Genomic DNA, 72089 nt, shown 5'->3' on the forward strand with positions numbered 1-72089 from the left:
GGCTATAAGCAAATTCTGTCTCTTAATTTCCTCATCTGAACAATGAATTCAGAATCACCCATCACACAGAATTGTAGTGAGGATCAAATTGGACAGTGCGTAAGAAACGCCTATTACATATTATATGCTCAATAAATGGTAGATGTTGTTAATTTTTGAGGAAGGCTGGAAAGAGCATAACATTTGTTGGGTGCCTGTTGTTTGCCATGCCAAGTTTGTATTTAGAGCTTTAAATACATCACCTTGGAGTTCCTGTTGTGGCACAGTGGTTAATGAATCCGACGAGGAACCATGAGGTTGAGGGTTCAATCCCTGGCCTTGCTCAGTGGGTTAAAGATCCCGTGTTGCTGTGAGCTGTGGTTGTAGGTTGCAGACTTGACTCAGATCCCGCATTGCTCTGGCTCTGGTGTAGACAGGCGGCTACAGCTCCGATTAGATCCCTAGCCTGGGAACCTCCATATGCCACGGGAGCAGCCCAAGAAATGGTAAAAAGACCCAAAAATAAATAAATAAATAAATATACCACCTTGTTCTACACACAAACACACACACACACAGAGAAAGAGCTGTGATGTAACTGTTAAAGGATTTTTTGTTTTGTTTTGTTTTGTTTTGTCTTTTTAGGGTCATACCCATGGCACATGGAGGTTCCCAGACTAGGGGTCTAATTGGAGCTATAGCTGCCGGCCTACACCACAGCCACAACAACACAGGATCCAAGCCACAGCTGAGACCTACATCAGAGCTTATGGCAACACCAGATCCTTAACCCACTGAGTGAGGCCAGGGATCAAACCCGCAACCTCATGGTTACTGATCAGGTTCATTAACCACTGAGCCACGATGGGGACTCCTTTAAAGGGTTTTTTTTTTTTTTGATAATTTTTAAGTTAAAATTATGACTCTCATACTGATATAAAATAAATTTGTGTCAAATAGTTAACTTATTATATTTAATGAAAAAACTAGTAAGATATTACAACTGATTCAAGGAGAATTCAGAAAAACACATAGTCAAGAATACTGAAATGAGGATTTCCTGCCTGGCACGGTGGGCTTAAGGATCCAGTGTAAGTTGCAGCTGCAGCTCAGATTTAATCTCTGGCCCTGGAAATTTCATATGCCGTGGGGGTGATCATCAAAAAAATTCTGAAATGAATTTTTAAGAAGGTGAAAATTGGTTGGTATTCACAGGAATATCAATTGCATTCCACTGAGCAAAATATATTTGAGTCTCTGTTCAAAAATAATTCATATTGCTATATTTTTTTCTATAACTTACAGAGTTGAAAAAAATAGCTCGAAGACAATGAAAAAGGCAGGCACTTTAGAATCAGATGAACTGGAAGCATTATTAGATATCTTTTGTATTTTGTTCATTTCAAAAATTTTCATGATATTTTCTGGCATTACCTTTTTTTTCCCCATTTTCAACTGAGAAACAAAATCATAGTGACTGTGTGAATTGTCTACAGGCACAAAAAGTGTAATTGGCAGTGTATGGATTCAAACTCATCTTTCATAACTTCAAAATTAGAGTGGCTTTGTTTGAAGTACTTGGAATTTGATTTTTCTTTTATTTTTAGAGGATGAACAATCAATATATCCGTCGAGAAGTCTTCTGCTGTGAAACTTGCCATGAGCTCAAAAGCTTCTGGGAGAAAGAAATTAGAAAACAGACTTGTTACCGGGAACTGGAAGAAGATCGACAGGGAAGGAGTGCCCTGGGAAAGTATGTGGATTGTTTCTCTGCTCTTTTTAGAGGTAGATTTCCCCAGAAATATACCAGATGTAGAGATGGGGGAAACTAACTTATTTTCATTACCCACTGTCCTAAGAGTACAAATTTTGGAGATGGTATGGTCAAGTCAGTGTAGCCACAAGACAAAAGGAGAATGAGGCTTAGAAGGAAGACATTTATTATACTCACAACCTTCAGAAAGAGCATCCCTGCATGCCATGCAGGGCCACAGGGGAAGCACCAGGTTTTTGACAGATGGCAGTAGACAGAAACAAAGGAAACGGCTATGCCAGAGCCTTTATTGGGATTTCTGAGGAAAAGTCAAGGCAGGGCAGAGTAAACAGCTTAAGGTTGGCTAGCTTGAATAATTCCCAATAGTTTGAGGATTTAAGGATGATCTGGTATGTGGCCTGGCCCTGGAATGATATAGGACAGGGGAAATATGACTTTATGTCTAAGAGTTAGATAAGGAGGTGGTTGGGGCCACAGACTTAGGATTGGTTAACACACAGAAGAAAGGGAAGGGCAGTCTTTCTGTGGCCAGAAAGCTTTTTTATTTTTATTTTATTTTATTTTTTCATGGCTGCACCCATGGCATATGGAAGTTCCTGGGCCAGTATTGAATCCAAGCCAGAGCTGCAACCTATTCCACAGCTTCAGCAATGCCAGATCTTTTTGCCAACTGTGCTGGGCCGGGGATCAAATCCTCATCTGTGCAGCTACCTGAGCCAAGCCACTGCTTTTGGATTCTTAACCCACTTCAGCACAGTGAGAACTCCAAGAAAGCTTTTTAAGGTGTCGGTATATCATAAAATACAGAAAACTAAAGACATAATTCATCTACTCATTTATTTTTGCCACCATCTACCATAGTATACCAGGGTTTATCAACCTCAGCACTACTGATATTTATGACTTTACAAATCGTTGTTAGTGGGGTGGTTGTCGTATGCTTTGTAAGAGATTTTAGTAGCACTTCCCTTAAAATTTGGGATGCTGTTAGGACCCCCCCACTGTGACACCAAAAACATCTCCTGATATTTCTCCACACATGGATGGGCAAATTTGCCCCTCGTGATTGGAGATCAATGATTATTATGGATCTGAATGGAGGCTTTTAGTGTATAAGCAAAAATAAGTTTTTGTTATTTATATCTATGATCTGAAAAAAAATCTCTTTCTTTACCCTGCCTCTGCTACAATCCCCAGCACATGAGGTTATACCAAATTTCAGGGTTAGGTCAACAGATACTTATAAGTGTAAAATACTCCACATCTGAGATGATGCATATTAAGATCTCCGGGGGAAGGATAATGTGGGTTTCTTCTCATTGGCAGTTGAACTTGTTGTTCTGGCCAAAGGAATCTACCAAGAAGGGAACATTTACTTATGTGAGAAGACGTGTGTCACATCACTCTGACTAAAAGGGCCAGCACCTGTCCTTACACTTGTAGTTGCCTTGGAGCAGATGGACCAGCTCAACTTTTCAGGGACTGTCTGGATTCTCTGTCCCTACAATGGGAACAAGCCCAGCCAGGCTGTCTGTTTTGCTAAGACACCCACTCACAAGAGGAGTGACATTTGTATGTTCTATTGGACAGCAAAGGCATGTGCCTCCATGTTACCGAGCGTGCTGAGCTAAAAACATGTAATTCGCATGTGTTGAATTGAAATTAACTTCTAAAAATCTTTCTTCAGCCCCTAAGGGGAAATAGGCTCTTGGTATAATACCCAAAGAAGAGCTCTGCCATCATTCCAGTTACATTCTTTTTTTTTTTTGTCTTTTTGTCTTCCCCTAGCCTGGGAACTTCCATATGCCCTGGGTGCGGCCCTTATAAGAAAAAAAAAAAAAAGAATTTGCATCCTCATGGATACTAGTCAAGTTCTTAATCTGCTGAGCCACAATGGGAACTCCCAACAATACTATATTTGAAACTTGAAGTTTGCCAAGAAAGTAGACTTAAAGCACACATACACTTCCAAAAAAAAAAAAAAAAAAGGTACTACATGAGATGATGGGAATGTCAGCTTGACTGTGTAATTATTTCACAAAGTATATGTATATCAAAACATCACGTTGTGTACTTTAAATATATACAATTTGCCAATTAAACTTTGATAAAAATGAGTGAAACTGAGTCAGTATGGTAAGGCCATAAAAAGGGCCTATGAGATGAAATTGAGGGGGCGGATTTTAGCCTGGAAGAGGCATGGAGGTCTCACAGAGAGGGTGAAGATCAGGCCTTGAAGGCTGGGTAACAGCATCCCCAAGGAATCATCAGAGTTGTTAGCTGGAGAGAATGGGTAGAGGCTAAATGGGGAGGCCTTGAAATGCTGGCTAAGGAGTTGATGAATCTCCAAAGGCAATGGAGACTCATCAAAGGTTTTTAAGCAGGGCAGTAACTTGCTAAGAACGTGTCTTAGTGACAGAGTGAAACAACACGGGCAGCAGTGTAGAGAATGCACTCTGCTGATGCTAGGGCTTGCCTTTGTCAAAACTATGTTTACCCAAACAGCTTGATTTGGAAAATATACACCTAATGTGATCTCTCCTCCATTCAAGGTGAGTGAAAGTACGAATAAGAATGTGGGTCTAAAGTGACGAGACAGCACCAAAACATGCCTAATTTGCCTGGTGCTGTGACTCAAAACAAACCCCTTTAAATGTACAGCTTTTTATTTCAGAATTAATTAGCACATCTCCCTCAACAACTCTGTGTGAAACATAACATGAAAAATGGCAAAATCTTGAATTGTAACCCAATTAGAGGTGAGCACAGCCACTCAAAAAAGGCCGTACTGCCTTTAAAGCACTGCTTTTGTTGATGATTCATAATAAGTCCTTTTGTCTTTTGGTAAATGATTTAGTGGGCGACAGAAGAAAAGAAAGCAGAAAGTACTGTCTTCACAAAGCAATTAAATGGTAAAATTGGGAGCAGCTCTCAATGTTTAGACTGGTGCGCAAGTCCTCAGGCTGTTTTCGGGGCAGACAAGTGGAAGCACATATGCTCAGGCAGGAGACAACCATGCTCTAGCAGGCTTTGCTGCCAAGACTTGGTAGATAAGGATGGGGGACACTGGTTAGAAAAGATTTACTGTCCTAGACACTCAGATGAGATGGGCAGCACCCAAAGACCTTTGGGTAAATCAAGGGATTATTTGCAGCACTGGGGCCCCTACCTGCCCCCCCCCCCAGACACCATGGGCGCAGATGCTCTGCTGACATGCTGTTAAGGCATAAAGCCATGCTTCCCCAGAGGACCACGACAGAACAGGAGAGGGGATATCAGGGACAAGGAGCCTCAGGCTACCCCCTCAGCCTCTGCTTGCCAAGGTGCTCCTTGAGACTATATAGATGCCAAAGGGGGAAAGAGAATTCCTTCATGCCCAGAATCTTAAATTAATGAGCTTAGAAAATAATAGTTTTCTTTGAAGAGAACAAATAATTGCACTTGTAATGAATAACTTCTGATAATCAAAAAGAGACATGATTGTGTAAAATTTCAGGAAAGTCAAAAACTTATAAAAATTATCCCAAGTCCAGCAATCAGCAATAAATACTGTTAATATCTTTTAAAATTTCAAGCATCTATTTATGTATGTTACCTTTCAAAAAGATAAATAATTTTTCCAAAATATGACCTTTCTACAAATGATTTTTAGTTGATTCTTTTTCTTTTTATAATAGTTTCATATTTTCTAATATAGTTGATTTACAATATTCTATCAATTTCTGCTGAACAGCAAAGTAACCCAGTCTCTCTCTCACACACACACACACACACACACACACATTTATATATACACCTTCTTTTTCTCACATTGTTGTCCATCATGTTCCATCACAAGTGACTAGATATAGTTCCTTGTGCTATACAGCAGGATCTCATTGCTTATCCACTCCACAAATGATTTTTATAACTTGTTTTTCCATTGAACAATATATTCTGGACATCTTAAAATTGATTAAAATACCTTTTGTAGACCAGCCTTTTCTTGGCTATTATTTGGATGTGAATAATTAATTTAGATAGGTCCCTTTTGACAGACTTTCTCATTTTTCACTAAAAAGAACATATTTTTGTCTTTTTAGGGCCATACCCATGGCATATGGAAGTTCTCAGACTAGGGGTTGAATCGGAGCTGCAGTGGCCGACCTACACCACAACCACAGCAACGAGGGATCCAAGCCACATCTGCGAACTACACCACAGCTCACGGCAATGTTGGATCCTTAACTCACTGATCGAGGCCAGGGATCAAACCTGTATCCTCATGATTTTTTACCACTGAGCCACATCGGGAACTCCCAAGAACATTATTTTTTTTAATTTTTTTTTTACATATCCGTCCAATCATCTGCTTTAGATACACTGTAAGAGGTGGAACTGCTCTGTCAAAGAGTGAGCCATGCAGCAGACAACTCCTGGGTCAACCTGGATGCCCCTATACTGATGCTGCTAGTTTTGTCTAACAGTATTGATTCCTCCTTTCCCTTGTAACAGACTATAATGGGGTGGGGAATGGGGGAGACGCCCACCTCCAACTCACCTTCTATGTGGTAAAGAGAGATAAAGCCATCCCTAGGCCTGTGATACAAGCCTGGCTGGTCAAAGAAGTGCTCAAAGTTGGCTCAGGGATGGCCCAAGATCAAAATGGGCCTGGCTGGTACTAAGGAGGCCACCAGCAATAAAGCCAATAGAACCTAGAGCTGCTGTCAGTCACCACTGGGTGGGTCTTATCCATGAATGAAGCCAAAGTATAAGAAGACAAAGCAGAGAGATGGGGAGATGGGGTGGAGGGGACACAATTTTCATTCCTGGATTCAGGTAAATCTAGGGCCAACTTGACACTTATATCCTTTGATGTGTTGACCTGCTTTTTTTTTTTTTCTTTTTTCTTTTTGTCTTTTTGGAAGTGCCCAGGCTAGGGGCCTAATTGGAGCTGTAGCTGCTGGCCTACACCACAGCTCACAGCAACACCAGATCCTTGACCCGATGAGCAATGCTCCTAGTCAGATTCATTTCCGCTGCACCATGATGGGAACTCCCACTTTTTTATTTTATTTTTTTCTTAAATCATTGTAATTGTCTTTTTCTCTCTTTTAATTAAAAAGTAAGGAGTAAGAAGTTCCCATTGTGGCACAGTGGAAACAAATCCAACCAGTGTCCATGAGGACGAGGGTTCCATCCCCGGCCTTGCTCAGTGGGTTAAGGATCTGGCATTGCCATGAGCTGTGGTGTAGGTCATGTAGACACGGCTCAGATCCGGAGTTGCTGTGGCTGTGGTGTAGGCCTGCAGCTATAGCTCCAATTTGACCCCTAGCCTGGGAACCTCCACATGCCATTGGGTGTGGCCTTAAAAAGTGGGAAAAAAAAGTAAGGAATAATAAAATATTGAATAAAGAAAAGAAGTCCTTCTCTGGGCCTGTCCCCTAAGACACAGACAATGGCCCAGGGCCTTGGCTAGGTGGCATCTAGTGATCCTTCCCGGCTCTCTGGCCACCATGACTGATCCCACAGCCTGGCCAAAGACAGGCATGTCAGCATCAGTGGCTGCCTTGGGCAGAGAAGCTCCCCACGCCTGCACAAAGATGCCCACAGAGGCCTGGCTCAATTCCTTCTATGTTCTGGGGAATAAGAACACAATTTGGAGGGGGAGGGGTGGGGATGGCAAACTAAGTATGAGAAACTCTAAACTGAAGAAATAGCATCAACTTGATTTTTAAGTGTTTTCTGCTGAACCACTCAGACTTATTAATACACTAGTGTGCATCAGGTTCCCAAAGGCCTTATGTGGTTTGGGCCTTCAGAGCATGGGGGGCAGGGCCTGGTGGGCTGTGGACAAGGTAGGATTCCTCCACACCTTCCAAGCTGAAGACCTTAGGCAAGTCACTGCACCTCTCTAAACCTCAGTTCCATCATCTCTAAATTACCTACCTCATAGGTTTTCTGCAAAGGTACATTAGCAACGTGCTCGAAACACCCAAAGTCTGCAATAAATGTGAGCTATTAACATTTGAGCATTAAAATCCACAAGGTACTTTTTCTTTTACTGCCTCATCTGGGGACCCTTTTACTCAAGTCCAAGTCCAAGAGGGTAGCACGCAGACCATCCTCTACTGTCTGCTGACCTGGCAGGAGGCTGATGGAGAGGAGGTGACAGTGGAAGAGTTTCACTGCAATGATTAGATCAAAGGAGCCAGCTGGGAGCCAAGATCACCTTGACTTGCTGGCCTGCACACTGGCTTTAGTGCTGATGAGTTTCTTCATTGAGTAAGTTGTGGTCACAGTACCTATGCAGGAGCCTGAAGGGGATGTACCTCCCAAGGCTGCTCGTCTCAGCTGAAGTTTGCTCAGGGCTGTGCTTCCACTTTTTTTTTTTCTTTTCTCTTTTTGTGCCTTGGGAAGTCATAGTCTCAGAAGTGCGGACACTCAAGATGAAGTTTGGGTTTTTTTGGTTTGTTTGTTTGTCTTTTCTAGGATTGCACCCGAGGCATATGGAGGTTCCCAGGCTAAGGGTCTAATCGGAGCCATAGCCACTGGCTTACACCACAGCCACAGCAACACTAGATCTGAGCCTCACCTGCTACCTATATCACAGCGCACGGCAATGCTGCATCCTTAACCCACTGAGCGAGTCCAGGGATCGAACCTGCAACTTCATGGTTCCTATTCAGATTTGTTTCCGCTGCACCGTGATGGGAACTCCAAGATGAAGTTTTGGGCAAGAAAGGTACACATTGGGATAATTGGAGTAAATGAAGATGTGGAACATTCTAGAGCCCACACATTCTGCTTTCTTGGGACTGGGAGAGGATGAGGCAAGTGGACCAGAGAGTGAACTATTTATAATTGCATTGCATTTCAGGACCTGTCCCCCAGTGGTGATTGTAACCATAAGTCCCTGCCTGTGAACTTTTACCAAGAGATCAATATTGTTTTTGCTTTTTTTTAGGGCTTTTTTTTTTTTTTTTGCCTCAGTGGAGTCACAGCACACAGGCTAGGGGTCGAATCAGAGCTACAGCTGCTAGCCACAGCAATGCCAGATTCAAGACACATAACCTACACCACAGCTCCCAGCAACACCAGATCCTTAACCCACTGAGCAAGGCCAGGGATCGAGCCTGAAACCTCATGGTTTCCAGTTGGATTTGTTTCCACTGAGCCACGATGGGACCTCCCGAACACTGTTTGTTTTTATCTGGTACCAAAATGTGTTACGGTTCTTCCTGAGGAAAACATTCTCTTCTCATCAGATACCTGCTTGATGCCCAGAGTGTCCCCCCAGTGCAATCCCCAAGGAGGTGGTGCAGCTCCTCAGAAGCCTCTGGTGGGAAGAGGCCACCTTTACTTGATCTTAACTGGTAATGAGCATCTTCAGTCTCTTCTCACCACCAGTACCTCTCTCTCTGTGGCAGTCAGACCCACTGAGACTTATACAATTTTTACAAAAACATATTTACTTAAGTAAAGAAAGTGAGCATCTTTAAAAATATATATTAAGCAAATAACAAAGCAGGAGTTCCCACTGTGGTGCAGCAGCAACAAACCCAATTAGTACCCATGAGGATGTGGGTTTGATCCCTGGCCTCATGCAGTGGGTCAGGGATCTGGCATTGCTGTGAGCTGTGGTGTAGGTCACAGATGTGGCTTGGATCCCACATTGCTGTGGCTGTGATGGGCAGCTGTAGCTCCAATTCAACCCCTAGCCTTGGAACTTCCATTTGTCACAAGTGGGGCCTTAAAAAGCAAAATAAAATAGACAAAATAATATAAAATAAAAATAACAAGACAGATGGTATATAGATATGTTAGAACTTGTCTTTGTGGGGTTGGAGCAATGGAGGTTTGGGACCCCTTCCCCATAGTAAGGAGCAGTTGGGTGTTCCCCCATTGCTGTGGTCTGATAGGTGTCTATGAAATGTCCTGGTCACTCCAGAGCATTAAGTAGGTATTGGCAGTTGTACATTTATTTCAGTGTACAGTTGACTCTTGAATAACACAGGTTTGAACTGTACAGGTCCACTTCTACCCAGATTTTTTTCAATAACTTCATACCACAGTACTACACAATCTGCAGGTGGTTCAATTCCTACACGCAGAACCACAGATGCAGAGGGTTAACTCTCAAGTTACATGGGGATTTTAAGCTGCAGGGTGTCAGGCGCCTGATCACCATGCTGTTCAAGGTCAATTGTATTTAAAATTCAAACAGGGGGAGTTCCTGATGTCCTGCAGTGGAAGCAAATCTGACTAGGAACCACAAGGTTGCCGGTTCGATCCCTGGCCTCGCTCAGTGGGTTAAGGATCCGGCATTGCTGTGAGCTGCAGTGTGGGTCACAGATGTGGCTCAGATCTGGTGTTGCTGTGGCTGTGGTGTAGGCTGGCAGCTGTAGCTCAATTTGACCCCTAGCCTGGGAACTTCCATATGCCCAAAAAAATTCAAATAGGGGCACATACCCATGGTTAAGATAAAAGTTCAACGTATCAGAAATGATACTTCACAGAGCTTTTCCCCAGAGGCCTTGAGTGAGCTGCAAAGGGAGGCCTAGTCCTGGAAATGGATCTATCTTCCTCCAAGGAAGAGCTTTTTGTAAAGATAATTTTTCATTATCTTCTGAGCTGCTGCTGCTGCTGCTGCTTCTTCTTCTTCTTCTTCTTCTTCTTCTTCTTCTTCTTCTTCTTCTTCTTCTTCTTCTTCCTCCCCCCTCCCCCTCCCCCTCCCCCCTCCTCCAGAAAGAACTCAGTCCATGAGCACAAATTTTTTTTGGTCTTTTTAAGGCTGTACCAGTGGCACATGGAGGTTCCAAGGCTAGGGGTCTAATCAGAGCTGTAGCCGCCAGCCTACACCACAGTCACAGCAATGCCAGATCTGAGCCATTTCTGCGACCTACATCACAGCTTATGGCAACGCCGGATCCTTAACCCACTGAGCAAGGCCAGGGATCGAACCCACAACATCATGGTTCCTAGTGGGATTCATTTCTGCTTTGCCACTATGGGAACTCCCCAATTATTTTTTTAATTAATTAATTTATTTAAAATTTTTTTTTGTCTTTTTAGGGCTGAACCTGTGGCTTATAGACGTTCCCAGGCTAGGGGTTCAATCGGAGCTGTAGCCACCAGCCTATAGCACAGCCAGATCTGAGCAGTGTCTGCAACCTACACCACAGCTCATGGCAATGCCGGATCCTTGACCCGCTGAGAGAGGCCTGGGATTGAACCCAAAACCTCATGGCTCCTAGTTGGATTCATTTCCACTGTGCCACAATGGGAACTCCATTTTTATTATTATATTTTTTTTTGCATGAGCACAATTAAATGTTGTCCATTCAATCTAGCCAGTGCTTACTTATTGAGGCATGTGTGACTAATTCTAGGAATTTATTCCATGCTTAGTTGCCTCAATGGTATGTCCTAAAGCTTGAGCCCTTTAAAAGGTTGTTTTCTTGACATTTGATTGTTCATTTGACGCCTTTATGTAGCTTTCATCAGTGCAGTGTGAATAAAGAATGAGATTACTTTGGATGGGACCAGAGAGCTGGTAGACATTACAGAGAAGCTCAGAAATACAGTTCTACCTCTGCCTTGGGTAGACCTCAAATGTGTATGTTTTGAGTGTCCAAAATCATTAAATGAAAAGACAGTTGTTCCAAAGACTCAAGCCCTTGTGACTGGACATGATATTTGGCTTCAGTGAATTAGCACTCAGTATCTGCCTTTTATGTTTGATGTTTCAGAAGCACTCTGAGGACTGCTGGCCTTTGGGTCTAAAAGATAAGAGTTGGACACATAGCTGACATCCCAGCTGTATACACACAATCCCATTTTATCTACCACCCACACCAAGTATTGTTTAGTCAAGATTTTGTCATAGAGCAGCAGAAGAAATATAAATCAATTGTTTTTTTCAGCTGCCCAGTGGAGCAGTTCGGCCTGCTGCATGAGGTAGCCTGGACAATCCATTTGTTTTCTTTCTTGGGAGTGGTCCTGAGTCCTCACTTGTCCCATGATAAACATGCCTCAGAGAACAATCACTGTGAGCCAGGTAGCATCACCGGAAATTGTGCCACAAACTAGCATGGGCCTTAGTGAGCCCTGTGCCAATGCCCCATGCATAGGATCCCCTACATGGGCAGCTGTGAGCTTCTCGAGGCTCGCAAACTCAACCTGTCCAAAACAACCATCATGATCCAAACTCCTTCTCTTCGCTTCCTGTCCCAGGCCCTGGCACCACCATCCATCCAGAAATGGAGCTCTTTCTTGACTGGTTTCTCCCCTCACTCCTAGGACAACCATCCAACAAGTTCAGCCATTGGCCCTCCAACTTTTCTCAAATGTATCAACTTCTTTCCATCTCTGTCCAAGCAACACCCATCTCGCTCATGAAGAAATCTGATACCTTCCCAACTGGTCAGCCACCTCCACTGCTCCTCTACCCACTCTCCATCCTAGTCCATGGTAATTTTTTAAAACAAAGTTCTGTCACTGAGGAAAGCCCTTCAACAATCTCCCACTGATCCTAAGACAGGGATCAACATCTCTGTCTGTTCACTGTGGTCTGACCTCTGTCTTTGACTCTGGCCTCACCTGGGGCCACACAACACCCCCTAAATCTTGACAAACCAGCCCTGCTGGTTTTCCTTTCACCCACGCTCCCCCTTCACAGAGCCATTTTTTTTTTGTTGGTCTTTTGTCTTTTGTCTTTTGAGGCCCACACCCGTGGCATATGGAGGTTCCCAGGCTAGGGGTCAAGTCAGAGCTGTAGCTGCCGGCCTACAAAACATCCACAGCAACATGGGATCTGAGCCGAGTCTGCAACCTACACCACAGCTCACGGCAATGCTGGATCCTTGACCTGACTATCGAGGCCAGGGATCAAACCCACAACCTCGTGGTTCCTGGTCAGATTCGTTTCTGCTGCCCCATGACAGGAACTCCCCCACAGACATTTGTAACTGCCAGTCCCTCTACTTGCAGTGGGACTGTCCCAACACCATATCCCCCTGTTAGAATTTTTTTCTATTGAAATATAGTTGATTTACAACATTGTGCCAATTTCTGCTGGACAACAAAATGACAACATTATATGTATATATACATCCTTTTTTATATTATTATCCATCATGGTCTATCCCGGAAGATCAGATTGGATAGTGCTTCCTGTTCTATATAGTATGACCTTGTTGTTTGTCCTTTGTAAATAAAATATTTGGCGTCTATTAACCTCAAGCTCCCAGTCCATCCTACTCCCTTCCCCCTCTCTCTTGGCTATCTCAAGTCTGCTCTCTATGTCTGTGAGTCTGTTTCTGTTCCGTAGATAGATTATCTGTGCCATCTTTTAGATTTCACATATAAGTGATATCATATGGTATTTGTCTTTCTCATTCTGACTTACGTCACTTAGTATGATAATAATCTCTAGTTGCATCCATGTTGCCATACCTCTTTTTTTATTGTGTTCAAGCATATGTAACAAAATTTACCATTTTAATGATTTTGAGTCTACAGTTCAGTAACATTAAACACTTTCACATTACTGTGCAAAAATATGGAACACTTCACAAATTTGCATGTCATCCTTGCACAGGGGCCATGCAAATCCTCTCAGTATTGTTCCACTTTTAGTCTATGTGCTGCTGATGTGAGCACCTTTCCCCTTTTGGCTATAAAGTTAGACTCATCCTGTAGACCTCAGCTTAAAAGTCATTTATTCAGGGAAGCCTTCTGACACCAGGCCTATCAAAGTCACATATCCTCTTGGTTGCATAATACACAGTATGAGTTATATGCTTGTTTCATTGGTGTCTGCTCTCTCTCACTAGACTGTGAGCTCCTTGAAGGCAGCACTCAAGGTCAAGAGGAGTATTAGGCACACATTAGGAGCTCAGTGCATCCTAGTTAAATGGATGAACAAAGACATGTGCGATTCTACCTCCAGTGAAGACCATCTTTGACGTTATAGAAAACAATGTAGTTTGGCATTATCTTGAACTCTATTCCGGAGCAGGGTCTTGACTTTCCCTTTGGGAAACTAAAATCAATCATGAAGGGTGTTTTTTCCCTTTTCTCAAATAGAAGAATTATTAATTCAGATGTTATCTCTAAAGAAAAAGAGGAAAACACCTGATGGTCTTTAAATAGTGGGTTTTCCTTTTACTCTATTAATCAAGGTTTCAAAACTGTTGAATCTAGACCATAGACTGCTGAATCAGTTTGTAATTTTCAAACACTAATGTCAGGTAGAGCTTATTATGCCTAAGCCTGCAAGAAACCCAATCTGATGCTATTCAACCACTTCTATAGAGAAGCCACCACCACTCATGGGTCTAGAGATGGCTTCCCTGGAACCTGAAGTATGTCTGCATCCATCAAGTTCAAGGAAAATTTGTCACACCTGACTCCATGAAGCCCTGCTATGGACCAGACTGGATATTCTGAGATTTCATGAGGCCAAGGATGCCAACCCTAAGTTACAGCAAGAAGAGCTGTGACATTCAGGTGACACTTCGCACTTTGTGGGTCATCCATAACACCAAGAGTTCTTAGGGATCAACGTCAATATGAACAACAGCATCTTAATTTTACAGATGAGAGGAAACACTCAGAGGTCAAGCAACTGGACCAGCATCCCTCAGCCAGGAGGCAGGCCAGATGTGGCACCTGGTTTTGATGCCTAAACCTTTGCTTTTGTCACTCTAACTTGCTAAATATATCATTAACCACTGAATTTTAGAGGTGACTTCTATTACAACAGCACTGGTTGTAAATGGTAAATGAAGATCTGGTCACTTTGCACCATGAGTGAAGCTGTGAAAAGTAAAAGAAATGTGGCCTGTGATTAAAAGGCTCTTTAATGTGCTTGAACACTTACCACCTGACTGCATACTTTGTGGTTATTCAATAAGTATGCTTTGAGTCACTGGCTGATCAAAAGTCTAGAGGTAGCACGTGATGATCAAGACTGTTTGGTAATGCACAACACCCTAAAATCTCTGGGACAATGAGCTCTCCCCAGGCTCTGGTTCCACTCTAGAGTGTGTCCTCATGCAAGACACAGTCTTGAAGCTGGTTCCCGTCCTGGCATCCTGCAAAGTTTCACTTAATCTTAGGGAAAAGCTAGGATGCCCTCTGCCTCCAAGCATAGACTCTGGTAGGCTGGGTCCCCTGGGTTTCCTCCAAATCCTTCCTGTTCCCACCCTCATCATAGAGAACGTGGTAAAGAACACACTAATCTCTTGGATCAAAGTGAGAACAAAATGCATAACACTCCCACTGCAGGATCAGAGCATGCTTAGCTAACCCTGTGGGCTCTTGGCTGAGGAGGTGATGAAAGGGAGAGAGGCGCCTGTCATGAGGTCATGGACCAAAACCTTCTGACACCTGTCCCCTTTCCACCACTACCCACATCCATACTTGGCCTAACTGAGCCAAAGATTCCAGTAACCAAAAATGTCCCTCAGCCTGACATTTCCCACCTCCCCATTAGGTTTTCCTTTTTTTCTGTAACTACAAAGTCTGCCTTTCATCACCTCTGCTGCATGTTCCCTCAGCTCCCTATCCCTATGACACTCACCTCCTCTCTTCTTGGCTACAGCTCATTTCTTTTCAGGTCAGCCATCAAAAATCCAACTGGAGCAGAATATAGGTAACTCAGCTCTATTCACACAGCATTGCAAGCACACACACTCCCAATTTTTATAATCTACCTCCATCCTAGGTTTTCCAAAACTCCTTTGTTTAAAAAAGACTTCATTCATCTCTTACCTCAGTGTCTCATTTTCCATGTAATTCTGAAAAGACTACAAACTGTTCAGAGACAGTGGGGGAGTTTTATGTCCCTCTCTCTCTCTTTTTTTTTTTTTTTTGCTTTTTTCTTTAGGGCCCCACCCACAGCTTATGGAAGTTTCCAGGCTAGGGATTGAATCAGAGCTACAGCTATACCTCAGAGCAATGCCAGATCCCCAACCCACTGAGCAAGGCCAGGGGTCGAACCCACATCCTCATGGATACTAGTTGGATTCCTTTGCATTGCAGTACAATGGGAATTCCCTCATTTTCATTTTTTAAATCAACATCATCATCATCATTTTGCTATTGTTGTTATTATCATTTAGCATTGACTTACAATCTGATCATTATTTATAAAATTCTCTTTCCTAGCATAAAAACCTTCTCCTTTTGTATTCCTTAAAATTAATGATTTTATTGTTGAATCTTAACTTTGTCAGCTTAAGAATTGTTTCCAATAATGTCTGCATTTTACCATCCGTACCTGCTCATTTTCTCCTCAATGTTTGTTTTTTTTCTCTCTCTCTCTTCTTCTTTTTTTCTTTTTTCTTTTTGGTCTTTTTTCAGGGCTGCACCCACAGCATATGGAAGTTCCCAGGCTAGTGGTCAAATTGGAGCTGTAGCCACTGGCCTACACCACAGCTCACAGCAATGCTGGATCCTTAACCCACTGAGGGAGGCCAGGGATCAGACCTGCATCTTCAAGTATACTAGTCAGATTTGTTTCCCTGAGCCATGAGAGGAAGTCCTCAAGTGTGTGTTTTAATATAAGGGCTTCATCCAAGGATACACTGTGTGTAAAAGGCAACAAGAATGTGCCTGGGGTCAGGGACCACAACCCAGAAGCACAGGAGAGCTCTGGTTATTCAGATATCTGTTCCCATTTTTAATTTTCCATTACTTTCTCAGAGAAAATTGATGCCCCAAGAAAACCATTATTGGTTATAGAGAAATGTTGATTTTATTTTAGGGGAAAATCTTACATTTCCATAATGAGGTGCTTACCAAATTTATAGTTTAAACCATTTCATTCTTTTTTTTTCACCAAAACATCATAGTTCTTTACTTTCATAGGATGTGAGAGATTATATACCATAACATTTCCAACAACAACAGCCAAAATGTGTGTGCCAGGAACTACCATAGCATAGCAGGTCAATTAAACACCAAACAAACAAAAACCCCAGCCAAACAAACTTCTAGAAAATGAAATCAGATTTGTGGTTACCAGAGGTGAGTAAACCATTTTATTCTTAAAATTATTCATGACCATGTATTTTGAAGGGTTCATTTAACAAACTTACTATTCAAATCATGGATTGAATGGAAAAGCTAGGAAAAGCAGCACTGGAAAAAAAAAAAAGCACAACTAATTTGGAAGCGCATTTGTAGCTTTCTTTCTGCTAATCCTGAAAGGACTGATCTGAAAGAGAAACTCTTGGGCTGCAAAGACATTGGAAATTAAATTTCTCATAGAGTACTGAATATTAAACAAAAAGAAGGATTGCTGTAGGTGTCTATGTATGATCAAAAAGATACATGCTCCCCAGTTCATTGAAATAGCCAAGACATGCAAGCAACCTAAATGTCCATCAACAGAGAAATGGATGAAGAAGTGGTACATATATACAATGGAATACTACACAGCCATAAAAATATAATAATGCCATTTGCTGCAACATGGTTGGACGTAGAGATTATCACACTAAGTGAAGTTAATCAGGCAGTGAAAGACAAAGATTTGATATCACTTATAGGTGGAATCTAAAGAAGAGGATACAAACAAATTTATTTGCAGAACCAAAACAGACTCACGGGCTTTGAAAACAAACTTACGATTGCCAAAGTGAAAAGGTTGAGGGGGGAATGGACTGGGAGTTTGGGACTGGCTATGCACCTTGTAGACTATGGAATGACTGGCAAACAGGAACCTCCTATATAGCACAGGGTACTCTACCCAACATTCTGTGATGGCCACATGGGAAAAAAATCAGGAATAGAATGGATTGCATACATGTATAACCAAATCACTTTGTTGTACTGCAGAAATTATCACAACATTTTAAATCAACAAAACTGTAAAAAATGAGAAAAAAGAATCCAATATTGTATATCTTATATAATATTCAACATCAACTATACTTCATTAAAAATATAATATTAAAAAAGGCATAAGCAAGAAGATAACTTACAGGGATTCAAAATCCAGTTTAGGAAAACAAAATTAATAGAACGAGACCAACATGTAGAAGCCAGGACCTGTTCCTAGAAAAGGGTGACTTCCTTCTTGTTCTCCCTCACCCTGTCACTTTGACAAGGGGGGGGGTCCACAGTCTTTGTACCTTCATTTGCTACTATGAAAAAATTCCCTGGAGAATAACTTTATTGTGATTCTCTTATTCTTCCTTAGTAGTTTGTTCCAACATCACCTACCATAGCCATAGAACTTCTATTCTGAGTATGCAAAGACTGTATTCAGCTGAGGTCCAAAAGTACAAGGAGAGAACTTTCTAGTTAACTAATAACATAGTATTACTTGGATTTTTTATTTGTTTTCAGGCCTGCATATGTTTAATTTAAATAGTGCCTTATACAAAGCACTCAAAACTGGTTTTTTCAGATTAGAATACAAGACATAAAAAAACTCAAACATTTCAATCATTTACAGTCATAAAATATCCTACTGAAACATAGCCAGTGACCCTGAGGACAGACATGATCTACTGCTCTGTAAAACTCCAAAATTTACCAACTGAAGACAACAGTAAATATCAATTATCTCTTAGAGTTTTAGTGGGGCAAGGATTAGTAACAATTTAAGTGGGTTCATTCTGACTCTGTGTCTCTCACAAGTCACAGCCAAAATATAGGTGAGGGCTGTTAAGATCTAAGAGCTCAATGAGCTGGAGGACCTATATGCATACTAACCAATTCATGTGGCTGGTGAACTTGTACTGGTGGTTAGTACCAAGCCCCAGTTTTCTGTCATGTGTGCAAAACCAAGCATGGCCCTGGGGGCTCCTGGGCACACAAGCCTTTCTGCATCCCCCATTTCTTATTTTTTTAGGGAATTTCAAAGGGCAAATAGCCTCCATGACCTTCCAAAGGGCTGGTTCAAAGAGTTGCTAATCAGGGAAGCTAGGGGATGCAGAGACCCTGGGGGAGGAGCTGCCAAGAAACAATAGCATAGCTTTGGGGGCAGGGTCCTGGTCTCTCCTCAAGGAATATGGATAACAACATCTTTGAGTTCTTCTACAGAACTCAAGTCCCCAACACATGGAAGACTTGGAAGATGTTAATGAAGCATTCTTTATTCCAGAAAGAAGACCACCAGACCACTGAACACCAGCTTTGAAAACAATGCAAGCTTGCCTCTACCCTGATCCTTATCTGTGGCCCTATTTTTCACTCCTCAAACTATAAAACCACCTCCCCATCTCTCCTAAGAGAGGCACAGTCTTTGAGGCATTAGCCTGCTGTGATCCTTCTTTGCCTGGCAAAGCAATAAAGCTATTATTTCTCCTTCACCCAAAACTCTGTCTCCACATTTCTCTTCAGCACCAGTGAGCAGAAGCCAAGTTCCAGCGACATGTGCTTCTTGGCTGGGTTCCCACAAAGCAAGCATGAGAGAGGTGGAGGCAACATCCCTGTTTATGACCCAGTCACAGTAGTCACATAACATCACTCTGTTCATTAGAAGTGAGTCAGTAAGTCTAGCCAGCATTCAAGGGGAAGGGAATTAAGCTCCACCTTTTGAAGGGAGGGATGTCAAATAATTTGTAGACATGTTTTAAAACCATCCGTAGTTACAGATAAATGCAAATTATTTTAAAATGTTTTTATAGCATATTTTGAGATATAATTATGCAAGGTAAAATTCATAACTCAAGCATACAGCTGACTAGTTTTACGTGACTATATTCCTGTGTAACCACTATCTCCTCTAAAATACATAATATTTTGTTTTATATAATACACCATATTTTCAGCTCCATAGAGAGTTTTATCACCTAAATTATTTTGAACTTTCTACATATACGACATCTACAAAGACATCTCTAGTTCTTCCTTCTAATCCTTATAACTTTGTTTTACATTTCTTGATTTTTTTTTTCTCTCCTATCTGGGGCCTCTGGCACAATATTGAATAGAAGTGGACATCCTTGTCTTAATTTCAATTTAGGGGAACATATTCATTATTTCACCATATTTAACTGTAGGTTGTTTTATCAATAATTCTTATCAAATTAAGGAAGCTCCTTTCCAGTTTGATTAGCTTTGGCAATAGACCTAAAAAGAGAATCACAATTCATGACTTTCCTATTTGCTCATAACTTTAAACATTGGCCAAAGTATTGCCTTTAGCTGCAAATGGCCCTTATCTAATTTATAGAAAAACCATGCCAGGTCAACACATGAAAAAAAAAATATTGCCCAGGCAGTTCTCATTTTCCAAATATACTGCTCTTCAAAAGTCTATTTGTGGAGTTCCTGTCATGGCTCAGTGGTTAACAAACCCAACTAGCATCCATGAGGATGAAGGTTCAGTCCCTGGCCTTGCTCAGTGAGTGAAGGATCTGACATTGAAGTGAGCTGTGGTAAATGTTGCAGACACAGCTCAGATCTGGCATTGCTGTGGCTGTGATGAAGGCTGGAGGCTACAGCTCCGATTAGACCCCTAGCCTGGGAACCTCCGTATGCCACAGGTGTGGCCCTAAAAAGACAATAAATAAATAAATAAATAAATAAATAAATAAATAATAAATATACCAGGTGACCAGGTATAAAAGTGGCACAGGGAATAATTCTATAATTTGGCAAGTTGACTAAACATCACCTACCATAAGATAGATAATAATAATGAAAATTGTTCAGCAAGATCATTTCATTTATGTTAGTACATCTGTTTCCCACTGTCATGTGCAAGCTACTGCCTTGGGCTATAAAACTTCAGCAAACAAGTCTCAATTTACCAATACTTCCTCATGTGGATGTTGGGATCATATTTGCTTTTCAAATGGAAAAGCATAAAACATATACAAGGGATAGACACATTTTGGGTTTCAGATTGATTTTTACAGTTGGTGGTGGTTGGCAAGGCTGTTTTTGATACCAGGTAAGCAGGAAGTGTGAGCAAGTGAGGGAATGTCTCTGGTCCTCATCTAGAGTGAAAGGCTTGTTTTCCAAAGGACATTCACAAGCACCAGAGAAAAATGGGGCATTAGGGCACAGAGAGGTCTGGTGAACCCATTTCTAAGTGGGGCAACTGTAGATCCATCCGAAGGTTGATCAAAGGGCAGCTGGCTGGGCTGGGTGTGTGCCAAGGTAGCTATGAGGTACAGATCCAGCAGGGACAATGAAGGGGCTCTCAGTGTTTACATAATAAATGATGGCCTCTAGGGAAGAAGTACTCACTTTTCTCAAGGTTTTCTATTTGTACTAGCTGAACTCAGTGTCAAATATGAAAGGGCATCTTTCCAAAGGCTTTTAACACTAGTCTCATTTGCTATGTAAACAAGAACAGAAGACATCAAAGCCAAAATGCCATTACTCCTTGGATTCTGAGCATTCAGGTAGAGCTGATTGCTCTGTTTTTATTCCTGTTATTATTAAATCATTGATTTGATCATCCAATGAAACAGGAAAATTTTTAGCAAAGATTGGTTTTTCCAAAAGTAGAACCATGACAGGATGTGTGTTTGGCTTTTCCCTTCTTAATTTTCTGAAGCTCTCTTAAGGAAGAAAGCCAGTGACTTAAAGAGTTGGTAAATAAGATTTAGAAGGTTTTTCAGGGCTCCATGAAATCTTTTTTTAATTACTATTCCTCTGGACATTTATTTCGAAGTGCCCTGCCATGGCTTTGATGATTACCGGTCTAAGGTTCAGACTTCTCCCCTGCCTACAGCGAAATTAGGAGTAGATCACTTCCCACAGAGAAGGATCAGAGGATAGACCCTGGAGAGAACTTGGCCTTTTCTGGAGGTCACCAGATAAAAGTAAGGTAAACATCCTTCCCTGACAAGTGATTTCCTGAGCTAATTACACCCTCCTTTAAAGGCAGTCTACCAGATATCACCAGAAATGAGCTTTAGACTCTCTTACCAAGCTTTATTTCAAGTATTTTCCAATGAAATTCACCTTATTCACCCTGATTTCATCTATTCACAGTTTGTGGCATTTTTCCAAGTTCTAGTTTTTTTCATGCTCCCTTCTTGTCCTTTGCTATAATCCTTTCAGAGTTGAGGCTGTCTTACTCATATTAGAATTCTCCAGTTTGACCCATAACCTGGGAACTTCCATATGCTACAAGTGCAGCCCTAAAAGGCAAAAAAAAAAAAAAAAAGAATTAATGCCAAGGAGGTTAGGTTTCAGTTGTTTAGGTTGGAAGGGCTCATTGTTGTTCATTCCTCTGCAGTCCTACTTGAGACAGGTTTGTCAAGTTCCCTGACGTGATCTTTATGGCTCTCCCACCTGAGTACAAAAGGAAGCACCAGAGATCATTTTATCAAGTTAACCAATTCAGAACTTTGATAAAGACTAATACAAATATGTTAAGACATAAATTTATTTTTCTAACCTATAGTTTGTTGTTTTGTTACTAATTACTAACTTATAGAGTAGTTAAAGGGGAGTGGACAAGCCGATGCAGTAGGAAGACCCTGAACTCACCTCCTTCCACAGATACACCAAAATTATAACTATTTACAGAGAAACTATTGATGATAAAAATCAGAAGAATAGCAGAAAGTAGAAAGAAGTAAGCACTTATTGTAGGAGGGGCAGAGACAGAGTGCAGCCAAGATCCTTACCCCCCCCCCCCAGGTGAGCAACCCATAAATGAGAGCTGAATCATAATTGCAGAGGTTCTCCCCAAGGTTCAAAAGGTCCCAAGCCTACACTGGATTCCCCATTCCAGGAGTCCTGCATAGGAAAGATAAGCCCCCAAAACATTTGGCTTTAAAAGCCTTTTTTCTTTCCAGGAGAACTGGAGGGCCATGGGAAATAGAGACTCTACTCCTAAAGGATATACACAAAATCTCACATGCTCCAAGACCCAGGGCCGAAGCAGTAATTTAAAAGGATCCTGAGTCAGAGCCTGCTAATCTTGGAGAGCCTCCAGGAGAGGCAGGAGGCAAGTGGAGCTCACTCTGAGGACACAGACACTGGGGACAGCCATTTGGGGGAGCTTATTCTACCACATGGAAACTAATGCTGGCAAGAACTATTTTAGAATCCTCCTTCTGGTTTATTAGTTCCAGGAACAGACCCACCCACCAGGCTGTGAGCACCAGGACTAGGACTCCTCAGAGCAAGTAACCAGATGGACAGAGACACAGCCCCTTCACAAGTAGGTCAGCTGCCATAAGACCCCCTAAACCCACAACCATCCTGTCCACCAGAAGCCCAAGGATTCTACCTCCACACCAGTGTGCTGACACGAAATCCTAAGGGCTCTACAGGCAGAGAAGCTTGGACCCAACAGCACTAGCCCCAGGACTACCTGGGCTTTGGCCCCACCCACCAGTGCGAAGGCACCAGCCTTGGGACCCCAGGAGTCATGATACCAGCAATCATGGGTGGACACCAGTCTTATAACCATCATAACCCTGCAGCTAACCATATCAGAACCCAGGACATGCACCAAAAGGCCAGCATCAGGAGCAGTACCACCTGGACCACAGTCCTGCTTACCAGCAAGCCAATGGCAGCTGTAGGACACATTAGGCTCCTCAGCCATCTGCCCCAGGATTCAGCCCAAACAACCAGAGGACCAATACCAACTTCAGGACACCCAGGACACTAGATCCAGGGATTGGGGAACTCAGCTATGTCCACTAATGAGCTGGGACTAGTCCTGGGACCCCTGGGTCCCAGCTTCACCTACTAGGAGGTGACCTATCATTCAGCCATCGTGGGATCCAGCTCCTTTCACCAAGAAACCAACATCAGCTTAGGGACACCCAATACCAGACAGCCAACTGTGTTAGGAAATGGTCCCAACACTAGATCTAAGACTTCCAATCCTGCAATCACCCCTTCCAGAATTCAGCTCAACCCATGAATGAGCCAGCACCAGACCTGGGAAGACACAGGGCCCATAGCCCTGGACCAGAGGCAAGCCACACCCACTGGACCACAACAGTAGTAAACCCATCACAAGAAAAGAACCCACACAGTCCACATAGGGGGCATCCCATATCATATAGCTCTGGTGACCAGAGGGGAGCACACTGCTGGGATGCATAGGACATCTCCTATGAAAGGACACTTCTCCAACATTGGGGAAGCATGAGCAATGTACCAAAACAGGAGAAATAAAAATAGCAAATTTGGCAAACAGAAACAACAGGAAAATGTCCCAAATAAAGGAATGGGATAAACCCCCAGAAGAACTAAATGGATTAGATAGGCAATCTATTCAGTAAAATGTTCAAGATAATGATCATAAAGATACTTGAAGAACTCAGAAGTTTGGAAGAACAGAGTGAGCATGTAGAAGTTTTTCATAAAGAGAAAACATAAAGAACCAAACAGAGATGAAGACTACATTAACTGAAATGAAAAACACACTAAAGGGAATCAACAGAAGAAGAAGAGATAAATGAACTGGAAGACAGGGTAGTGGAAATCACTGAAGTTAAATGGGGGAAAAAAGAATAAAAAGAAATGAAACAGTTTTAAGAGACTCTGAGAAAGCATCAAGTATATTATTATTCTCATTACAGGGGTTCCAGAAGGACCAGGGAGAGAGAAGGGGGGCAGAGAACATATTTGAAGACATAATATTTGAAAATTTCACTAATCTGGGAATTCCTGATCCAAGTGTAAGAAGCACAGAGAGTGCCATATAGCATTAACACAAAGAGGAACCCAATGAGACACATTGTAACTAAAATGGCAAAAATTAAAGATAAAGAGAGAATATTAGAAGCAGAAAGGGAAGTGCAATAAGAACTCCCATAAGGCCATCAACTGACTTTGCAACAGAAATTCTGGAGGCTAGGAAAAAAACCTAAATCCAAGAATACTCTACATAGCAAGCTTCTCATTCATATTTAATGGAGAGATCAAAAGTTCTACAGATTGGCAAAAGCTAAAAGATGAAATTAGCACCATGAAAATAGCTTTACAAAAAATGTTTTGTGGGTTTTTTTTGTTTGTTTTTGTTTTTTTTGTCTTTTTGTCTTTTTAGGGCTGCAACAGCATATGGAGGTTCCCAGGCTAGGGGCTGAATCAGAGGTGTAGCCACCAGCCTACACCAGAGCCACAGTAATGCAGGATCCGAGCTACATCTGTGACCTATACCACAACTCACAGCAACGCTGGATCTTTAACCCACTGAGTGGAGACAGGAATTAAACTTGCATCCTCATGGATACTAGTCGGGTTTGTTAACCACTGAGCCACGATGGGAACCCCTTTTTATTTTTTGGGTTTTACAAAAAATGTTAAAAGGAGTTCTCTAAGTGGAAGATAATAGACTACAACTAGAAACATGACAATTATGAAAGGAAAGAGCACATTGGTAAAGGCAAAAATACAGCAAATGTAGTAAATCATCCATGTGCAAACTAGTAGAAGGTTAAAAGACAAAAGTAGTAAAATCATCTGTATCTGCAATAACTAGTTAAGAGATACACAAAACAAAAAGATGTAAAATATAATGTCCAGAATACTAAACGTGTACAAATGCAGGGTTGTTAAAATGCATTTAAATGTAAGAGTCAGCAAATTAAAATAATCAAGCATATATATAGATTGGAGTTCCTGTCGTGGTGCAGCAGTTAACAAATCTGACCAGGAACCATGAGGTTTTGGGTTCAATCCCTGGCCTCACTCAGTGGGTTAAGGATCCAGTATTGCCGTGAGCTGTGGTGTAGGTTGCAGATGCAGTTCGGATGCTGTGTTGCCCTGGCTCTGGCATAGGCTGGCGGCTACAGCTCTGATTGGACCCCTAGCCCGAGAACTTCCATGTGCCATGGGAACTGGCCTCAGAACAGGCAAAAAAAAAAAAAAAAAAAGAAAGAAAGCATATATATAGATTGCTATAAATTTCACAGTAACCGCAAATCAAATTATATAATAAATACATAAACACACACACATGAAAATAATCCAGATATAGTGTTATAGATAGTCATCAAAGAACAAGGGGAGGAACAAAAGTGAAGAAGGAAACAAACAATAACAAAAACAACCCCAAAACAATTAGCAAAATTACAATAGTACATACCTATCTATAATTATTTTAAATTTAAATGGAATAAGTTGTCCAATCAAAAAACATGGAGTGGTTGAATGGATAAATGACAAGATTCACAAATATGTTGCCTATAAGAGACTCATTTCAGCTCTAAAGACACACAGAGACTGAAAGTGAAGGGATGGGAATCCCTTTCCATCCCCCAAATGGAAATTCAAAGAAAGTCAGGGGAGCCATACTTAGAAAAATACATGTTAAGGCTCTAAAAAGAGACAAAGAAGGATATTGTGTAATGATCCAGGGGTCAATCCAAGAAGATACAACAACAGTAAATATATATGCATCCAGTATAGAAGCACTTAAATACTTAAAGTAAATATTAACAGACATAAAGGGCGAAATTGACAGTAAACCAATAGTAGTGGGAGACTTTAACACCCTATTTACATTAATGGAGAGACCATCCATACAGAAAAGCAATAAGGGAAACACTGACTTAATAGATATAGTTAGAAATTCCATCCCAAAGAAACAGAATACATATTGTTTTCAAGTGTATGTAGAACTTTCTCCAGGATGGATGACATGCCAAGCCACATAACACATCTCAGTAAATTTAGGAAGATTAAAATCATATTAATCATCTTTTCTAACCATAGCACCATGTTTGTATTTTTAACATAAAACTAGAAATCAAATACAGGGACAAAAAAGCAAAAATCCCAAACACATGGAGGCTATGCAATATGTTGCCCAACAACCAATGGGTAACTGAATAAATCAAGAAGAAATAAAAATAATACCTGGAAACAAATGAAAATGAAGACACAATGATTCAAAACATGTGAGATGAAGTATCTCAAAAGCAGTTCTAAAAGGGAAGTTTATGACAATACAAGCTTCAGGTAATAAGAAAAATCCAAAATAACCTAACCTTAACACCTAAAAAATGAGAAGAAGAAGAAAAAAATAAAATCCAAAGTTAATAGAAGGAAATAAACAATAAACATCAGAGCAGAAATAAGTAAAATAGAGACTATAAAGAGCAATATAATAGATCAGTGAAACTAAGAGCTGGTTCTTTGAAAGGATAAATGAAATTGATAAACCAGACTCATCAAGGAAAAGAACAGAAAAGGCCCAAATCAAAAATCAAAACCTTTAGCCACACTCATCAGGGAAAAAAAGAGAGAAAACCCAAATCAAAAATTGAAAAAAGTTACAACTGACATGATAGAAATAAAGATTACCATGCACAAATATAAGCTAATAAAATGGAAGACCTAGAAAAAAAGGAACAAATTCCTAGACATACAAAATATTCCAAGACGGAACCGGCAAAAAATAGAAAATATGAACAGATGAATGACCAGTTATGAAATCGAATCAGTAATCAAAAAACTCCCAACAAACAAAAGTCCAGAAATAGATGGCTTCACAGGTGAATTTTACCAAACACATGATGACATTATACCTAGCCTTCTCAAACTACTGCAAAAAATTGCAGAGGAAAGAATACTCCTGAACTCACTCTGTGAGGTCAGCATCATCCTGATACAAAAACCAGACAAAGATAGCACACATAAAAAATTATAGGCCAATATCATTGATAAACATAGATGCAAAAATCACCAATAAAATATTAGGAAACCAAATTTAACAATACATTAAAAGCATCATACAGAACAATCAGGGATGCAAGTATGTTTCAATAGCTACAAATCAATCAGTGTGATACACCACATTACCAAACTGAAGCATAAAAACCATGTCGTCATCTCAATGGTACTAGCACAAAATTGGACACATAGATTAATGGAACAGAATAGAGAGCCCAGAAGTAAATCCAATGATTTGGTCAATTAGTCTATAGCAAAGGTAGCAAAAATATACACTAGGGAAAAGATAAGAGGTGCTGGGAAAACTAGAGAGCTATATGCAAAATAATTAAATTAGAACACTTTATAACATCATATTTTTTAACACTATAAGACCAGAAACCATAAAACTCCTAAAAGATAATATAAGCAGAACACTCTTTGATGTAAATTGCAGCACTGTGGAGTTTGTTGGGTTTTTTTGTTTGTTTGTCGGTTTGTTTGTGTCTGTGTCCTAAGGCAAAGGAAACAAAAGCAAAAATAAACAAATGGGACCTAATTAAACGTAAAAGCTTAATAATTCCCTGGTGGCCCAGGGGGTTAAGGATCCTGCATTGTCACTGCTGTGGCATGGTTTGATACCTGGCCCTGGACATTCCACATGCCACATGCATAAGCGAAATTTTTTTCTTTAATTTAAAGAGCCTGAGCACAGCAGCAAAGGAAACCATTAACCAAATGAAAAGACAATATTTGTGGGGGGAGATTATTTGATTTTTTTATTTTTTATTATAGTTTATATACAATGTTCTGTCAATTTCTGCTGTAGAGCAAAGTGCCCCAGTCATATATATGTATATACATTATTTTTCTCACATTATCCTTCATCATGTTCCATCACAAGTGATTATAGTTCCTTATTCTATACAGCAGGATCTCATAGCTTATCCACTCTAAATGTAAAATTTGCATCTACTAACCCCAACACCCCAGGCCATCCCACTCCCTCCTCCTCGCCCATGGCAACCACAAGTCTGTTTTCCATGTCTATGACTTTATTTCTTTTCTGCAGATAGGTTCATTTGTGCATATATTAGAGTCCAGATATATGTAATATATAGGATTTGCCTTTCTCTTTTTGACTTACTTCACTTAATATGAGAGTATCTAGTTCCATCAGTGTTGCTGCAAATAGCATTATTTTGTTCTTTTTTATGGCTGAGTAGTATTCCGTTGTGTATATGTACCACATCTTCTTAACCTGTAGATGGACATTTAGGTTGTTGCCATGTCTTGTGCTGCAATAAGAAAAGACAATCTTTTGAATGGGAAAAGATTTTTGCCAATTATATGGTCAATAAGAGGTTAGTATCCAAACTATAAGAATAGCTCATAAAACTCAATATCAAAAAAAAAAAAACAAAAAAACAATTCAACCCAATAATATACAGAAGACCAGTATGATGTTAGAGAGTGTTCTAATTTCATTCTTTTACATGTAGCTGACCGGTTTTTACAGCACCACTTATTGAAGGAACTGTCTTTTCTCCATTGTATATTTTTGCCTCCTTTGTCAGATTAGTTGACCATAGTTGTGTTGGTTTATCTCTGGACTTTCTATCTTGTTCTATTGATCTATAGTTCTGGTTTTTGCCAGTACTATACTGTTTTAATAACCATAGCTTTGTAGTATAACCTGAGGTTGGAGACCCTGATTCCTCCAGCTCTGTTTTTCATTCTCAGCATTACTTTGGCTATTCTGGGTCTGTTGTGTTTCCATATAAATTTAATGTTTTTGTTCTCATTATGTGAAAATGCCACTGACAATTTGATAGCGATTGCATTGAGTCTGTAGATTGCCTTGGGTAGTCTATTAGTATACTTATTTTAGAGTATTAATTTATCCAATCTGGGAGCATGATATTTCTTTCCATATGTTTGTATTACCTTTGATTTCTTTCAACAATGTTTTCTATACTTTTCAGAGGACACATCTTTTGCCTTTTTAGGTAGGTTTTTTCCTAGGTATTTTATTCTTTTGACACACTGGTCAATGGGATTGTTTTCTTAATTTCTCTTTTTAAAAATTTTTAGTTACTTTTCTTTATTTTGGAATTGCTGTGCTTTTGGAAAAATAACCACAAATTCAATTCTTTAAAAAGTAAAGATTTAGGTATAGAGACTGGAGTTCATATTAAATGATTTTGCTTTGAAACATGGTAAATAACTTGGAAAACAGCATAAAATATTTTGCAAGGCAATGACTCCTAAATTTACAACATTGCTTTTATTAATTTGGAAACTTCATGAGCTGAGATGAAGAGAGGAGTTCTTGAATTGATTTCCACATTATGCTGATTTCTATTCTGATCTTTCATTGTTAGTGTATGGGAATGCAAGAGATTTCTGTATATTGATTTTGTATTCTGCAACTTTACCAAATTCATTGATGAGCTGTAGTAGTTTTCTGTAGCATCTTTGGGATTTGCTATGTATAATATCATGTCATCTGCTGACAGCAACAGTTTTACTTCTTATTTTTTCATTTGGATTCCTCTTATTTCTTTTCTTCTCTGATTGCAATGACTATAACTTCCAAAATTATGTTGAATAAAAGTGGTGAGAGTGGACATCCTTGTCTTGTTCCTGATCTTAGTGGGAATTCCTTCAGCTTTTCACCATTGAGAATAATGTTAGCTTTGGGCTTGACATATATGGCCTATAATACGTCAAGGTGTGTTCCCTCTATGCCCATTTTCTGGAGGGTTTTAATCATAAATGGGTCTGGAACTTTGTCAAAAGCTTTTTCTGCCTCCATTGACAAGATTGTATGGTTTTTACTCTTCAATTTGTTAATGTGGCATATCACATTGATTGATTTGCAGATAAAAAAGACACCCTGCCTCCCTGGGATAAATCCCACTTGATCATGGTGTATAATTCTTTCATTGTATTGTTGGATTTGGTTTGCTAGTATTTTTCGTTGAGGATTCTTGCATCTATATTCATAAGTGATATTGACCTATAATTTTCTCTGCAAATGAAGTGACTGACGGGATTAATCTACAAAATATATAAAAACTTATGTGGCTCAATAACTTTAAATAACTCAATCAAAACATGGGCAGAAGATCTAAATAGATGTTTCTCCAAAGAAGACATACAGATAGCAAAAAAAAAAAAAAAAAAAAAAAAGAAAAGATGGTCAACATTGTTAATTATCAGAGAAGTGAAAATCAAAACTACAATGAGGTGCCACTTTACACCAGCCAAAACAGCCATCATTAAAAAGTCTACAAACTATAAATACAGGAGAGCATGTGGAGAAAAGTGAACCTTCCCACAATGCTGGGTGGGAATGTTAGGTTGGTGCAACCACTGTGGAGGGCAATGTGAATGTTTCTTTAAAAACTAAATATAGAACTATCATATGATACAGCAATCCTACTCCTGGGCATATACACAGATAAAACCATAATTTAAAAGGATATATGCATCCCAGTGTTCATTGCGGCACTGTTGACAATAGCCAAAACGTGAAAACAAACTGAATGTCCATCAACAGGGGATTAGATAAAGATGCGTTACATACATGCAATGGAATATTACTCAGCCATAAAAAAAGAATGAAATAGGAGTTCCCGTCATGGCACAGCAAAAACAAATCTGACTAGGAACCATGATGTTACGGGTTTGATCTCTGGCCTCAATCAGTGGGTTAAGGATCTGGTGTTGCTGTGAGCTGTGGTGTAAGTTGGTAGCTGTAGCTCCAATTAGACCCCTAGCCTGGGAACCTCCATATGCTGCAGGTGCTGCCCTCAAAAAGACCAAAAAAAAAAAGAAAGAAAGAAAGAAAAGAAATAATGCCATTTGCAGCAACAAGAATGGACATAGAAATTATTTTACTAAGTGAATTAAGTGAGGCAGAGAAAGGAAAATAGCATATGAAATTGCTACTATTTGGAATCTACTAAAAAATGATACAAAAGAACTTATTCACAAAACAGAAACAGACTCAAAGATGTCAAAACCAAACTTATGGTTACAGAAAGGGAAATGTTGGGGGGAGGGATGAATTGGGAGGTTTGGATTGGCATATACACACTACTATATACAAAATCAATGGGTAAAAAGACTTACTACATAGCATGGTGAAATCTATTCAATACTCTGTGATAGCCTATATGGAAAGAAAATCTGTGAAAAAGAATGGATATGTGTGGGTATGTAGGGTTGATTTACTTTGCTGTACACCTGAAGCTAACACAACATTCTAAGTCACCTATACACCAATAAAATTTACCAAAAAAAAAGAAGATAAATGCTGTATGATATCACTTATATGGAATCTAAAATATAAAACAAACTAGTGACTCTCTAACATCTTCACCTGGTGTTCATGTGACTACTGCCACTACCTTTTTATGAGGTTCAATCTGCTATCATCTCTTGCCTGGATTCCTGCAATCACCCTCTACATACACTCTGACTCCTCCAATCCATTTTCCACATATGTGAGAAACCTTTAAAGTGACTTCCTGTGATTCTCACCTCTTGACTCTCATACTCTGTCCTCTTGACTATAGGTGTATCAAGTGACTTGCTCCTGTGACTAGAACCTGACAAAAGTGATGAGGTGTCATGTTTGAGATTAGCTTTGAAAAAGATTGTGTGTCTTCTTGTGTGTTCTTTTGTTTTTGTCTTTTTTGTCTTTTTGCCATTTTCTTGGGCTGCTTCTGCAGCATATTGGTGTTCCCAGGCTAGGGGTCTAATCAGAGCTGTAGCCACTGGCCTATGCCAGAGCCACAGCAACTCGGGATCCGAGCCACGTCTACAACCTACACCACAGCTCACAGCCACGCTGGATCCTTAACTCACTAAGCAAGGCCAGGGATTGAACCCGCAACCTCATGGTTCCTAGTCGGATTTGTTAACCACTGAGCCACGACAGGAAGTCCATCTTCTTGTGCATTCTTAATCAATCTCTTTTCTTCCCTGCTCTTGGGGAATCAAACTACCATGTTGTGAGTAGCCCATATGGCAGTAAAAAGATGTCTCCAACCAAGAGCCAATGAGAACCTGTCAAGACAAAAGCCATATGAGTAAATTTGGATGTGAATTTTCCATAGGTCAAACCCTGAGATTCTGCAGCTAAACCTGACACTTGCATTGTAGCCTTGTGGAAGACCCAGAGGGAAAGCATCCAGTTAAGCCATGCCCAAATTCCTGATCCACAGACCCATTAAATTGTTGTATGAGCCATTTTAAGCTATTAAGATTTGGGGTAATTTATTATGCAGCAACAGATAACTGATACACTTATCATTCCATCTTCTGATTTGTTACAAACCATTCATTCTTTAAGAAAAAATACTGGGGAGTTCCCATTGTGGCACAGTGGAAATGAATCTGACTAGTACCCATGAGGATGCTGGATTGATCCCTGGCCTTGCTCAGTGGGTCAGGGATCCAGTGTTGCTGTGAGCTGTGGTATAGGTTGCAGATGCAACTCAGATCCTGCATTGATGTGGCTGTGGCATACCCCAGCAGCTGTAGCTCCAATCTGACCCCTAGACTGGAAACTTCTATATTTCTCGGGTGCGGACCTAGAAAACAAAAAGCAAAACAAAACAAAACAAAAAAGACTAAAGCCTAAAGATAAAACCCTTAATACTTAAAGGCTTTTCTGTTTTATATATAGTAGTATATATATATGTTAATTTCAACCCCCTAATTATCCCTCCCCATCTTCAATGCTTCCTTTTTGGTAACCACAAATTTGTTTTCAAAATCTTTTTTTTTTTTTTTTTTGCTTTTTAGGGCCACACCCATAGCATATGGAGGTTCCCAGGCTAGAGTTCAAATTGCAGAGGTTCAAATTGCAGATGTAGCTGCTGGCCTACACCACAGCCACAGCAATGCATGATCTGAGCCACGTCTGCAATGTACACCACAGCTCACAGCAACACTGGATCCTTAACCCACTGAGCAAGGGCAGGGATTGAACCCGCAACCTCATGGTTCCTAGCCAGATTCGTTAACCACTGAGCCACGATGGGAACTCCATATATTTATTTATTTATAACATTTATTTTGCTGTACACCTGAACCTAACCCAACTTTGTAAGTTAACTATACTCCAATAAAACTTATAAAAACAAAAAAGGGACTTCCTGACTTGGTTTTCGCTGGCTTCTGCAATTCACCTAGCTCCAGGATCCCCTGCTTCCAGGGTTCCAGATATCTCATCTTCCTGCAGGTTCTTAAAGAAATCCTGCTTCCTTTAGGTACAAGGCCTTTGCACAGGCCCCATTCTGGCTTCCTTTAACTCTCAGCAAAATTGTCACACTACCCATGGGAAGCCTTCCTTGATGCTTCTGGTCCAGGCTGGGCTCTGCTGGTAGATGCTCTTATAGATATCTATTCCTTTACAGGGCTGATCAGTTGACCTCAGTTTGTAATTATATACTCACATTTGGAGCTATCTCACTAAGATCTATCCCCCTCACTAAATTTTAAGTTTCAGGAGAACAGGAACCATGTAGCAGGGCTTCTATCTCTTTACATTACCCTTGTCTCCCCAGTACCTGGCACAAAGAAAATACTCAATCAGTGTCTAGCAAAACAATCAGTATGTCTGTGCCTTTGCTGGGACTTGCTGTTGTCCATGTAGGAAAGCTTCCCATCTCCCTTTCCCAATTCAGGTATCAGCACTTTCTCTGGAGTCCTATTCAAGGATTTTGAAGAGTTGGATAAGGCAGAGGCAAGTCACAGAGAGCCGCAAAAGTACTACATTTTTTTTTAGGGCCGCATATGGAAGTTCCCAAGCTAGGAGTCAACTTGGAGCTGCAGCTGCCAACCTACACCACAGTGACAGCAACATGGGATCTGATCCATGTCTGTGACCTACATTGCAGCTCACAGTGATGCAGGATCTCCAACTCAGTGAGTGGGGCCAGGGATCGAACCAACATCAGTCATGGACACTAGTTGGGTTCATTACCGCTGAGCCAGGACAGGCACTCCTACATTTTATTCCAAGTGTAATGAGCAATTTCTCTGCCAGGCACTGGGCTGGATGAAGGGAACATAGTGGGGAGCAAGACAGCCCCAGCCCTTCTTGTCATAGTGCTTGTAGTCTGGTAAACGAGAGGATGATAACCAACTCATCACAATAATAACAATCTGTGATGATGACAATTGTACAGGTACTATGAAAACACGTCATGAGGAAGATGAGCTAATCTAGCAACAAAGGATCTCCCTTTTTATAGATGATCCCAGTCTTTAACCATCCATCACATGGGTTCACTATTCAAAGTGCACATGTTATCCTGACCAGCTTTTGAGTTTCTCATTCTCACATTTCATTGTCCCCTCACTTTGCATTCCCCATCATTACAAATGCTGTGAATTAAACTGGCAAATTATAGGACATTTTTTGTCCTCTCCATGTATTTATCTGGCAATTTAAAAGAAGCTAAAGAGAAAAATATACATAGTAGGGCAAGACCCAAGCAAAATCTTTGCTTAGTAATAGTACACAAGAATACTTCTCTATGTATACAGCATAAAGTTAATAATTTAGTACACCTTAATGGGAAATCTTTCCACTCAGATTTTAAAAATTTTTTCCAGCTCAGAGTTCCCATTATGGCTCAGCGGTTAACAAACACGACTAGTACCCATGAGGATGCAGGTTCAATCCCTGGCCTTGCTCAGTGGGTTAAGGATCCAGTGCTGTCATGAGCTGTGGTGTAGGTCACAGACATGTCTTGGATCCCAAGTTGCTGTGGCTGTGGTGTGCCTGGGAACCTCCATATGCTTCAGGCATGGCCCTAAAAAGACAAAAGACTACATCAATAAATAAATAAATAAATAAATAAATAAATAAATAAATAAAATTTTTGCCAGCTCAATAAATACTTCTGTTGGAATTCCTTGATAGCTTAGTGGTTAAAGTCTTTGGCATTGCTGCTGCTGTGGCATGGGTTAGATCCCTGGCCTGGGAACTTCTGCATGCCACAGAAGTGGCCAAAAGGAAAAAGAAAACTATTAAAGGAAAAATGGCCTCACTCTCTCTGTTTTGAAGCTTAAATGTCCTGATGGGATTAAGACGGCAGAATAGAAGGACTGGAGCTCAACTTCTCTCCTAAAACCAACAAAATTCACCACTAAAGACTGAGCAACCTTCAACCAAATGGACCAGAAACCTTAAAAATATATCCTACTCCAGAAGACAAAGAGGCCACATCAAGAGGTAGGTGGGGAGTTCCCATCGTGGCGCAGTGGTTAATTAATCCGACTGGGAACCATGAGGTTGCGGGTTTGGTCCCTGCCCTTGCTCAGTGGGTTAAGGGTCCGGCATTGCCGTGAGCTGTGGTGTAGGTCACAGATGTGGCTGGGATCCCTCGTTGCTGTGGGTCTGGCGTAGGCCGGTGGCTACAGCTCCAATTCGACCCCTAGCCTGGGAACCTCCATATGCCGTGGGAGCAGCCCAAGAAATAGCAAAAAGACAAAAAAAAAAAAAAGAGGTAGGTGGGCTGATTATGCAATATAAACAACCCCATACCTCCTGGGTGGGAAGCCCCACACACTGGAAATAACTGGTTTACAGAGCCTCACCTACAGGAGAGAGAGTTCTGAGCCCCACATCAATCTTCCAAGTGTGGGGATCTGGCACTGGGAGAAAGAGCCCCTGGAGCATCTGGCATTGAAGGCCAGTGGGGCTTGTGTGCAGGAGCTCCACAGGACTGGGGGAAACAGGAGACCCCATTCATAAAAGGCACACACAGACTTTCACTTGCACTGGGTCACAGGGCAAAGCAAAGTCTCCATAGGGTCAAACCTGACTACAGTTCTTGGAAGACATCCTGGGAAAACAGGGGTGAATGTGGCTTGTTGTGAGGGAAGGACATTGGAAGCAAAGCTCTCAGGAATATTCAGCATCTGTGCCTTTCTCTGGAGGTGGCCATTTTGGGGAAATCTGGCCCCACACTTCAGTCAGTGCTGAGAAGCCCCAGGGCAAACAACAATACAGGTGGGATCACAGCCCCACGCCTCAGTAAACAGGCTGCCTAAAGACCCCTCAGGCACACAGCTGCCTCTAATCCCATACAGAGGCAAAGCCCCACCCACCAGAGGGATAAGAATCAGCTCCACCTACCAACGGCAGGCAACAGCCCCTCCTATCAGGAAGCCAACAGCAAGCCCCCATACCAATTTCAGCCACAAGAGGGGCAGACACCAGAAGTAAGAGAGACTACAACTCTATTATTTGTAAGAAGGTCACCACACCAAAAATCTATAAAACTGAAAAGACAGAGAACTATACCTCAGATGAGTGAGAAAGAAAAACTCCCAGAAAATCAGCTAAGTGATGAGGAGATTCTCAGCCTCCAGGAAAAAGATTTTAGACTGTTGATGCTGAAGATGATGCAAGACGTTGGAAATAAACTGGAGGCAAAGATGGATAACTTACAAGAAACATGGAGCAAAGAGATACAAGATATAAAACTTAAACAAGGAGATGCAAAATACAGTAACTAAAATAAAAAATTCATTAGAAGCAGCTAACAGCAGTATACCAGAGGCAGAAGAACGAATAAGCGAGGTGGAGGACAGAGTAGTGGAAATTACAGATGCAGAACAGAAAAAGAGAAAAGAGATTGAAAACAAATGAAGAGAGTCTCAGAGAACTCTGGGACAATGTTAAATGCACCAATGTCCACATTATCGGGGTGCCAGAAAGAGAACAGAGAGAGAAGGGGACAGAAAAAATAGTCCAAGAGATAATAGCCCAAAACTTCCCTGACATGGAAGAGGAAGCACTCACTCAAATTCAGGAAGCAGAACGAGTACCATATAAAATAAACCCAAGGAGGGATACCCCGAGACACATATTAATCAAACTGACCAAAATTAAAGACAAAGAGAAAATCTTGAAAGCAGCTAGGGAAAAGACACAAATAACATACAAGGGAACCCCAATAAGTTTATTGGCAGATTTTTCAGCAGAAACTCTGCAGGCCAGAAGGGAGTGGCATGATATACTCAACGTGATGAAAGGAAAAAACCTCCAACCAAGATTACTCCACCCAGCAAGGCTCTCATTCAGATTTGAAGGAGAAATCCAAACCTTCACAGATAAGCAAAAGCTGAGAGACTTCAGCAAAACAAAACCAGCCTTACAACAAATACTAAAGGAACTTCTCTAGGCAGAAAAGAAAAGACAGCAACAGGAAACAAAAATACCACAAATGACAAGGCTCACCAGTAAAGGTATATGTACAGCAAAGATATGAAATCATACATGTGGAATTATACCACCAAAATCAGAAATCATGAGAAGAGGTGGGTACAAACGCAGGACACTGGAGATGAACTTACAATTAAGAGAACAACAACTTCAAACAATCTCATATACATATAGTCTCATATCAAAACTTCAGAATAACTGCAAACCAAAAATCTACAATTGATACACAAACAAATAAGAAAAAATCAACTCAAATACGAAACTAAAGATAGTCATCAAAACAGAAGAGGAGAGAACAAGAAAAGAATGGAAGAAAAAAAGAGCAACAAAAACAAATCCAAAGCAATTAATAAAGTGGCAATAAGAACATACATATCAATAATTACCTTAAACGTTAATGGACTAAATGCCCCAACCAAAACACATAGACTGGCTGAATGGATACAAAAACAAGATCCATATATATGCTGTCTCCAAGAGACCCACTTCACTTCTAGGGACCCATACAAATTGAAAGTGAGAGGATGGAAGAAAATATTTCATGTAAATAGGGATCAAAAGAAAGCTGGAGTAGCAATATTCATAACAGACAAAATACACTTTAAAGTGAAGAATATTTTAAGGGACAAAGAAGGTCATTATATAATGATCAAAGGATCAATCCAAGAAGAAGATTTAACAATTTTAAATATCTACACACCCAACACAGGTTCACCACAATATATAAGGCAATGGCTCACAACCTTAAAAGGACAAATTGACAATAACACAATCATAGTGGGGAACTTTAACACTGCACATACAGCAATGGACAGATCATCCAGGCAGAAAATCAATAAGGAAACACAGGCCCTGAATGAAACATTAAACTAGATGGACTTAATAGATATTTATAGGACATTCCATCCAAAAGCAACAGAATACACATTCTTCTCAAGTGCACATGGAACATTTTCTAACATGGATCACATCCTGGGCTACAAATCAACCTTGGTAACTTTAAGAAAATTGAAATCATATCAAGCATCTTTTCTGATCACAACTACTATACGACTGGAAATCAACAACAAGAAAAAAAACTGCAAAAAATACAAACACTTGGAGACTCAACAACATGCTACTCAACAACCATTGGGTCACTGAAAAAATCAAAGAGGAATTTTAAAAATACCTAGTAGCAAGTGACAACAAAGATATGACACTCCAAAACCAATGGGATGCAACAAAAGCCATTCTAAGAGGAAAGTTTATAGCAATACAAGCCCACCTCAGGAAACAAGAAAAAGTTCCAACAAACAAGCTGACTTCACATCTAAAGCAGCTCGAGAGAGAAGAACAGACAAGACCTATAGTTAGTAGAAGGAAAGAAATCATAAAGATCAGAGCAGAAATCAATGAAATAGAAACAAAGAAAACCATGGAAAAGATCAATGAAATGGAAAGCTGGTTCTTTGAAAAGATCAACAAAGTTGATAAACCCTTAGCCAGACATATCAAGCAAAAAAGAGAGAGGACTCAAATGAGTAAAATTAGAAATGAAAAAGGAGAAGTAACAATGGACATCACAGAAATACAAAGGATCATAAGAGAGGACTATATGTCAATAAAATGGAAAACCTAGAAGAAATGGACAAATTCTTAGAAAAGTACAATCTTCCAAGACTAAACCAAGATGAAATAGAAAAGATGAATGGAACCATCACAAGAACTGAAATTGAAACTGTGGTTAAAAAACTTCCAACAAACGAATGTCCAGGATCAGATGGCTTTACGGGTGAATTCCATCAAACATTTAGAGAAGAGCTAATACCTATCCTTCTGAAACTATTTCAAAAAGTTGCAGAGGAAGGGATACTCCCAAACTCATTCTATGAGGCCACCATCACCCTCATACCAAAACCAGACAGAGATACTACAAAAAGAAAACTACAAGTCACTTTTGCTGATGAACATTAATGCAAAAATCCTCAACAAAATACTAGCAAACCACATCCAACAACACAATAAAAGGATTGTACATCATGATCAAGTGGGATTTATCCCAGGGATGCAAGGGTTCTTCATTATCCACAAATCCATCAGTGTGATACACCACATTAACAAACTGAAGAAGAAAAACCAAACGATCCTCTCAGTAGTTGTGGAAAAAGCCTTTGACAAAATCCAACACCCATTTCTGAAAAAAACCCTTCAGAAACTGGGCATAGCAGGAACCTACCTCAACATGATAAAGGCACATATGACAAACCCACAGCAAACATCATTCTCAATGGTGAAAAGCTGAAAGAATTCCCAATGAGATCAGGAACAAGACAAAGATGTCCATTCTCGCCACTGCTATTCCACATAGCTTTGGAAGGCCTACCTACGCCAATCAGAGAAGTAAAAGAGATAAAAGGAATCCAAAGTGGAAAGGAAGAAGTAAAACTATCACTGTATTTGCAGATGACATGATACTATACCCAGAGAATCCTAAAGACTCTACCAGAAAACCATTAGAGTTTATCCATGTATTTGGCAAAGTCGCAGGATAAAAAATTAATCCACAGAAATCGACAGCATTTTTGTACACTAACAATGAAAGAGTAGAAAGACAAATTAGGGAAGCAATCCCATTTACCATCACATCCCAAAGAATAAAATACCTATGGGCATACATACCTAAAGAGACAAAACACCTGTACTCTGAAAACTATAAGCCAGTGGTGAAAGAAATCAAAGATGTCACAAATAGATGGAAAGATATACCATGCTCCTGGATTGGAAGAGCTAATATTATCAAAATGACTATGCTACCTAAGGCAACCTACAGATTCAATGCAACCCCTATCAAATTACCAAGGACATTTTTCACAGAACTCAAACAAAATATTTTATCATTTGTTTGGAAGCACAAAAGATCCAGAATAGCCAAAGACATCCTGAAAAAGAAAAATGGAGCAGACTATACTACAAAGCAACAATCATCAAAACCATATATGGTACTGGAACAAAGACAGAAATATAGATCAGTGGAATAGGACAGAAAGCCCAGAATTCAACCCATGCACCTTCAGCCAACTAATCTATGACAAAGAATATACAATGGAGAAAGGACAGCTTGTTCAATAAGTGGTGCTCAGAAAACTGGACAGCCACATGGAAAAGAATGAAATTAGAACACTCCCTAACACTATACACAAAAATAAACTCAAAATGGGTTATTGACCTAGATATAAGACCAGACACTATAAAACTCTTAGAGGAAAACATAGGCCAAACCCTCTCTGACATAAACGACAGCAACATCTTCTCAGATCCACCTCTTTGAGTCATGACAGTAAAAACAAAAATAATCAAATGGGACCTAATCAAACTTCAACGTTTCTGCACAGCAAAGGAAACCCTAAGCAAAACGAAAAGACAACCCACAGAATGGAAGAAAATCTTTGCAAATGAATCAACTGACAAGGCATTAATCTCCAAAATTTATAAACACCTTCTGCAGCTCCATACCAAAAAAACAAACAACCCCATCAAAAAACGGGCAGAAGATCTAAACAGACTGTTCTCCAAAGAAGACATACAGATAACCAAAAAACACATGAAAAGATGTTAACATCACTCATCATTAGAGAAATGCAATTCAAAGCCACTCTGAGGTACCATCTTACACCAGCCAGAATGGCCATCATCCAAAAGTCTACAAACAATAAGTGCTGGAGAGGGGGTTGAGGAAAAGGAACCCTATGACAATGTTGGTGGGATTGTAAATTGGTGCAACCACTGTGGAAAGCAGTATGGAGATTCCTCAGAAAACTAAACATAGAACTACCATTTGACACAGCAATCCCACTCCTGGGCATCTAACCAGAGAAAACCATGACTCACAAAGACACATGTACTCCAATGTTCATTGCAGCACTATTTAAAATAGCCAAGACATGGAAACAACCTAAATGTCCATCGACAGAGGAGTGGATCAGGAAGATGTGGTACATATACACAAGGAAATATTACTCAGCCATTAAAAGGAACAAAATACCGGCATTTTTAGCAACATGGATGGACCTAGAAATTATCATGCTAAGTGAAGTCAGCCATACAATGAGACACCAACATCAAATGCTTTCACTGACATGTGGAATCTGAAAAAAGGACAGACTGAACTTCTTTGCAGAACAAACACTGACTCATAGACATTGAAAAACTTATGATCTCCAGAGGACACAGTTTGGGGGGTGGGAGGATATGCTTGGGTTGTGGGATGGAAATCTTGTGTAAATGGATTGTTATGATCATTATACAACTACAGAAGTGATAAATTCATTTGAGTAATAAAAATAGTGGATAAAAAAATAAAAATGTAGTTGTTAAAAAATAAATAAATAAATAAATAAAATAAAACCCACAAAAATTCCTTAAAAGAGTCGGAGAACATCCTCAGGCTATAGACCAACTTCCATGGACCCAGGCTTCAGGCTAACCTTAGTGCCAGGCCAGCACTTCCAGCCCCAGTCTACCAGTTGGCTCCTACAGACCTGGGCTTTTAGCCCACCTCAGCATCAAACCATACTCCTCAAATCCATATTTCAGGTCCATTCCAGTGATTCCCAGAACCTGGTTAGCCCCTGCAGGCTCAGGGTCCAAGCCTACCCACACAGACCAGGCCCTAGATCCATGTCAAAGACTCAAGTGTCAAACCTGCTCTAGTGATCCCAGGCATAAAGCCAGATGCCATGGGCCAAGCACCAGGATGCCACCGTATGAGGACTCCAGCAGATGTGAACAAATGAGTCACCAGAATCACCAGAATCTCTAGATAGTTTGATTGGTGAAGGCCTTTCCCTGTGGAAGTCAGATTGGAAGATTTGAAGAGATGCCTACTCTCTCAGGTGCATGATACCAGCACAAGACCACTGGGATCATGAATAATCAAAGCCTCACAACATCACCAAAGGAAACTAATAAAGCTCCAATGACTGATTGTAAAACAAAATGGAGATTTAGGAATCTTCTGACAAGGAATTCAGAACAATCTTCTCAAAGAAATTCAATGAACTAAAGAAAACACAGATAACAAAATGAAATTAAGGTAACAATGCCTGAACAAAATAAGAGGCACACAAAGAAATACAAATCATTAAATAAAACCAAACAAAAATCCTAGAGTTGAAGAATATGATGACTGAACTGAAGAATTCAGTAGAGAATTTGAAAGGCACTTGATCAAGTAGAAGACAGAATTAGTGAACTAGAAGCCAGCCATTTGAAGTTATCCAGACAAATAACAAAATAAATAATAAAAAAGAGTGAGGAAAGCCTATGTGAATTATGGGACACCATGAAAAGAAACAAGCTAGTCCTAACTGAAGTAGCAGAAGGGGAAGAGAGGTAGAAAGGGCCAGAAAGCACTTTTAAGCAATAACAGTTATAACTTCTCAAATCTGGAGAGAGATTTGGTCATCCAAATTTATGAAGCTAATAGGTCACCTGAAAATTTCCTTCCAAGTGATTTTTCCAAGATGCGTTATTATAATAAAACTTCCACAAAATCAAAGACAAAGAATTTTTAAAACATCAAGATAAATAATTACTCACCTATAAGGGAACCTCCATAAGACTCAGTGGATTTCTCAAGAGAAACCATTTAAGCCAGGAGAGAGCAGGATAATACAAAGTGCTGAAAGAAAAGCTTCAAACCAAGAATATTTTACTTAGAAAAGCTCTCCTTCAAGACCAAAAAAAGGGGGGGGGACTTCCTGACGACACCCTGTATCATTATGTGAATTGGCCAAGACAGAGGAGAACTTCATGCTGTTAAGAGAGCTTGCAGGAGTTCCCCTCATGGCGTAATGGAAACCAATCTGATTGGTATCCATGATGATGCAAATTTGATCCCTGGCCTCACTCAGTGGGTTGAGGATCTGGTGTCGCCATGAGCTGTGGTGTAGGTTGCAGATGCAGCTTGGCTCTGGCATGGCTGTGGTGTTGGCCGGTAGCTGTAGCTCCCATTGGACCCCTAGCCTGGAAACCTCCATATACCGTGGGTGTGGCCCTAAAAGGACAAAAGACAAAAAAGAAAAAAAGAAAGGCTCTCCTTCAGAAGTGAAGTGAACATAAAGAATTTCCCAAACAAACAAAAGCTCAGGAAGTTCATTACCACTAGACCAGCCTTACAAGAAATGCTAAAAGAAGATATTCAAGCTGAAAATAAAGGGTACAAATTTGTAACATGAAAGCATATGAAGGAGTTCCTGTTGTGGATCAGTGGGTTAAGAATGAGACATAGTATCTGTGAGGATGCAAATTCAATGCCTGGCCTCTCTCAGTGGGTTAAGGATCCAGCATTGCCACAAGCTGCAGCATAGATCACAGACATGGCTTGGATCTCATGTTGCTGTGACTGTGGTTGTGGCCAAAAGCTGCATCTCCAATTTAACCCCTGGCCCAGGAACTTGATAAGCTGCAGGTGCAGCCCTAAAAAGAAAAAAAAAAAGAAAGAAAATATAATCAGACTTAGAATATTATCTATCTAATCAAATTTAGAATATTCTAATACTGTAATATCATATATGTTAATCACATAAGTCTAGTATAAACATTAAAGAACCAAAATAGTTTTTTTTTAATTTTTATTTTTTGTCTTTTGCCAGGGCTGCACCCATGGCATATGGAGGTTCCCAGGATAGGGATCTAATCAGAGCTGTAGCCGCTGGCCTACACCAGAGCCACAGCAACACCAAATCCAAGCCGTGTCTGTGACCTACACCACAGCTCATGGCAACGCCAGATCCTCAACCCACTGAGCAAGGCCAGGGATCAAACCCTCAACAACATGGTTCCTAGTTATAGTTGTAAACCACAGAGCCACGAGGGGAACTCCCAAAATACTTTTTTATTAAAATAGCTATAGCTATAATAATTTGCTAATTAATATACTATATAAAATGTGTAAACTGTGGCATCAACAAAATTAAATGTGTGAGGAGGAGTAAAGGGTACAGTTTTTGTATGAAATCAAATTTAAGTTATTATTCTCTTAAAATAGATGGTTAAGTAATAAGATATTTCAAGTAAGCCTCGAGATAACAAAACAAAAACCTAAGTATATATACATAAGATAAAGAGAAGGGAATAAAAGTGTACTGATACAAAAAATTCATGAAATCCCAAAGAAAGACAGCAATAGGGAAAGGGAAAAGGAAACTACAAAACAGCCAAAAGACAATAAACAAGATGGCACTAGTAAGCCCTTACTTAAAGATTAAATTCTCCAATCAAAAGGCACAGAGTGGCTGAACGGGAAAAATAAAACAAAACCCAACTATATGCTTCCTACAAGAGACTCACTTCAGCTTCAAGATCACACAACAGCAAAAGATATTCTATACAAATGGAAACTAAAAGAGAGAAGTACCTAATTTATATTAAACAAAAATAGGCTTTAAGCCAAAAGCAATGAGAGACAAAGAACATCATTTTATAATGATAAAAGACTCAATTCATCAAGAATATATAACCATAGTAAATAGTAAATATGTAGCATATGCATGCAACATCAGAGCTCTTATATATATCAAGAAAATATTATCATATCCAAAGGGAATAGTAGATAAAAATAAAATATATAGGGGACTTCAATACCCCACTTTCAGCAATGGATAGACCATTCACACAGAAAATAACTATGGAAACATTGGATCTGAACTCTACTTTAGAGTACATACACCTAACAGATATATAAAGAACATTTCACCCAACAGCAGGAGAATACACCTTCTCCTCAAGCTCACATGGAACATTCTCCAGAATAGAGCACTTGTTAGGTCCCAAAACTAGTCTTGGCATTTTTTTTTTTCCTTTGCTTTTTAGGGCTGCAGGAGTGGCATGTGGAGGTTCCAAAGTTAGGGGTCTAATTGGAGCTACAGCTGCTGGCCTACACCACAGCCACAGCAATGACAGATTTGAGCCACTTGTGCAACCTACACCACAGCTCACAGCAATGCCAGATCCTTAACCCACTGAGCAAGGCCAGGGATCAAAACTGCAACCTCACGGTTCCCAGTGGGATTCATTTCAGCTGCACCACGACAAAAACTCCTCAGCAAATTTTAAAAGACTGAAAACATACCAACTATTTTTATCTGACCAATGGTGTGGGATTAGAGATCAATAACAAGAGGAAACTGGAAAATTCATGTACATGGAAATTAAACAACACAGTCTTAAACAACTAATGGATCATAGATAAAGTCAAAAGAGAAACAAAAATATCTTGAGAGAAACAAAAATAAAAACACAATATAGCTATGAACTGATGGGATGAAGTAAAAGCATTTCTAAGAGGGGAGTTTATAAACTCCTACATTAAGAAAAAAGAAGCTCTCATATAAGCAACTTAACTTTATACCTCAAGGAACCAAAATAAGAAAACAGAAGATGACAAAGATCAGAGCAGAAGTAAACAGAGAATAGAAAAACATCAACAAAGAGGTTAACAAAACTAAATATTTTATTCTTATTTTTATTCATTTATTTGTTTTTAGGGCTGCAGGTGCATCATGTGGACATTCCCAGGCTAGGGGTCAAATCGGAGCTACAGTTGCCAACCTATACCACAGCCACATCAATGCCAGATCCAAGCTGGAGTCTGGGACCTACACCACAGCTTGTGGCAATGCTGGATCCTTAACCCACTGAGCGGGGCCAGGGATCGAACCTGCATTCTTACAGATAGTAATTGGGCTCATTTCTGCTGAGCTACAATAGGAATGCCCTTAAAAACTGTTTTTTGAAATGATAAATAAAACTGACAAAAGTGTAGCTAGACTTATCAAGACAAAAAAGGAGAGCTCAAATAAATAAAATTACCAGAGAGAGGCATTATAACAGACATCACAGAAATTATTATTAAGAATTATTAAGAAACTACTAGGAACAATTCTACATTTTTAAAAATAGACAATCTAGAAGAAATGGATGAGAAATATACCACCTGCCAAGCCTGAATCATGAAGAAACAAAATTTGAACAGACCAATAATGAGTAAGGCGATTGAATCAGCAATCAAAAAATTCCCAACAAAGAGCTCAGGACCAGATGGCTTTACTAGTAAATTCTACCAAACATTTAAAAAAGAATTAATCCCAATTCTTTTCAAACTCTTCCAAAACTTGAAGACAAGGAAACACTCCCAAACTCTTTTTACAAAGCCAGCATTACATTTACACCAAAGCCAGATGGTATGCTACAAGAAAAAAATAATTAAAACTATAGGATTCATGTCAAACACCTTTTCCATGAAGCTCTTTTTCCCTCCCAATTAGAGAAATGCATATGTGCAAAATGACTGGCCTCTGTGTGACCAGGTTTAAATTCTGACTTCTTGGTCATGTTTCTTAATTTCTCTGAGCCCCAGTTATCTCACCTGCAAATTTGCTAGAATTATGCAAAATAGTATATGAAAAAAATAGCTTGGAAAATAGTCCATCAATGCATTTCATTTCCCTTCTCTTTTCTTTCTACTTTAGAAATCATCAGGCACACAAGATCAATTTGTCCCTTTAATCTGGAACTTACATGTACTGCAATTCATCAATGTCAATCACTTCCCCTCTTGTCACCAATTTTCTTCTGCTGCTCTGTAATCAACTCAGGTTTGCTGAGTTGAGCATTGGAGGTCAGAGACTCTGGAAAAAGAGTATATCTGACAAGCCTAACCACAAAACTTTCAAAGATAAATTGTAGAGGAATGAAATTCAGGTTCCACAAAACAGATTGGAAACAATCAGAGATGATAAGGTAAGGAGGATCAGATATCAGCACAATCGGGGAGGTTTCAGGAAGATGGTATGGTCAGGGCTCCAGCCTAAAGGATTGAGAGATTTAAATAAGTGAACCAGACCAGTGAGAGCTCTAGACAAGAGGACTTGCAGGAGCAAGATGGAGAAGGGTAAATTAAACTGCAGTGCTGTGGAAACAAGACAATTCTTTTGGTTAAAACAAATGGTTTGCGATAAAGAGCGATGAACAAATTTTTTTCTTTTTTTGTCTTTCGTCCTTTTTAGGGCTGCACCCACAGCATATGGAGGTTCCCAGGCTAGGGGTCTAATCAGACCTGTAGCTGCTGGCCTACACCACAGCCACAGCAATGCTGGATCCTTAACCCACTGAGCGAGACCAGGGATGGAACCCACATCCTCATGGATACCAGTCAGGTGTGTTAACCACTGATCCATGACGGGAACTCCATATATTTTATTTTCTTCCTCATCTGTTTTATATTTAGGCCATGGAGGAAATTTTCCCTTTTAAATACATCTTTTAAATTTATGTTAAAGATTTTTTTTATTCAGAGTATACACTCTCTATCACAGGCATATGTCATTCTTGCCTACCTGGTGAAGACATCGTGGCTTTCCTATGGAATCATCACAACTCATGTGATTTTGGGGGGTGGACCATCCCATACAACCTAAGGAAGCCATGTAACCCAGGCAGAGCTTACCAACACCAGCTCTGGACACAACCGGGAAAAACACTTTCCTCCAAAGAGAATAAATGGGAGAACCTGACTTGGGGGGTGATTAACATGCAGGCAGTGGATCTCAGAAATGGGAGCAACAAAGTGCTGGGGACACTTTTTGAGCCCTAGATCCAGCCATGTCTGCAGCCAAGGAGTCCTCTTCCTGCATAAGCTAATTTAAAATTGACTTCTGTCACTTGCAGCCAAGAGTTGTGTGTAATAGAACCTCCCTGAAAATTCTGTCACTGTAGCTTTGTCAATCACTTCCTCACAGGAGGGGTTAGTGGTGACTTGGGGCTCAGAGGATTTGTTGCAGAGCTGTATTTCCATAGCAAACATTGTTTTTATTTGTATTTCCGAGTGTTTGGGTGGTTTAGTGGGGTGGGATAGGTTTGTGCGTATGTGTATATTAGAAGAAAGTTTCCAGAAGCCTCCTGTCAGTGCTCAACTGTGTTGGGTTAAATGGCAGTTAAAAACCCACTGAGGGAGATCCAGTGAGAGCCACAGACTGGTTATCTGTCCTGGGAAAACAAGTGCACATTGATAGTAACTAACAGTATTTGGGTACCATGGTTTAGCTTTCTTTCATCCAGGTCCTGCTGTTGGTATGAATATAAAATATTACAGCTGCTATGGAAAACAGTCGGCAGTTCCTTAAAAAGTTAAGTAAAAATTATCCTATATTTCAGCAATCCACTCAGATATGTGTACACACATGTTCACAGCAGCATTCTTTATAGTAGACCCAGGTGGAAACAACCCAAACATCCATCAGTACATGAGTGGATAAACAAAATGTGGTATATGCATACAAGAGAAGAGTATTCAGCTTTAAAGAATAATAAAATACTGACACAAAGTTCATCATTCATGGATGAAACTTGAAAGCATTCATGGGTGAAGCTTGAGCTAAGTGAAACAATGCAGATGCAAAAGAGCAAATATTGCAGGTTTCCATTCACAGAGGTGCCTCGAATAAAGGAAATCATAGAGACAGAAGGTAGAATAGAGATTACCAGGGGCTGGGAGAAGGGGAGAATAGTTATTGTTTAGTGAGTACAGAGCTTTTGTTAGGGTTGATGGAAAAGGTGAAGAAGTGGATAGTGATGGAGTTCCCATTGTGGTGCAGTGGAAACGAATCTGACTAGGAACCATGAGGTTGTGGGTTTGATCCCCGGCCTCGCTCAGTGGGTTAGGGATCTGGCATTGCCATGGGCTGTGGTGTAGGTCATCGATGTGGCTCAGATCCTGCGATGCTGTGCTGTGGCGTAGGCTGGCAGCTGTCGCTCCTATTGAACACCTAGCCTGGGAACCTCCATGTGCTGTGGGTACGGCCCTAAAATAAAAGCCAAAAAAAAAAAAAGAAAGAAAGAAAAAAGAAGTGGATAGTGATGATTCATGACACTAATGCCACTGAATTGCATGTATGTGGTTAAAATGGTAGCTTATATATTAATGTATATTTTACCACATAAAATGAAAAAACTATATTGCAGGATCAGTACTTTGTCTTAAACAATTTAGCATGAGTATCATTAACAAAAGTTCAATATCTGTTTCTGACATTTGTCTTTTCCTGTAAAGTTTAAATATAATGAACCATACACATCTTCAGGGCACACATTTTTGACTTTAACAAATGCATGTACCTATATCGCCTCCAACTCATCAAGATAAAGAACATTGTCATCACCTCAGAACCTTCCCGGGTCTCATGTCTTTCCCTGTGAGATGCTCTGATATGATTTGAAGAGCAGAACTGAGAATTCAAAGTCAAGATTTGCTTTTTGCTCCTACCTATCTTGCCCCTCCTCTTGAGCCTTATGTGATCAGCTGGATCACTCAGCTCACTGAGCCTTGTGCTGCCCCGGATTGTGGAGGAAGATGTAAAGGTGCAGAAAGCTGGGGAAAGGACACATCTGTCCCATTGTTGGGATGTGACCTGTGTGTGTGTTGGAGGAGGGGGATGTCAAGAAAACAAATGCTTTAGAATTTAGACCACAGCCAGTTTTTCATTTTCACCAAAGCAGTCTCAGGCAAAATCCCTCCCGACCCGTCTTGGCTGAGGCCAGTGACTTTGAGCTAATAGTCTGGGACGTTTGGAGAATTTGTTTTGCTGAGACTTGCTTGGATCACACTGGAAGCAACCGGCTAGTTACTTCCAGTTCTTCCAGTTCCTCATGTGTGTGCTTGATGAATACACTGGCCTATGAGTGTCAGTGTGAATCTCAGGAGGATAAATCTCCCAAACAGGGGACTTGCCTTTTTTTTTTTTTCAGATTATCTAAATACAGGTTTTTTTCTCCTCCATCTCCCCCTCTTCCTCTTTTACTAATTCTTTAATTTTTTAAAAAACTGAACTATACTTCAGAATCTGTTACCTCATGAGAATGATGCATGTTAATTATTATTTAAAATTTTTTTTTGTCTTTTTGTCTTTTTTAGGGCCACACCCACGGCGTATGGAGGTTCCCAGGCTAGGGGTCTAATTGGAGCTGTTGCCACCAGCCTCTGCCAGAGTCACAGCAAAGCCAGATCCTGAGCTGCATCTGCAACCTACACCACAGCTCACAGCAACGCCAGATCCTTTAACCCACTGAGCGAGGCCAGGGATCGAACCCGCAACCTCATGGTTCCTAGTGGGATTCATTTCTGCTGCCCCATGACAGGAACTCCAGGATACATCTTCAGAGGGAAAAGAAACAGTTTCTTCCACTAAACAAATTAAATACTAAATAATTTTATGTATGTGCATCTTCCTATAACAATCAAATTTAAAAGGTAATTGAGGGAGTTCCTATTGTGGCTCAACTAGTATCTGTAAGGACACGGGTTTGATCCCTGGCCTCAATCAGTGGGTTAAGGATCCAGCGATGCCACAGGCTGTGTGTAGGTCACAGATGGGGCTCAGATCTGGTGCTGCTGTGGCTGTGGCATAGGCTGGCAGCTGTAGCTCTGATTTGACCTCTAGCCTGGGAAATTCCATATGCTGTGGGTGCGGCCCTAAAAAGACAAAAGAGATAATAATAATTGGGTGTGAATGGATATGAGGAATCTTTTAGGGGTAATGAAAATGTTCTTTAACCATATCATACATTTCAAATGGGTGAATTTATTTGATATAAATTTTACCTCAATAGAGTTGGTTTTAATGAAAGATAATTGGGGAATGACAGTGCATTAAGTTGTTAATATTTGTGATTGTTAATTCATGCTAGGTTTATTGTAATTTCTCTTAATCTCACCTGTTCGAAGTAGATTCTTCATCCATATTTGTTGAATGAATAAATGTTTTATATAGGAAACTAAATTACAGTGTCAACTAAACATATTTACTTTCTTTCTTTCTTTTCTTTTTTTTTGTCTTTTGTCTTTTTAGGACCACACCCACAGCATATGGAGGTTCCCAGGCTAGGGGTCTAATCAGAGCTGTAGCCGCTGGACTATGCCACAGCCAGAGCAATGCAGGATCCGAGCCACATCTGTGACCTACACCACAGGTCACAGCAATGCTGGATCCTTAACCCACTGAGCGAGACCAGGGATGGAACCCGCATCCTCATGGATACCAGTCAGGTGTGTTAACCACTGATCCATGACGGGAACTCCATATATTTTATTTTCTTCCTCATCTGTTTTATATTTAGGCCATGGAGGAAATTTTCTCTTTTAAATGTCTTTTAACTTCATGTTAGAATTTTGGAGGAAATAATTTTTTTTTTAATTCTTTCATGAAAGAAGAGCTTTGAAGGTCCAGCCAAGGCATCCTCCTACACCAATAATGATTCAGGCTTAGATCTGAGCTAACAGGAGGACAAATCGGCCCAAGAAACTTGGTAAAAAATCTTCCTACTGAAGACAAATACCATATGATATCACTTATATCTGGAATCTAATATATGGCACAAATGAACCTTTCCACAGAAAAGAAAATCATGGACATGGAGAATAGACCCGTGGTTGCCAAGGGGGAGGGGGAGGGAGCGGGATAGATTGGGAGCTTGGGGTTAATAGATGCAGACTATTGCCTTTGGAAGGGATTAGCAATGAGATTCTGCTGTGTAGCACTGGGAACTCTGTCTAGTCACTTATGATGGAGCATGATAATGTGAGGAAAAAGAATGTATACATGTATGTGTAACTGGGTCACCATGATGTACTGCAGAAAATTGACAGAACAATGTAAACCAGCTGTAAGGGTAAAAAATAAAAATCATTACATAAAAAGATTAAATTAAATTTAAAAAAATCCTCCCGCTCTACAGCACTGGGAATTATATGCAATCTCTTGGGATAGAACACAATGGAGGATAGGATGTGAAAAAGAATATATATACGTATGTATGACTGGGTCACTATGCTGTAGAATTGACACAGCACTGTAAATCAATTGTACTTTAATTATATATATATAAAGTAGATAGGTGCATAATAAAAATTCCTACTTTAATACTTTAATAAAATAGATATATATTTATATACATAATAAAAAAACCCTTCTATTTTCTATATTATATTCTTACTCGTGGGAGAAAGCAAGTAATAAAAGCAGAGGAAGAAACTATATTGAAATGATTACATGATGCAGGAAAACATACTGTGAGAAGAAAGGAGGAAATCACAAAACCCTTACTCAAAACAAACCCCTGACATTTTTTAACAGAAAGCAGAGCTTGACCTGCTCAGACACCATCTTCGCGCATGGCACTCTGCTGACACCTAGCGGCCTCATTCAAAACGGTAGCTGTGATTGGGGAAAATGCAGTCAATAACATGTCTTGTCAGAGTCTACTCTAAGGCTTACTGGTCCTAAATCATTTTGTTTGCATCTTTATGCTTTTCAGGCCCTTTCATGGCTGTTGGTTATTTTTATAGGACCACAAACCCTGTAGGACTGACAGTGGTCAAAATAAATCAGGGTTTCACATCTTCTTTTGTTTCCTTCTTTTTCTTCTCACACTGATACTCTGCAATTCCTGACCACTTACTGTAACAAATTTTACCCTCTTCTATCCCCTGACCCCAAAAACGCTTGCTCCATTGGGTGCCACATATCAACTCAGCTTTAGTAAGTTGTTCAGAAGAGAGACTTCTGATCACACCAAAGGGGCAGTGGCTGCTAGCTTCAGATTAACCGTGCTGTTTAAACAAATAAATCAGGAGTTGAAGCACAACGACTAAAGAAATATTTGGGAATAGTATTTGCTCCTTTTGAGTCTAGCTCTGCCCCTTACAGTGTGAGGAATGGTAAGAGTGGAAGTCAAACTTTCTTTTTCAACTTTGAACAAAAGACCCAGGGAAGCAGACACCCACACTTGACCTGTGGGCAGAAGGCTTATTCTGGACACAAGAGCCCCTAAGTGTGGATATGGTGGGAGCAGTCATCACTGATACCCGTGAGTTGGGCTGAAGTCTAGATGACCCAGGGCTGCCCATTAAATGCTCCAAGACAGCCACACTGTGACTCGCCAGGCTTTGGTTTATTACTTTTCTCTCTCTGTTCCTCCTTTAGTAGTCCTGTCCCCTCAGTTCTTTGAGTAATAGAAATTGTATTACAAACCCAAAGGATGAGTCCTGCATATCAAAGCCTGTCAATTATGCAAGTAGAGTCTTGTTCTGCACAGGTCAAACATTTAATTTCCCTTTTTTTCTTTTGTAGTTCTAAGTGTACATTTCTAAGAAGAATGAGCAATAGCCTACATATCTTACAGGCAAGTCTGTGGTTGACCTGGCAGCACAGCACCACGTTGACATAAGAAATTAATTGCACAGATAAGCGAGGATCTTAGGATTGCAAGAAATTCTAGAAAGCACCTATGGGGTTCTCTCTCAGGGAGGAATCTGACCCAGAGAGCTTAACTGACCCCAAATCTATTTGTTTCATCATGATTCAGATGATACTGTCTCATTCTGTAGTGCTGGTTAAGTTTGCTGTCCTGTCAGGTTAATTAGTTTTTTCCTATTTATTCTATCTTTAAGAGAATTTTCTGGAATCTCTTAAAATTTTTTTTATTGGAGAATATTTGACTTACAATGTTGTGTTAGTTTCAGGTGTACAGCAAAGTGAATCAGTTTTACATACACAAATAGCCATTCTTTTTTCAGATTATTTTCCTATATAGGTTATTACAAAATATTGAGTAGATTTCCCTGTGCTATACAGTAGGTCCTTGTTACTTATCCAGTATATGTTAATCCCAACCTCCTAATTTATCCTGCCCTACCATGTTTCCCCTGTGGCAGCTATTAGTTTGGTCTCTAAATCTTTGAGTCTGTTTCAGTTTTATAAGTTCTTTTGATCATTTTTATTAGGTTCCACATGGTTGTAATCTCATATGATATATGTCTTTCTCTGACTTACTTCACTTAGCATGATAATCTCTAGGTCTATCCATGTTGCTGCAAATGGCATTATTCCATTCTTCTTTACTGCTGAGTAATATTCCATGGTAGATATGTACCATATCTTCTTTAACCAATCCTCTGTTGATCAACATTTAGATAACTCCCAAGTCTTGGCTATTGGAAATAGTGCTTCAATGAACACTGGGGTGCACATATCTTTTCAAAGTATGGTTTTCCCCAGATAGATGATTAGAAGAGGGATTGCTGTATCATATGGTAGTTCCATTTTTAGTTTTATTTATTTATTTATTTATTTATTTATTTTATTTTTTTTATTTTCCCACTGTACAGCAAGGGGGTCAGGTTATCCTTACATGTATACATTACATTTACATTTTCCCCCACCCTTTCTTCTGTTGTATCTAGACAAAGTTCTCAATGCTATTTAGCAGGATCTCCTTGTATATCTATTCTAAGTTGTGTCTGATAAGTCCAAGCTCCCAATCCCTCCCACTCCCTCCCACTCCCATCAGGCAGCCACAAGTCTCTTCTCCAAGTCCATGATTTTCTTTTCTGAGGAGATGTTGATTTGTGCTGGATATTAGATTCCAGTTATAAGTGATATCATATGGTATTTGTCTTTGTCTTTCTGGCTCATTTCACTCAGGATGAGATTCTCTAGTTCCATCCATGTTGCTGCAAATGGCATGATGTCATTCTTTTTTATGGCTGAGTAGTATTCCATTGTGTATATATACCACATCTTCCGAATCCAATCATCTGTCGATGGACATTTGAGTTGTTTCCATGTCCTGGCTATTGTGAATAGTGCTGCAATGAACATGCGGGTGCACGTGTCTCTTTTAAGTAGAGTTTTGTCCGGATAGATGCCCAAGAGTGGGATTTCAGGGTCATGTGGAAGTTCAAAAAAAAAAAAATTTTTAGGTTTTTAATGAATCTCCATACCGTTCCCACAGTGGTTGCATCAGCTTATACTTCCACCAACAGTGTAAGAGGAGTCCCTTTTCTCCACATCCTCTTGAGCATTTACTGTTTGTTGATTTTTTGATGATGGCCTTTCTGACTGGTATACCTCACTGATACCTCATTGTAGTTTTGATTTTTATTTCCCTAGCAATTAGTGATGTTGAGCATGTTTTCATGTGCTTTTTGGCCAACTGTCTACCTTCTTTGGAGAAATGTCTATTCAGAACTTCTGACCATTTTTTAATCGTGTTTTTGGTTTTTAGATATAAAGCTACTTGAGGCGTTTGTATATTTTGGAGATTAATCCCTTGCCAGTTGCTTCATTTGCAAAAAGTTTCTCCCATTTTGTGGGTTTTCTTTTCATTTGGTTATGGATTCCTTTGCTGTGCAGAAGCTTTTAAATTTGATTAGGTCCCATTTGTTTATTTTTGCTTTTATTTTCATTACTCTAGGAGGTAGATCTGAGAAGATATTGTTACAGTTTATGTCAGAGTGTTCTGCCTGTTTTTCTCTGAGTTTTATAGTATCAGGCCTTATGTTTAGGTCCTTAATCCACTTTGAGTTTATTTTTGTGCATGGTGTTATATAATGTTCTAATTTCATTGTTTTACATGTAGCTGTCCAGTTTTCCCAGCACCACTTACTGAAGAGACTGTCTTTTTTCCATTGTATATGCTTGCCTTCTTTCTCATAGATTAGTTGACTATAGGTAAGTGTGTTTATCTCTGGGCTTTCCATCCTATTCCACTGATCTATATTTCTCGTTTTGTGCCAGTACCCATATTATTTTGATGACGCTAGCTTTGTAGTATAGTCTGAAGTTGAGGAGCCTGATTCCTCCAGCTCTGTCTTTCTTTCTCAGGATCACTTTGGCTATTCAAGGTCCTTCATGTTTCTGGAGTTCCCTTCATGGCTCAGCAGAAATTAATCTGACTAGTATCCATGAGGAAATGGGTTTGAGACCTGGCCTCGATCAGTGGGTTAAGGATCCAGCGTTGCCTTAAGCTGTGGTGTAGGTTGCAGATGTGGCTCAGATCTGGCATTGCTGTGGCTGTGGTGAAGGCTGGCAGCTGTAGCTATAATTCAACACCTAGCCTGAGAGCCTCCATATGCCATGGGTGTAGCCAAAAAAAAAAAAAAAAAAAGAGTCCTTCATGTTTCCAAATAAATGTAAAAATCTTTTGTTCTAGTTATGAGACAAATGCATTGGTAATTTTATAGGGATTGCATTGAATCTGTAAATTGCCTTGGGTAGTATACTCATTTTGACACTATTGATTCTTCCAATCCACAAGCATGGTATATATTTCCATCTGATTATATCACCTTTGATTTCCTCCAACAGCACTTTATAGTTTTCAGAATACAGGTCTTTTACCTCTTTAGGTAAGTTCATTCCTAGATATTTTGTTCTTTTTGACATGATGTAAATGAGATTGTTTCCTTACTTTTTCTGATCTTTCATTATTAGTGTATAGGAATGTGAAAGGTTTCTGTGTATTAATTTTTTATCCTGCATCTTTACTAAATACATTGATGAGCTCTAGTAGTTTTCTGATAGCATCTTTAGGATTTTCTATATATAGTATCATGTAATCTGCAAACAGCAACAGTTTTACTTCTTCTTTTCCCATTTGGATTCCTTTATTTCCTTCTCTTATTTGATTGCTGTGGTTATGACTTCCAAAACTATGTTGAATAAAAGTGGCAAGAGTGGACATCCTTTTCTTGTTCCTGATCTTGGCAGGAATTCTTTTCACTTTTCACTGTTGAGAATGAGGTTAGCTGGGTTTGTCATATATGACCTTTATTATATTTAGGCATGGGTTCCCTCTATGCCCACTTTCTGGAAGGTTTTAATCATAAATGGATCTTAATCTTGTCAAATGCTTTTTCTGCATCTATTGAGATAATCATGTGGTTTTTATACTTCAATTTGTTAGCATGGTGTGTCACAAAGATCGATTTGCAGATATCAAAAAATCCTTGCATCCCTGGGATATATTCCACTTGATCATGGTGTATGATCCTTTTAATGTACTGTTGGATTTGGTTTGCTAGTGTTTTGTTGAGGATTTTTGCATCTATGTTCATCAGTGATATTGGTCTGTAATTTTCATCTCTTGAGGTATCTTTGTCTGGTTTTGGAACCAGGGTGATAGTGGCCTCAAAGAATGAGTTTTACAAAGAAAAATATTCTGTTTTACAAAACAGAAATAGACCCACAGACATAGAAAACACACTTATAGTTACCAAAGGGGAGGGAGGGATAAATTAGGAGTTTGGTATTAACATATACACAGTGCTATATATAAAACAGATAACCAACAAGGACCTAGGATGTAGCACAGGGAGCTATACTCAATATTTTTAATAAACTATAAGGGAAAATAATCTAAAAAAAGATATATATGTATAACTGGGTCACTTTGCTATACTCCTGAAACTAACACAACATTTTAAATTAACTTCGGGTTTTTAAAAAAATATATATTATAATTTTTTAAATCACAAAGGTATAAATAATAAATCTAGTATATTTGTTTCTCAGAATAAAAATAATTAAATTAGGATATAAAACCAGCTAACCTATAGCAGAAAAAAGAAAAGACATAACTATAAAAGAGAGAACTCTGCAGACACACTTGGCACACAGTGGTACAGACATTCTGGAACAAGTATAATGAAGGACACTCACAATATCTACACAGAAGTTTTTTTAAAACTTTGAGACATTAAATCAAAGTTACATAAGTGATATCTTGTGTTTGGAGGTTGGACAACTGTATTTTAAAACTCATTCTTCCTCTGTGCATTTATATGTTCAATATAATACCAAACTCCCACTGAGTTCTTTTGAAATTTCAAAAGCTGATTCTGAAGTTTATATGAAAATACAAAGGCCCACAATTAATTAACAGACATCTTAAGACACACAATGTGGAAGGGCTTTCTCTCCCAAATACTATGACATATTGTAAACCTGCTCTACCCAGTACAAAATACTACTGGCACAGGGATAATTAAATAGACTAGTGAAACAGTAAAGAGCAAAGAAATAAATATCTTTACTTTTTTTTAAGCTCAAAGTGATTTTTAATATGCCAATCAATGTTAATAAAACACAAGTCAAACAGACAAGTGGAAATGTTTTTAAACCAAAATTAATAGGAAAGCAAACAACAGACAAATTATTTTTGCAGCATCTGTTAGCCAGTATTATTAGTCAAATAATAATGTCCCAAATACTGCTGACTCTAGAGTTTAATCTGTAGTAGCTGTGCATATGGTTTCATATGACTCCTTTTATTTGAGAAGAAGATTCTGTTACTTATTTTTTTCCCACTGTACAGCATGGGGATCAAGTTATTCTTACATGTATACATTTTCCCCCACCCTTTGTTCTGTTGCAATATGAGTATCTAGACATAGTTCTCAATGCTGTTCAGCAGGATCTCCTTGTAAATCTATTCTAAATTGTATCTGAGATTCTTTTACTTTTCAGGTTCCAAAATCATATATGGAAATTATTTTCTTTCCCCATTATTAAAAAAAACATTCCATTTACAGATATTTGTACTTTATTTAGATGACACCACATGAAAGCTAATAACACTTTCTCTGTTTCTTACCAGACAAGCTAACTGGATATATGGGCCAACAGAATCTATCATTGCTGACTGAATTCATTCTGATGGGAGTCACAAGGAAGCCTGAGCTTCAGGCCTCAATTTTTGGGATCTTCCTCATCCTCTAAACAATCACAATAGTGGCCAATCTGGGTAAGATCATTTTGACCCAAATGGATTCCCACCTACACACCCCTATATGCTTTATTATCAAACACCTGGCTTTCATTGATCTTGGTAATCTTACAGTCATTTGTCCCAAGATGCTTGTAAATTTGTTGTGGATCAAAGTACCATTTCCTGTTATGCATGTGCCACACCCTTGGCTTTCTTCCCTATAGTCATCATCAGGGCATTTTTTAGCTTGTTTATCTATTTGGCTATCTGTAGCCCCCTCCTCTACAATGTTATCATCTCCCAGAGAATTTGCCATGTGCTGGTAGGCATTCCATACATCTACAGTGCCTTTCAGGCACTAATGTTCACCATTAAGATTTTTACATTGACCCTTTTTGGCTCTAATGTCATTAGCCATTTCTATTGTGATGATGTTCCCTTGGTATTTATGCTCTGCTCAAATGTACAAGAAATAGAATAGACCATATTATTTATTTATTTATTTACTTATTTTTTGGCTTCTTGCTATTTCTTTGGGCCGCTCCCACGGCATATGGAGGTTCCCAGGCTAGGGGTCTAATCAGAGCTGTAGCCGCCAGCCTACGCCAGAGCCACAGCAACGCCGGATCCGCGCCGCGTCTGCAACCTACACCACAGCTCACGGCAATGCCGGATCCTTAAGCCACTGAGCAAGGGTAGGGACCGAACCTGCAACCTCATGGTTCCTACTCAGATTCGTTAACCACTGCGCCACGACGGGAACTCCAGAATTGGCCATATTATTTAAAGCATTTAATTTGATCTCTTCCCTCTTCATCATCCTAGTGTCATACCTACTGATCCTGATAGTCGTATTTCAAATGCATTCTACACAGGGCAGGAAAAGAGCTTTCTCTACATGTGGTTCTCATCTGTCAGTGGCGGTTGCATTCTATGGGTCTCTACCATTTATGTACATACACTCCAAATTCACTCACTCCTTTGATACTGATAAAATGGCCTCTGTATTTTACACTTGAGTAATCCCCATATTTAACCCCTTGATCTATAGCTTAAGGAAGTAAAAATGCCTTCTACAGGGTCTTTAAGAGTCAATGCAAACTTTGTATGTAATATCCAATATGAAATATTATTTTAAACTATGAAAAAGTCAAATGGCATCTGATAATATTTCTAATAAATATAATTGCATTATTCTCAGCTCCAGAGCAGAGGCTAATTAAAATGCATGGATAGAGGTTGCAGGTTCTGTCCCTGCCCTTGCTCAGTGGGTTAACGATCTGGCGTTGCTGTGAGCTGTGGTGTAGGTTGCAGACGTGGCTCGAATCCCGCGTTGCTTTGTCTCTGGCGTAGGCTGGTGGCTACAGCTCCGATTCGACCCCTAGCCTGGGAACCACCATATGCCACAGGAGCGGCCCAAAGAAATAGCAAAAAAAAAAAAAAAAAAAAAAAAGCACGGATAAATAATTTCCTTCGTATTCAGCCATATTAATCCTCATATTTTAGGTCTCAATTTAATGTCACTCCCTCCCCAACATGCCTTATTGTTGATTCAATATTTCCTTTATTGATTCCACAGAACGCCACATCTCTCCCAATGGAAACACTTATTAAGCTTTTAGTCAGGAAAAAAGTGTTTGTTATCAGGCAAATACTTAAAACATATTTATGTTCAATATACTGAGTAATTTAATAAAAAACATAGTAGTTTGAGGGGATAAATAAAAGATCAAAAATAACCAATTGGGACTTCTGGAGATGAAAATGCCTTATTCTATAGGAACATATATTTATTGAATGAGAGTAACAGCATGTAACATGCTGAAAAAGAAATGATCGTTACACTTAAACACATCACAGTAAAGGCTATCAAAAATGAGGTCATAGGAAAACCAAAATTCTGAATGAACTTAATGAAAGTAGTCTCAGTGATCCTTAGAATAGCAGCAAGTTGTGTACAGTACGTTTAAATTTAGGTCCAAGTGGAAAGAAGAAATTATATGAGGCAGAAAACCTGGCAGAAGAAATGTTGGCCAGAATTTTTTCCAAACCATAAAGAATAAAAAAAAAAAAACCCTCTAACCCCAAGGTATAAAATGCTAAAATAATTCTAAGCAGGATAAACAGAAAGGAAATTACACCAAATCATGTCATATAAGGTTTCTGAAAACCAAAGATACAGAAAAACATTTTTAAAAGATTGGGATGAAAGACAACATATGAACTGATTAAAAAAATATTTACCACCAATCATTGGCAAAAACAATGTCACAAAACATTTTCTTATATCAACTTATAACTATATATCCATCAAAATTACATTTGGTTAATGAATGCAACTTTGTCATAATATTATATAATGCTTTTCAACAAAGTCATTTTTCATTTACTCATGAATTGCATATGTATGTTTCAAATATACTTAACATGCACATTATATTGTGTACTTGAGATACTGACAATGGCATATTTATTTTTTCCAATGTTTAGTGCCTTTGTACAATTTATTTATTCAGTTAGACCTGGGCATGACATACTTTTGACTTTTCCTAATGGTGCTTTTGGAGAATAATTAGCAAATATCCAAAACACTCTCCCTTGGTAATTACATACATTTTAAAAAAATCCTTGAATGAGATCAAATCTTTAACAAAATGCATCTCAAAGGGGGTTGGAAAACACAAAATATTCTGCAATGACAATGAGAATGAAAACAATAGGAAGTAAACGCAGATTTTCCAATAATATAAGTAGCAAACATTGGTCTTGAAAACTTCTTGGAACATACAGCTTAAATTCAATCATCACCAAAGATTGAAACTATTATGCAGTGCAAAACTGTTTCTTTAGTTTAAATGGATTTATCTATCATGTACTACAAACCAGTATAGTCCCTGATACTCTGTGTTGTGGATTTAGACAACGTTAGCATTTTTTTTTTCAAATGAGCATAATGCTTCAATTTTTTTTTTTTGTCTTTTTGCTATTTCTTGGGCTGCTCCTGCGGCATATGGAGGTTCCCAGGCTAGGGGTCGAATCGGAGCTGCAGCCACAAGCCTACATCAGAGACACAGCAATGCTGGATCCGAGCCACGTCTGCAACCTACACCACAGTTCATGGCAATGCCGGATTGTTAACCCACTGAGCAAGGGCAGGGACTGAACCCACAACCTCATGGTTCCTAGTCGGATTCATTAACCACTGCACTAAGATGGGAACTCCTCAAATATCTATTTTAGCAAGGATCTTTGCCTGTCATTATTTACCTAGTATTTCTCCTGACCCACTTTTTATTTCCTATGTTCTCAGGTAGACCTTACTAGAGTAGAAGAATACTATCATGTTTTTCCAGACATATTCTGAATATAGGATAACTTTGAATCCTGATTCTACCACTTATTATCTAGATAACTTGGTTAAGTTAATTCACTCCTTGTGCACCTTGTTTCCTTGACTATCAGATGGACTATGGTAATACGATTGTCACATGAACAACAAGGGTTTGCACTGCATGGGTCCTCTTAAACACAAACTATTTTTAGTGCATACATTACTATGTTTACCAGTGGTAGTTGTTCGAATCTGCAGAGGCAGAATCCCCTGAGGACAAAGAAGGCGGACTTTGAGGCCTGAGCATCTGCAGATTTGGGATCTGCAGCAGGTTCTAGAACCAAGACCCTGTGAATACAGAGATGACCAAACTACTTCCTAGAGTTGTTGTGTGGATGAAATAAATTAATATATGTAAAATGCTCAGAAAAATGCCTGGCACATAATGCATTCTCTATCAGTGCTTGCTGTTCATTTGTATTCTGCTTCCTACTGGGTCTCTTTACATGAATCTCTATAAATCATTAGAATTCATAAATAATCAGAATGGCCAAGACCTTTTTATACAAAAGAGGTTCACTAGAGGTAATTTGTCAGAAACAACAGATGTAAAAAAGGAGAACTAAGATATTAATAGCAAAATTTTAAAATTAACATAGCATTGGATTTTGAATTGGGTAAACAAGCTGACTTTATAGTAAGTGGAAGTACTGAAATTTATATCCAGTGGTCAGAAGTTTTATAATCACCACATAATTGATCACTCCACTAACAGTTTAGAATTTCTTCCTGTTTACAATTTTAAACAGATATGATGACTGTTGATAATGTAAATTTTATGGTTTGGCTGTCGATTTCTGTTTTATAATTATTCAAAATTAAAAAAAAGCAGAAATATAATATATAGGTCTTTTGATATATTTAGAAAAGACTTTGGGTAAAAAGAAGTAGCTGTATCAAAACAGTCACTTCAAAATGTCTCGCCCCTTTAAAGCATTCTTTACAAATGTTTCAGTGAATATGTGCTTTGTGATTCTATCAACTAGGAATAGGTGCTCAAGTGGGCCTTAATATTTGTGGTGAACTCCCAGGGACCTTTCCCCTGGCCAGAGCTAGTGTGTGGCTGGGTCAGCCCTTGTGATTCTTATTATGATTGGAGGATGCAACAGTCATTGGGGAACCTTGAAAAACAAGGCTTATTACTCACACCCTGGAGGGCACATGGCACACTCAGAGACACACAGAGAAGCTAAGCAGAGAGCAAGGGAGGGAGAAAAGCCATGGGTTCTGCTTTCCTTGTGGTCAAGGGTGGGGTGTTTAGATTCACTTTGTTCTGGTGAATTAAAAACTTAAGATCAGAAATTAATGTGCAAGAAGGGAAAAGCAGGTTCAATCAAGCAGTCAGTTACCTGTATCATCTAGGGCTTTCTAAAAAGGAAAATTTATGGTTGGGGTGGCCTGGCTCTTAATCTAATTGTATGGCTGAAAATGTATTTACTTGAGGTGAATGTCTTGAAATGGACTGCCTCAGCAATGAAAAGCTTATATCAAGAACCTCATTACAATCAGAAAAGCTAACCATTGGGCACTTTCACTGCCGTGTAAATGTAGGTATGCGTGATTTTGTCCTTATGAGAAGAGGAATCCTTATTTATATTTGAGATAGAGAAAACAATTCTCTATCTCATATATCATGTATTGAATTCCCTTAGGAGATAGGATCCAATATTGGAATTCAGGATCCAGTATTGTCTCTGAGGCAGCACAGTTTTGATCCCCAGCCTGGTACAATGAGTTAAGGATCTGACCTTGGGGCAGCTATGGTGTAGGTCACAACTGCAGCTGGGATTCAGTCCCTAGCCTTGAAACTTCCATATGCCTGCAAAAGTGTCCATTACAAAAGAAGAAGAGGAAGAGAGCATCTCAAATATAGTAAGTATTGATCTGATACACAGGTTACCAGGATGATCCATATGGAGAAACACAATCATACTGCAGTAACAAAAGTGGGGCCAAATTTATTCTCATGGGGATCACCAATAACCCTAGGCTCCAGGTGTCTCTTTTTGGAATCTTCCTCATCATACACTAGGTCAGTGATGGTAAATCTGGGCAAGGTTTTCCTGACCCATTTGGACTCCAAGCTGCATAATCCCATGTATTTTTTCCTTAGACATTTGCCAATTACTGATCTGGTTACTCCACACTCATTGGCCCAAAAATGATGGGCAACTTTGTCCTGCACAAAAATACAATTTCCTACAATTGGTGTGCCACCCAACTAGCAGTCTTTGAGATTTTCATCATCACTGAGAAGTTTATGCTATCAGCAATGGCCTATGATCATTATGTAGCCATCTGCAAACCTCTTCTCTACATAGTCATCATGGCAGAGAAAGTATGTTGGGGCCTGGTACTCACTCCCTAGCTCTACAGCACTTAGTGTCACTGATTCTCACAATTACATCATTTAATTTGTCCTCCTGTGGCTCTAACATTTTTATGGTGACTGCCTCTCTCTGATTTCCATGCTCTGTTCTGGCACACACAAATCAGAATTGATCATTGTGATAGTTTCAGGGTGTAACTTGCTCTCTTCACCCTTGATTGTTCTTGTATCCTACACATTTATTCTCATGGCTCTTCTCAGAATGAACTCCACTGAGGGAAGTCACAAAGCCTTCTCTAACTGCAGTTCACACCTGACAGCGGAGGTCATGTTCTATGGAACATTATTGTTTATTTACCTGAAACACAAATCCAGCCATATGTTTTCTATAGATAAAATGGTCTCTGTTTTTCACCCTGGTGATTCCTATGCTGAACCCATTGATCTATAGCCTAAGAAACAGAGAAGTTAAAGATGTTCTGAGGAGAACTTTAACTAAATGATGCAAAATTCCCAATTAATATCTTAATATTCAGTTACAAATGTGGGTCCAAAAATTGTTGTTTAATATTTTGTCAGTCCAATTATACCATCAAAAAGTAGAAATGGTTTACCACATTGCCTTCCTCTTTTTCATGATGAAACACTTCCTCCTTGGATTGAATAATTATAGCTAGATAATTTGTCTCAAGCAATTTTAAAGACCATATTGGAACCTATATATTTAGAAATAAGGCAAAGCATACCAATTTTTTTGGTCAAACGTCAATTTTTCTGGTCAAACCATATCAATTTTTTTAACTCATGGAGGTTAAAAATGTCTCAAGTCATCCAAATGGAATGCAATTAACTAGAAAAATTGTAATACACATGTCATAGAAGTCACTGTGCCTTAAAGATAAACATAATTGAACCATGAAGAATGTGTAGGTTAGAAAAGCCTCAAATAGAAGTAAATTTGTGATTATAATACGTCATGAACAAGCTGCTTCAAGAATCTAAGCTGAGTAGGAAATACAGCATGCCACTTCAGAATGAAATATTCAGTCAGATTGAGTTAAAAGTCTCCTTTTCATGGCTAGAGTGGGCATTTGGAAGATTTTTTTTTCTTAATGAAGAACCATGAGAAAAATATTGGCCAACTCTAGATATCCTCTGAGACACCCTCACACTACAACTAACTTTGGTTTCTGATAGCTTCTGGATAAAGAAGTTGATTTAGAATTGGCAAGCTCAAGATAAAGAAGTTATCTGGTCACTTCCTAAATGACACCAATATTTTGAAAAGCTGTGGCAATGAAAACAGAGATTAGAGATAATTGATGCCCTTTAGAGTTAATTGCACTTTCATCAAGTCATCTTTGACTCCTTAATGAGTTTGTACAGACAGAGCCAATATTTTGCTAATACAATGCTTCATCCCCATTTCTATTCACTCAGCAAATGCACAGACTCCTTGCATCTTTGTGTTCTCCTACTTGTTTAAAGAGGCATTTTTTAGATTTTTAAAATGTATATATTACCTCAATCATGGTTGTTTCAATCTACCCTAGCATTTGAAGTGAAAATTGTGAGGAATTAAATCAAAATATGAATCAGGATCACTTTATCTCAGATTCATACATTTCATTTACTTTGTCCATTTTTTAATGCACTGAGGTTTACTTTGTTAAATAAGTTCATCTTAAGTGTTCTCATCACAAAATAAAAAAAAATCTATGTGAGGTAATGGATTAGCTAATCACTTTACTTTCGCTATATTTATATATTTATCTATATATAAATATATATTATATATTATATATATTTAGCTATATATATGTATATATTTTGTCTTTTTACAATTTCTTGGGCCGCTCCCACAGCATATGAAGGTTCCCAGGCTAGGGGTCTAATCGGAGCTGTAGCTGCTGGCCTCCACCAGAGCCACAGCAATGCAGGATCTGAGCCACATCTGCAACCTACACCACAGCTCATGGCAATGCCGGATCCTTAACCCACTGAGCAAGACCTGGGATCAAACCTGCAACCTCATGGTTCCTAGTTGGATTCATTAACCACTGAGCCATGATGGGAACTCCTGTATGCTATATATATTTTTATACACATATTTAGCTATATATATAAATATATAGCTAAATCTCAAAATATCATATTGTATCCTGGAAACTTATACAATTTTGATGTATTAATTACAAATTCTAGAAAGCTACAAATTTTTAATTTTTAAATACAAATGAAATAAAGTAAAACACAAAGTAAAAGAAATATAAAATTGCAGTCTCCAAAAAAATCAATTCTGCTAACCATGTTAGCTTTGGATCCTGTCCATCAGCATGTATAATTTCATGAATAAATTTTAGTGTTGAGACTAACATTTTATATTATATTGCAGACTTTTTTGATCATGTATGATTCCCCCCAAATTCTATCATTTCTATTAATTTTCATAACCCCAAGTAAAGTTTAATATTATTCATATCTGTGGTATCACCCATATAGAAAGAACTTTCAAAAAATCATAATACATGATATTATATGGTATTTGTCTTTCTCTTTCTGACGTACTTCACTCAGGAAGAGAGTCTCTAGTTCCATCCATGTTGCTGAAAATGGCATTATTTTCTTCTTTTTTATGGCTGAGTAGTATTTCATGGTGTATATATACCACATCTTCCTAATCCAATCATCTGTCAGTGGACATTTGGGTTGATTCCATTTCTTGGCTATTGTGAATAGAGCTGCAATGAACATGTGGGTGCTTGTGTCTTTTTTGATATCATTTATCAAAGGTTCCTTTCTAAGGAACCTTTCCATAGAAAAGAAAATCATGGAATGGAGAATAGACTTGTGGTTGCCTAGAGGGAGGGGGAGGGAGTGGGACAGACTGGGAGCTTGGGGTAAATAGATGCAGAATGTTGCCTTCAGGATGAATTAGCAATGGGATCCTTCTGTGCAGCACTGGGAACTCTGTCTAGTCACTTATGATGGAACATGTAATGTGAGAAAAAAGAATGTGTACATGTAAGTGTAACTGGGTCATCATGCTGTACAGTAGAAAAAATATATGTAAATAAAAGATTAAAAAAATCATAATACATCAAAAACACTAAACTTACCTTTCTAACTTGAGAATTCATCATGAGCATCTTTCTTGGGCAATAAAGTTTTGTTTTCATTTTTGATATCAGCATACAACTGTGGAATACAGATTAATCACTTTTTATTTGGTCATTCTTTGACTGATGGACACTTGATTGTTTGTAGGTTTTTATTTTTTTTACCACTATTAAAAAATGCTGTAATAGGAGTTCCTGTCGTGGCGCAGTGGTTAATGAATCCGACTAGGAACCGTGAGGTTGTGGGTTCGATCCCTGCCCTTGCTCAGTGGGTTAACGATCCGGTGTTGCCGTGAGCTGTGGTGTAGGTTGCAGACGCGGCTCGGATCCCGCGTTGCTGTGGCTCTGGCATAGGCTGGCAGCTACAGCTCCGATTAGACCCCTAGCCTGGGAACCTCCATATGCCGCGGGAGCGGCCCAAGAAATAGCAAAAAGACAAAAAAAAATGCTGTAATAAATAGCATTGTGCTTATAAAACAATATACTATTAATTTTTATTTCTAAAATAAATGCATAATGTTTCCTCTGCAATCTAACTATGTGCTGCTGGGTAAGTGATTTACATATTTGCATAATAATTTAAAATAAAAATAAAGCACTAACAAAAAGTGCTATGCATTGTGATTTTTCCCCAAGTAGCCAAGTAGTATTTTTTTCCAAGAAAGGATATTGACATGTCCTTTTCATTGAAGGATGACAAAATTGCAAAATGGCAATAATAGATGAATAGCATCAGCTATTTGATGTCATGGATACAATGTGAATTGTCCTAAAACATCACCTTATTTTTTAATAGAAAGCTTATAATATTTCCAACTTCACTGTCCCTGGACATAGTCTTAATTCCCACAAAGCACATAGTTGCATTCTAATTATAATAATGAAGAGTTTAGAAATAATGCTTCCAACTTACATGAAAATTTTTTAGTATTTGTATACTCAAACTTCTTCCCAAAGTAGAACTTTTAGTTTTCCTTACATTCTTTATGTTCACTCCATACCTAATTAATGGCTTGATTCACTAAGAGCTTTGAATTAGGAAACTGGAAAATATTTGTGTGAACTCTTAAATGGCAATAGTTGCAAGGCCCCAGTGACTCAAGTGCATATACTCAACCTCCAGTTATTTCTAAAAGTCCTTGAGGTTGATTTCCTTCATGGACTCTGTAATGATTTCTTCAATTTCTATCCAATTACTTCTTTATTCAGACTGCCAATATACTCTTTCTTGAAGAGATTTTTCCAAATACTTCAATTTTCCCACATGTAATAGGAAAACATTCTGGCTTTAAGGTGTTGAGGAAAGATGACTCAAAAAAGGAGCATTATCTATTTTAATATTTATCCTCATCAGCTGAGTGGCTCATCCCTTAAGTTAACACTATGTTATTAAGACCAAATGTATACCTTTTAACAAGGTATACCCTTAATTTTAAATTAGGGGCCACAATTAAATATTGAAAAAATTTAATAATCAGTACCAAATGTGACTGCTCTTGGAGTGAGCAGGCATGTCTAGACATAACATTAAGGTCTAAAAACTAAATCCCTTGTGTCTGGCTTTAGCCAGTGCTACACAGCAGGATCTCATTGTTAATCCATTCCAAAATTTATCCAATTTCTAATTGGATAGAAATTGAAGAAATCATTACAAAGTCCATGAAGGAAATCAACCTCAAGGACTTTTAGAAATAACTGGAGGTTGAGTATATGCACTTGAGTCACTGGGGCCTTGCAACTATTGCCATTTAAGAGTTCTGTACAGTAGAGAGAAGATCTACCGGAATAGCTAAAGAGATTTTGAAGAAGAAAATTGATGTGCTTACAGTAATGATTTCCTATAAATCTATAGTAATCAAGACAGAGCAATATATTATAGAAATAGACAAAAATATGTATGGAACAGTGTCCAAAAAATGTACATATGTATTTTCAATTAATTATCAATTAAGAAGTCATAGTAAGTAGATAGGCTATAGACTATACATAAATAAGCTCTAAAAATTATTGACAGAAAGATAACCTAATAACAGCAAGGGAAATATCTCAAAAGACATTTCACAGAAGGAATATGAATACATAAAAAAACAAAAATTGCCAAACATATTTAGTCATCAGGAAAATGAAACAACATGAACAATGAAATACTATTCCTCACCCATCAGTCTGAGTTAACAATAAAAATATTAAATTCCTAAGTACAAAGTACCATAACAGCTCCTATGTTCAGCTCCAAAAAATAACATATATTGTTAATTGGACAATACAAAAGCACTTTGCTTTGGAAAACAGTTTGACAGTTTTAAGCAATGTGGATCATGGACTTCTAGACACCAGAACTAAGAATATATTTCTACTGTTTAAGTCAACCAGTTTATAATATTTTGCTACAACCGCCCAAGAAAACTGATATATTTTTCATCTTTTTAAATTATTTCCCCCAACATGATTTTTTTCCACTGTACAGTATGGGGACCCAGTTACACATACATGTATACATAATTTTTTCTCCCATTGTCATGCTCCATTGTAAGTATCTAGACATAGTTCTCAGTGCTACACAGCAGGATCTCATTGTTAATCCATTCCAAAAGAAATAGTTTGCTTCTGTTAACCCCAAGCTCCCAATCCATCCCACTCCCTCCCCCTCTGCCTGGGCAACCACATGTCTATTCTCCAAGTCCATGATTTTCTTTTCTGTGGAAAGTTTCATTTGTGCTGTATATTAGATACTGGATATGAGTGATATCATATGGAATATGTCTTTCTCTTTCTGACTTACTTCACTCAGTATAAGAGTCTCTAGTTCCATCCATGTTGCTGCAAATGGCATTATGTCATTCTTTTTATGGCTGAGTAGTATCCCATTGTATATATATATATATACCACATCTTCCTAATCCATTCATCTGTCAGTTGACATTTGGGTTGATTCCATGTCCTGGCTATTGTGAATAGACCTGCAGTGAACGTGCAGGTGCATTTGTCTTTTTTAAGGAAAGTTTTATCTGGATATATGCCCGAGTGGGATTGCTGTATCATATGTAGTTCTATGTATAGAATTCTTTTTTTTCTCCTTGTAAATTTATTCTAAGTTGTGTCTGATAACCCCAAGCTCCCGATCCCTCCCACTCCCTCCCTCTCCCATCAGGCAGCCATGAGTCTATTTTCCAAGTCCATGATTTTCTTTTCTGTGGAGATGTTCATTTATGCTGGATATTAGATTCCAGTTATAAGTGATATCATATGGTATTTGTCTTTGTCTTCCTGGCTCATTTCACTCAGTATGAGAGTCTCTAGTTCCATCCATGTTGCTGCAAATGGCATTATGTCATTCTTTTTTATGGCTGAGTAGTATTCCATTGTGTATATATACCACATCTTCCAAATCCAATTATCTGTTGATGGACATTTGGGTTGTTTCCACGTCCTGGCTATTGTGAATAGTGCTGCAATGAACATGCGGGTGCATGTGTGTCTTTTAAGGAGAGTTTTGTCTGGATATACATGTATAGATTTCTAAGGTACCTCCATACTGTTCTCCATAGTGGTTGTAACAGATATTTTTCATCTTAATTTATTCAGTCCTCTCTCCCATGACCAGGTATCCATTCGCATATATTTAATGTGAATCTGTTTTGTTTTCCTCTGTTCTTACAAAGTATATATTAATGTTCCATATGCCTGCATTTACATATTATGTACATGCCATTTTGCCATTGGCTTCAACTTCCAGCTTTAAATGTAAGGCCTTACAGGAAGAAAAATACTTATGATGGAAAATAATTATTATTGCCAAGAGAACTTAAGCTTCAAAGAGAGAATTACTCCATGGTGGGTTCTTCTCTACATAATTCTTTTAGTCTTTTAATGTGTAAACATGTATCTCTAAAATATTCAGGGTGCAAAAAATTTATTTCTGGGACAGGAAATGTATGGTCATGACACAAGGGCTTTATTTTTAAACATTCTGTTTGACTCGGAGTTATCGTCTATCTTTTCTCATTTGAAAGACAACTATGAAGAAAAATTAAAATAATACTTTTATTACTGAGGATTGTTTTTTGGAG

The 72089-nt window shown here is 39.1% G+C and overlaps 1 non-coding gene and 2 pseudogenes across 1 annotated transcript; 2 read left to right on the forward strand and 1 right to left on the reverse strand.

Moving 5' to 3' along the window:
* Positions 1–13289: 13289 nt before the first annotated feature.
* Positions 13290–13396, reverse strand: LOC125119129 (U6 spliceosomal RNA). Its single transcript, XR_007133031.1, has one exon. It is a non-coding gene; the product is annotated as a U6 spliceosomal RNA (small nuclear RNA).
* Positions 13397–59086: 45690 nt separating this feature from the next.
* LOC125119111 (olfactory receptor 8K5-like) lies at positions 59087–60293 on the forward strand (annotated as a pseudogene).
* Positions 60294–64484: 4191 nt separating this feature from the next.
* On the forward strand, positions 64485–65403 carry LOC125119109 (olfactory receptor 8K1-like; annotated as a pseudogene).
* Positions 65404–72089: the final 6686 nt, after the last annotated feature.

Source organism: Phacochoerus africanus, unplaced genomic scaffold (assembly GCF_016906955.1).
Source record: "Phacochoerus africanus isolate WHEZ1 unplaced genomic scaffold, ROS_Pafr_v1 Scaffold_14, whole genome shotgun sequence".
NCBI lineage: Eukaryota > Metazoa > Chordata > Mammalia > Artiodactyla > Suidae > Phacochoerus > Phacochoerus africanus.